The sequence below is a fragment of the Cnephaeus nilssonii genome, assembly GCF_951640355.1.
Source record: "Cnephaeus nilssonii genome assembly, chromosome: 4".
NCBI lineage: Eukaryota > Metazoa > Chordata > Mammalia > Chiroptera > Vespertilionidae > Cnephaeus > Cnephaeus nilssonii.
The window spans coordinates 52,680,262-52,752,350 of NC_137075.1; the positions used below are offsets into that span (position 1 = coordinate 52,680,262).

The following is a 72,089-nucleotide window of genomic DNA, read 5'->3' on the forward strand; positions in this document are numbered from 1 at the left end:
TGAGCATTTATGAGGATTTTCATTTTACTAGACAGTAAAACCGATCACACTGGCTTTTTACTGCTGGTGTCTGGCTGACAGCCCGATTTGCTGCGAGGCAGGCTGCTCTCCCCTCTGTTAGAAGCTGCCCCACTGCAAACCTGACAGCCCTTTCCCAGGTCTTCCCCCTGCTGGCTGATGTGAGGATAGCAGGGCTTTCTCCCGGGTTGTTGCAAGAGCATCTTCGATGAGGGTGAGGTGGGGCCCATTGCTTGGCCCTTCTGGTTTAGAGGGATGTTATATTACCCAAACCCCAGATTGGGACACGTGCCCTGATAAATAGGAATGCCTTAGGACAGACTGTTTAAAACTGGCTGCTGTTTTGGCAGATCTAGTTTGTGTGGTTACTTGGTGGAGGCAGCATGGAGGAGTTAAAGTGCAGTTTTAAAAGCACTAGAACAAGAATCAGGAGACCTGGGGTCTGGTCTCAACAGGGCCACCTACCAGAGTGGCAGTTATCCTCATTTTCCAAAACAAAGCATTGGACTGTAGGACTCTCTAATGGCCCTTCAGTCCTAAATCTCCACCTCTAAGTCCTTTGAAGTTTCTCCCAAGTCAGGTCTCCCTCAGGTTACCTTCTCACTCTAAACCTTCTCCCCAACACCCATTTCTGGCTTGCTGACCTGTGTCCCACTGTGGCCAGATAACTTGCTTTGTCCCAGGTGTTGCCCATTTCTCCTGACCCCAAGCCTGGTCTTTGTAAGGCATCTTCAGGCTCAAACTAACCAAGGACAGGAATCTTAGAGTTCAGAAGGCAAACTAGGCTGCATTTCTTGGTATTTGGGCCAGCTTGCCTCTCACCCATTGGCAAAACCAAACTCAGGATGTAGAAAGAGGGAAGGAGCAGAAAACAACAGCTTATATGGGATTTGGGGGGTGGGGTGGGAACTAAAGAGTGAGTTTAATGTAATATCAAACCTGTGCACAATGTGATCATTTACCAGGCATTCTGTTAGTCTTTAGGATAACCCTATAAAGAAGGCATTTCTACCACCCACATTTGTTCATGGGAATTGAGGCCAAGAAGAGCTACAAAGTCCACAGTCACATAGCCAAGACATGGCTGAGCTGGGACCCAGGACCAGGTCATCTACACCAGACCCACAGCTTGCCCCATCAGAAATGTGCCAGGCCTGAGAGTTCCAGATACTGGTAATTAGTCTGAGAGGGAAGCAGTCCCAGTGAAGACAGGCCCACTCACTCCTTCCAGATGAGAGCACCTGATGAGAGTATCTCCTCTCTTTCTGGAAACAATTCTGCACTTGGATTTATTACATATTAGAGGCCTGGTGCATGAATTCATGCATGGGTGGGTCCCTCGGCCTGGCCGTTGATTGGGGCTCATGGGGGGGGGCGGGGCTGGCTGGCTGGGAGGAGGGACTGTGGGAGGTTGGCCAGCTGCAGGAGGTTGACTGTGGGAGTGCACTGACCACCAGGGGGCAGTTGAGCATCTGCCCCTGGTGGTCAGTGCGCATCATAGCTACTGGTTGTTCGATCATTCTGTCACTTAGGCTTTTATATACAGTATATATAGATGCCTAGATGTCTCTTGCTCAGGCCTCCTGGTGCAGATCCTGGTCTAAGCCAGGCTTGTGTCATCCTGCACTGACTGCCTGGACCTGTGTGTGGCATAGTTGGAGTCAGGCTTTGGATGACTGTCATCTTCCCCGACCCTCGTTTCCTCATCTATTAGATGGGGGTGGTAATACTCATCACAATGGTAGAGTGAAGAATTAAAACAAGATCTGAGGGAAAAGCTTTTTACAACGTGCAGAACCATCATGTGTTAAATTTGGTGGGGGTTGAGGGGTAGAGGAATGTACCTGCCAGCTCCTCTGGTCTGCTGTCCCACCCCTGCACTTCTGGGTTGGGTTGCTCATCCCCTCCAGCAGCTGCTGGGGAAACCAGACCCTATACCCTAAATACAAGGGATCAGGAGCAATGAGCTGGGCCAGAGGCCCATGGGTGGGACCTGGGTGCAGAGCTGCTGAGGCTCCAGCTGTGGCAGAATGAGCTAACGCCAGGCCTTAATCAGGAGACGCAGAAATGGCCAGAGTTGTCAAGAAATAAGGGCATGGTAACTGCTGGTGTTTTCCATTTGAGCAAATGCCGAGGTCCTGAGGAAACTGGTGCCGAGGAGATCTGGAGAGGCACATAAAGTTGTAGAGGTCCAGTGGTGGAGACCTGAGGAGCCCGGAAATCCCCAAAAGAAAGGTTGTGGGGGCTGGGGTTCCTGCGCCAGCAGGGGTGAGAGCTAGGCCCAGGCGGACATAGCTATTGCTGTTAACATGACTTCATGGTCAACCTTGGTGTTATCTGGGGAGCTAAGAGTTACCAAAGAATTTTTGTTATTTACTTTGGAGCACACACAATATACACATTTATTCAGCCCCAGATAGAGGCTTCTGTGTGGTGAAGGACAAATTATTTTTCTTAATTTTCAACCCATCATGAACCAATATTTAAGAAAATTTAATAAAATTAAAATACTAGAAAATGAAATAAAAATGCCCAAATCAGTCTCTACTCTCTTAGTGAGACAAGTCCTCTGATCATGTGGTTGAAACATGTAGTCATGTTACGTTGCTTTAAAATTTCTAAGTGCTGACTCTGTGCATCTATGACATGACTGTGGTCATTCCTCACCTACTGCCCTGAGGCAAATGTTCAAACTATATAGGCAAACACTTTGCTATTGAAGAAAAATCTGACCTTTGTGTTTGTTTTACTTGAATTACACAGACCAGATACCAGCATTGAGAGAATTCCCTGATTGACTCCTTTCCATAGAAGGCCAGATTCTAAGCAGAGTCAGAATCCAATAGAAGACTATGGGTTAAAAGTGGGTTTTCAACCACTTCACACTCATTAGGATGAATACCATGAAATAAAACTAGAAAATAAGTGTTATAGAGGATGTGGAGAAATTGGAACCCTTGTACACTGTTGGTGGAAATGTAGAATGGTGCAGCTACTATGGAAAATAGTATGGCTGCCCTAGCTGGTTTGGCTTAGTGGCTAGAGCGTTGGCCTGCAGACTGAAGGGTCCCGGGTTCGATTTTGTCCAAGGGCACATTCCCAGTAGGGGGCATGCAGGAGGCAGCTGATCAATGATTTTCTCTCATCATTGATGTTTCTATCTCTCGCTCTCCCTCTCCCTTTTTCTCTGAAATCAATAAAAATATATTTAAAAAAAGAAAATAGTATGATTGTTCCTCAAAAAATTAAAAATAGAACTACCATATGATCTAGCTATTCCACTTCTGGGTATATATAAAAAAATGGAAAATAGGAACTTGAAAATATATGTATACACCCATGTCCATAGCAGTATTATTCACAATAGCCAAAAGGTGGAAGCAACCCAAGTGCCCATCAGATGAACAGATAAACAAAATGTGATGTATACATACAATGGAATATTATTCAGCCTTAAAAAGGAAGGAACTTGCTATAATGTAGATGAACATTGAGGACATTATACTAAGTGAAATAAGCTGGTCACAAAAGGATATATACTGTTTGATTTTATTTCACTTATATGAGGTACCTAGAGTAGTCAAAATCATAGAGACAGAAGGTAGAATGATAGTTGTCAGGGACTATGGGGTGGATAAAATGGAAAGTTATTGTTAAATAGATATAGAGTTTCATTTTGCAAGATGAAAGGAATTCTGGAGATGGATGTTGGTGATGACTACACAACAATGTCAATGTACTTAATTTACTGGACTGTACACTTAAAGATGATTAAGATGGTAAATTTTGTGTCATGTGTATTTCCCAGCAATACACATTTTTTAAAAAGGGAAAAAGAGAAAAAAAATGTGGTTTTCCACTTATGCCTCCTGATCTGTGCATCTCATGACTACTATTACCACAAGCTTGATGCCAGTCCCTTAGAAATGCAAGGATGACTTGAAAAATTCATGTGCCAATTTATTTCCTCCAATTTCCCCTGTAATAGAACCACAGTTCATGGGAAAAAGAAAAGCAACTTGAATATGGGCCAAGTAGATGAGGCTGGCCCACATCCAGACCTTGTTGGAATGATGTGTTGAAGTAGTCAGCTGCATTCATCAATGAGCAAAACGTCCTTTGCCATTTCAGTCTTGCTTTATTTATGCTTCAGGAAGGGAGGGCCAAGGTCAGGCCAGGAGCAGAGGGCAGGGAGGCCCCTGCCCTGGGAGGCAGCCTCAAGAGCTGAACTGAAATTTAGACTCCATCCCTGGTGTAGTACCACGGCATAGGCATTGAGCAGCCCTCCATGCTGGGCAGAGTGTAGCGCAAGCCTTCTTGAGAGCTCAATAAGCATGCCTAAGAAGCGGGAAACTAGCCTCTCCCTTGTCTTGCTGCCCATGAGCTGTGTGGCTTTAGGCAGAGTTCCTAACCTCTAAGACTTCACAGTTTGTTGATGGTGGATTGTGTCCTCTCCAACAATAACATCCCATATATCTATGAAAACAGTAAAAATCCTATAAAGAATTTTTTCTGAAAACCTGAGATAATATGCAATTGCTTCATCCTCATAAGCTTATGCCACATTTATTTCCATAATCTATAATTGAAAGATCTTTTGAAAACGGCAGTTGATTAACTTCTTTTCTTTCTTTTGTATTTTTTCAGAGAAGGAAGCTTCTTTGATTGCCTTTACAACCACTTTTAAATTATCAATAATTGGATCATAAGTAACTAGAAGCTCTGAGAATGTATCAGCATTAAGAGTACACCTTTCTGAGTCTGAGTAAAGATCAGGTTGTTCCATAAGAACTGTTTCTTGATCTGCTATTGTTAGATGCTTCTAACTCAAGAGGTTTTATTGGGAATCGTTCTCATAAAGGCTGAGCATTATCATTATAATTTAACTAGAGGCCCGGTGCACAAAATTCGTGCACGGGGAGGGGGGGTGTCCCTCAGCCCAGCCTGCACCCTCTCCAATCTGGGACCCCTCAGGGGATGTCCGACTGCCCGTTTAGGCCAATCGGACATCCCTCTCACAATCCAGGACTGCTGGCTCCCAACTGCTCACCTGCCTGCCTTCCTGATTGCTCCTAACCGCTTCTACCTTCCAGCCTGATCACACCCTAACCACTCCCCTGCCAGCCTGATTGATGCCTAACTGCTCCCCTGCCAGCCTGTTTGCCCCTAACTGCCTTCCCCTGCAGGCCAGGTCCCCCCAACTGCTCTCCCCTGTAGGCCTGGGTCTCCCCCAACTGCCCTTCCCTGCAGGCCTGGTCACTCCCAACTCCCCTCCTCTGCCAGCCTGGTCACCCCTAACTGCCCTCCCCTGCAGGCTTGATCGCCCCCAACTGCCCTCCCTTGCAGGCCTGGTCCCTCCCAACTACCCTCCCCTACTGGCCTGATTGCCCCCAACTGCCCTCCCTTGCAGGCCTGGTCCCTCTCAACTTCCCTCCCCTGCTGGCCATCTTGTGGTGGCCATCTTGTGTCCACATGGGGGCAGGATCTTTAACCACATGGGGGCAGCCATCTTGTGTGTTGGAGTGATGGTCAATCTGCATATTACTCTTTTATTAGGATAGAGGCCTGGTGCATGGGTGGGGGCCAGCTGGTTTGCCCTGAAGGGTGTCCCAGATCAGGGTGGGGGTTCCCTTGGGACATGGGGCAGCCTGGGCAAGGGGCCTGTGGCGGTTTGCAGGCCGGCCACGCCCCCCCAGTGACCCAAGTGGAGGCCCTGGTATCTGGGATTTATTTATCTTCTACAATTGAAACTTTGTAGCTTGGAGTGGAGCCAAGCCTCTTGCTCGCTCCATGGCTGCTGCCATTTCTGTTGGAATTTATTTATCTTCTATAATTGAAACTTTGTAGCCTTAAGCAGAGGCCTGGGCCGGCCAGGGCTGCAGAAACTTGGCTTCCTCCATTGCCGGGGGCAACCCTAGCCTCCTGCTCTCTGCAGCTCCGTGGCTGCCACCATTTCTGTTGGAATTTATTTATCTTCTATAATTGAAACTTTGTACCCTTGAGTGGAGGCCTGGGCCCACCAGGGTGTGTGGAAAGCTTGGCTTCCTCCATCACCAGCGAAACCCAAGCCTCCCTCAGTGGCTGCAGCCATCTTGGTTGGGGTTAATTTGTGTACTCGCTCTGATTGGCTGGTGGGCGTGGCTGGTGGGTGTAGCAGAGTGATGGTTAATTTGCATATTACTCTTTTATTAGATAGGATTATAATCATAATTTAATTATACTTAGAACAAAGTATCTTAACTGAAGTAAAAACGGTAAGATGGGTCTTCTGTTGTTCACTATTGCCCAACCTTTCCATGTGGTAGAAACAATGGACACTGGCTCCATCTATGTGCTTCCTCTACCCTTTTATTTGCTTAGCCATGGGCAAGCCATTAAACTTCTCCAGGCCTCAGTTTCCACACTGAGCAGGAGCAGAGGAAGGTAAGGCAGGGGCTGAGACATAGGGTTATATAGGTCCTTCAACTCTGAGGGTCTTTGAGGCTGGCTCTGATTCATTTGGGGGTCTCGACAGTGAAGCCTGATACTGATGGTAATTTTGAGTGAGGAGGAGAGCTGGTTGCTGATGGAAAGTTTAGGAAATCAAGCCCTGGGAGCAGATTAAAAGGGCAGAGTTTCTACCTCGGGAAGAGAATACAAAATGCAGGCCTCAGTTGTGACCGTAAAATGAGCACTTGATATTAAGAGATCTGAGTTCAAGTTTCTTATTAGATCCCCCAGGTTCTATTCCCATTCCTCTGGGAGCCATTCTCCACACAGCAGCCAGAATGATTACTTCAAAATATAAATTAGGTCATGTCTCCTGCTTAAACCCTCTGGTGATTTCATGTTGCAAAACACTGCACATACCTCATTAGTGTGCTGGTAAATGTTTAACAACAGGCTTTATTGGAAGGGAGGGAGCATCTGGAAAGAGGGAGAAGAGCCTTGATATATAGCATCTGTCAAATTTCCATGGAGTAAGTGTTCCCACTAAGGCAATTGTAAGGCACCAACTTGATGTTTACAGCTCACAAAATTCCTGAAAACTCAACAGTTGACTTTTGTGAGCTGAAATGAGCCAGGCCCAGCATACCTCTGCTTCAAATCTAGCTTCTTACTGTGGCACTCATGGTATAGCAAGATCTGCTTAGTCAGCTCAGTCTGCCATAACAAAATACTATAGACTGAGTGGCTTAAACAATCGAAATTAATTTTGTTACAGTTCTGGAGGCTGGAAGCCCCAGATCAAGGTCTGGCCAGTTTGGTTCTTGGTGAGGACTATCTTCTTGGCTTGCAGAAGGCTGCCTTCTCACTGTGTCCTCATGTGTCTAAGTGTCTCTTCTTTTTTTATTTTTTAAATTTCTTTTTTTATTAAGGTATTACATCTGTGTCCTTGTTCCCCCATTACCCCCCACCTCCCATTCATGCCCCCACCCCCCTGTTGTCTGTGTTCATTGATTAGGCTTATATGCATGCATATAAGTCCTTTGGTTGATCTTTTCCCCTTACCCCCACTGTCCCCTACCCTCCCTGAAGTTTGACGTTCTGATTGATGTTTCTCTGTCTCAGGATCTATTTTTGTTCATCAGTTTATGTTGTTCATTATATTCCACAAATGAGTGAGATCATGTGATATTTATCTTTCTCTGCCTGGCTTATTTCACTTAGCATAATGCTCTCCATCTCCATCCATGTTGTTGCAAAAGGTAAGAACTCCTTTTTTACTGCAGCATAGTATTCCATTGCATAGATGTACCATAGTTTTTTAATCCCACTCATCTGCTGATGGGCACCTAGGCTGTTTCCAAATCTTAGCTATGGTGAATTGTGCTGCTATGAACATAGGGGTGCATATATCCTTTCTGATTCGTGTTTCTAGTTTCTTGGGATATATTCCTAGAAATGGGATCACTGGGTCAAATGGGAGTTCCATTTTTAGTTTTTTGAGGAAACTCCACACTGTTCTCCACAGTGGCTGCACCAGTCTGCATTCCCACCAGCAGTGCACGAGGGTTCCTTTTTCTCCGCATCCTCGCCAGCACTTGTCATTTGTTGACTTGTTGATGATAGCCATTCTGACAGGTGTGAGATGGTACCACATTGCTGTTTTGATTTGCATCTCTCTGATGATTAGTGACTTTGAGCAGGTTTTTCATGTCTTTTGGCCTTCCTTCTGTCTTCTTTTGAAAAGTGAATATTTAGATCAGTTACCCATTTTTTGATTGGAATGTTTATCTTCTTTTTGTTAAGCTGCATGAGTTCCCTGTAAATGTTGGAGATTAAACCCTTATCGTTGATATCATTGGCAAATATGTTCTCCCATGCAGTGGGCTTTCTTGTTTTATTGATGGTTTCTTTTGCTGTGCAAAAGCTTTTTATTTTGATGTAGTCCCATTTGTTTTTTTTCTCTTTAGTTTCCATTCCCCTAGGAGCAGTATCAGTGAAGAAATTGCTTTGGCATATGTCTGAGATTTTTCTGCCTATGGATTCCTCTAGTATTTTTATGGTTTCCCGTCGTATGTTTAAGTCCTTGATCCATTTTGAGTTTATATTTGTGTATGGTGTAAGTTGGTGGTATAGTTTCATTTTTTTTGCATGCATCTGTCCAATTTTCCCAACACCATTTATTGAAGAGACTGTCTTGACTCCATTGTATGTTCATGCCTCCTTTGTCAAATATTAATTGAGCATAGTGATTTGGGTCGATTTCTGGGTTCTCTATTCTATTCCATTGATCTATATGTCTGTTCTTGCGCCAGTACCAGGCAGTTTTGAGAACAGTGGCTTTGTAATACAGCTTGATATCTGCTATTGAGATCCTACCTTCTTTGTTCTTCTTTCTCAGGATTGCTGTAGCTATTTGGGGTCTTTTTTTTTATTCCAGATGAATTTTTGGAAAGTTCGTTCTAGGTCTGTGAAATATGCCATTGGTATTTTAATGGGAAGTGCATTGAATTTATAGATTGCTTTGGGTAGTATGGACATTTTGATGATGTTGATTCTACCAATCCATGAACATGGTATGTTCTTCCGTCTGTTTATGTCTTCCTCTATCTCTTTTTTCAGTGTCGTGTAGTTTTCCGTGTATAGGTCTTTTATCTTCTTAGTTAAGTTTATTCCTAGGTATCTTAATTTTTTTGGTGCGATGGTAAATGGGATTGCTTTTTTAGTCTCTCTTTCTGTAAGTTCATTATTGGTGTATAGAAATGCCATAGATTTCTTGGCATTAATTTTGTATCCTGCTACATTGCCGAATTCATTTATTTAAGTCTAATAATTTTCTGATAGAGTCTTTAGGGTTTTCTATGTACAGTATCATGTCATCTGCAAATAAGGACAGTTTTACTTCTTCTTTTCCAATTTGGATGCCTTTTATTTCTTCTTCTTGTCTGATTGCAATGGCTAGTACTTCCAGTACTATGTTGAACAGGAGTGGTGAGAGTGGGCATCCCTATCTTGTTCCTGTTCTTAGGGGAAATGGTTTTAGTTTTTGCCCATTGAGTATGATGTTGGCTGTGGGTTTGTCATATATGGCTTTTATTATGTTGAGGTCTGATCCTTCTATTCCCACCTTGCTGAGAGTTTTTATCAAGAAAGGGTGTTGGATTTTGTTAAATGCTTTTTCTGCATCAATTGATATGACTGTGTAATTTTTATCTCTCAATTTGATTATGTGATGTATCACGTTTATTGATTTGCGAATATTGTACCATCCTTGCATCCCCGGGATAAATCTCACTTGGTCATGGTGTATGATCTTTCTGATGTACTGCTGGATCCAATTTGCTAGAATTTTGTTGAGGATTTTGGCATCTATGTTCTTGAGGGATATTGGTCTGTAATTCTCTTTCATTGTGTTATCTTTATCTGGTTTTGGTATTAGGGTGATGCTGGCTTCATAGAAGGAGCTTGGAAATGTTCCTTCCTCTTGAATTTTCTGGAAAAGTCTGAGGAGGATAGGTTTTAGTTCTTCTTTGAATGTTTGGTAAAACTCCCCTGTGAAGCCATCTGGCGCCGGGCTTTTGTTTCCTGGAAGCTTTTTGATGACTGCTTCAATTTCTTCCATAGTTATCAGCCTATTGAGATTTTTAGTATCTTCCTGAGTAAGTTTCGGAAGGTTGTATTTTTCTAGGAATGTGTCCATTTCCTCCAGGTTGTCTAGTTTGTTAGAATAGAGTTGTTCATAGTATTTTTTAATAATCCTTTGTATTTCTGTGGGGTCTGTTGTTATTTCTCCTCTTTCATTTCTGATTTTGTTTATTTGGGTCCTCTCTCTTTGCTTCTTGGTGAGCCTGGCTAGAGGTTCATCAATCTTGTTTATCCTTTCAAAGAACCAGCTCTTGGTTTCATTGATCTTTTGTATTGTGTTTTTTTTTTTTTTGTCTCTATGTCATTCATTTCTGCTCTGATCTTTATTATTTCCTTCCTTCTGCTCACTGTGGGCTTTACTTGTTGCTCTCTTTCTAATTCTTTGAGTTGTTGAGTTAGATGATTTATTACCATTTTTGTTTTGTTTTGTTTTGTTTTGTTTTTTTGAGGTAGGCCTGTAGAGCTATATACTTCCCTCTCAGGACTGCTTTCATTGTGTCCCATAGCATTTGCATTGTTGTATTTTTATTGTCATTAGTCTCCAGGATGTTTTTAATTTCTTCTTTGATCTCATTGATAACCCAATCATTGTTTATTACCATGCTATTCAGCATCCAAGTGTTTGAATTTTTTGAAATGTTTTTATTGTAGTTTATTTCTAATATTATGCCATTGTGGTCTGAGAAAATGCTTGATATGATTTCAATCATTTTGAATTTGGGGAGACTTTGTTTGTGACCCAATATGTGGTCTATTTTTGAAAATGTCCCATGTGTACATGAGAAGAATGTATATTCTGTGGCTTTGGGGTGAAATGCTCTGAAGATGTCAATTAGGTCCATCTGATCTAGTGAGTCAGAATTGCTGTTTCTTTGCTGATTTTTTGTCTAGAGGATTTATCCAGTGATGTCAGTGGTATATTCAAATCCTCTACTATGATTGTATTGTTGTCAATCTCTCCCTTGATATCTTCCAGGAGTTTTTTTTTATGTATTTGTGTGCTCCTGCATTGGGTGCATATATGTTTATCAGGGTTATATCCTCCTGTTGTATCGATCCCTTTATTATTATGAAGTGGCCTTCCTTATCCCTTGTTATGGCCTTTACTTTGAGGTCTATTTTGTCAGAAATAAGTACTGCTACCCCAGCTTGTTTTTCATTTCCATTTGCCTGAAAGATGTTTTTCCATCCCTTCACTTCCAATCTGTATGAGTCCCTTTTTCTGAGGTGGGTCTCTTGTAGACAGCATATATATGGGTCATGTTTTTTTTACCCATTCAGCCACTTGATGTCTTTTGATTGGAGCACTTAGTCTGTTTACATTTAAAGTTATTATTGAAAGGTACTTATTTGTAGCCATTTTTATTTTTTGTGTCTGTGCTCCTTCTTACCTTTTTATTTATTCTTTTTACACCAGTCCCTTTAGCATTTCTTGCATTGCTGGCTTGGTAGTGATAAACTCCCTTAGCATTTTTTTTTTTTGTCTGTGAAGCTACTTATTTCCCCTTCAATTTTGAATGATAACCTTGCTGGATAGAGTATTCTTGGATTCAGTCCCTTCATTTGCATCACTTTGTAAATTTTCTTTCATTCTTTTCTGGCCTGATGTGTTTCTGTTGAGAAATCGTTTGATAATCTAATGGGAGCTCCCTTGTATGTAACTTTCTGTCTCTCTCTTGCAGCCTTTAAAATTCTCTCTTTGTCCTGAATATTTGCCATCATAATTATGATGTGTCTTGGTGTGGGTCTTTTCGGATTCATCCTGTTTGGGGCTCTCTGTGCTTGTGTGACTTTTTTCTTTGCCACATCAGGGAAGTTTTCTGACATTATTTCTTCAAATAGTTCTTCTAACCCTTGTTCCTCTTCCTGTTGTTCTGGCACCCCTATTATTCGTATGTTGCTTCGTTTCATGTTGTCCCATAGCTCCCTTAGGCTCTCCTCCTGTCTTTTAATTTTTTTCTCCAGTTGCAATTCAGTTTGGCTGTGTTTTGCTTCCCTGTCTTCTAGTTCACTAATTCGGTCCTCTGCTTCTCCTAGTCTACTGTTGAAACTTTCCATGGTGTTTTTTTATTGCAGCTATATCACTCTTCATTTCTTCTTGATTCTTACATAGTTGTTGATTTTTTTTCATCCATTTTATTTTTATTCTTGCATAAGGTGTTGATTTTTTCTTCCATCCAGTTTATGAACTTTATGACCCTTATTCTGAATTATTTTTCTGACATATATCATGCCTCTGTTTCACTTAGCTGCTTTTCTGGCAATTCTTCCTTTTCTTTCCTTTCGGGGTATTTTTGTCTACCCATTTTTGGTCTCGCCTACTGATCTAGTTGTCGAGCTGTGCAGGGGCTGCTCCTTGGGTGGCAGTGGCTTCTCTGACTGCGGTTGCTCCTCGGGTGGTTATGGTAGCAGCTGCTTCTCAGTTGGCAGCAGCTCCTCTGGTGGGTGCTCTTCGCAGCAGTGGTGCCTCCTCTGGCTGGTGGGGGAGGCTGCTCGTATAGCTGCTGTTCCTTGGACAGGGGTGGGCTGATTATGATGTTGCTGCTCCTCAGATGGGGATGGGTTGCTTGTGTCTGCTGCTCCTTGGACGGGGCCAGCTGCTCACGTGGCTGCTGCTCCTCGGACAGGGGCAGACTGCTCGCATGGCTGCTGTTCTTTAGATGGGGTCTGGCTGTGTGCTGTGGCTGTTCCCCAGATGGGATGGGCTACCTGTGATGCCGCCGCTCCTTGGACAGGGGCAGGTTGCTTGCAGGGCTGCTGCTCCTTGTACGGGTGTGGGTCATTCGTGCAGCTGCTTCTCCTCAGACAGGGGGCCGTCTGCTCATGTGGCTGCTGCTCCTCGCGTGGGAGTGAGCTGCTCGTGCTGTTGATGCCCCTCGGACAGGGACAGGCCGCTCTCCCAGTTCCTTCTTGTCAGACAGGTGCAGGCTGCGTGTGGGTGCTGCTCCTCAGACCAGTGCGGACTGCACAGGGCTGCTGCTCCTCGGATGTGGGTGGGCTTCTCACACAGCTGCTGCTCCTTCGAAGGGGGCTGGCTGCTCATGCGGTACAGCTGCCGCTCTTTGGACAGGTGCAGGGTGTGGGCTGCGCGCAGCTGCTGCTCCTCAGAGGGGGACCAGCTCCGTGGGGCTGCCGCTCCTCAGTAGTGGGTGGGCTGCTCAAGCGGATGCTGCTCCTCGGATGGGGCGAGCTGCTCGCGTGGTTGCTGCTCCTCAGACGGGGGAACTGGCTGCTCACACAGCTGCTGCTCCTTGGACAGGGGCAGGCCACATGAAGCTGCTGCTCTTAGGCCTGTGGTGGGTTGCTCACAGGGCTGCTGCTCCTTGGACAGGAGCGGGCTGCTCACGTGTCTGCTGTTCACGTGGTTGCAGTGCCCTGGGCTAAAGCATTGGGCCGGTCAGAGGGGAACCTGCTTCCGAACTCACAGGAGCCTGCACCTAGGGTGGTTGGAGCCTCGTTGACCATGGGATCACAGCTTAGGTAGCATGTCCCTGGAAGGGGTGGCTGTAGAGTCCCAGGTGTTATTTGAGGGCACTCTGGTTGGAGTTGAGGTTGAGAACCCGGTTACAGCAGCTCTCCCCTTCAAAAAGGCTAGGTCCCTTAGGACAAGCTGGCCTCCCAGTACTGTTTGCAATGGTAGCAGAAGCTGCCTAGTTAGGCGAGCCTGATTAGCCTGTCCCTGAAGGTCCTGTGGGATCTAACTGTGCCTCACTCACACACACACACACACACACACACACACACACACACACCACCTGACCACATGCTCCTCTTTTACTCCCTCATTCACTCATGCTCTTTTCCTCACTGCCGAATTCTTCCAGCCTCTATAGTTGGGTCTGGGGTGTTATTGACCTATTCGTGGATGGAGTTTCCTCTCCAGGTGTCTGGTTATGTGGCTTGCTCTTAAGCCTCTTGGCCAGACCAGATAAAATTCACCTCAACAAGACCCAACACAGAGGGAACTAAGCACAAATGTACTCATGATACCAATAAACCTAATATAAGTGACCACTTGAGAAAAGAGAGATAGGGCAGATAAAAGAGAGAACAAATGCTATTGAAGACAGAGAAAAAGATAAGGGATAAAAGACAAAGGAATAAAAAGGAGAATCCTATCTAATAAAAGAGTAATATGCAAATTGATTGTCACTCCAACACACAAGATGGCTGTCCCCATGTGGTCAAAGATGGCTGCCCCCATGTGGACACAAGATGGCCGCCACAAGATGGCCAGCAGGGGAGGGTTGTTGGGAGGGACCAGACCTGCAAGGGAGGGCAGTTGGGGGTGATCAGGCCAGCAGGGGAGGGCAGTTGGGAGGGACCAGGCCTGCAAAGGAGGGCAGTTGGGGGTGATCAAGCCAGCAGGGGAGGGCAGTTGAGAGGGACCAGGCCTGCAAGGGAGGGCAGTTGGGGGTGATCAAGCCTGTAGGGGAGGGCAGTTAGGGGTGACCAGTCTGGCAGAGTAGGGAAGTTGGGGGCGACTGGGCCTGCAGGGAAGGGCAGTTGGGGGGGGACCCAGGCCTGGAGGGGAGGGCAGTTAGGGGCAATAAGGCTGGCAGGGAAGTGGTTAGGGGGTGATCAGGCTGGCAGGCAGAAGCAGTTAGGGTCAATCAGGAAGGCAGGTAGGCAAGCAATTGGGAGCCAGCAATCCTGGATTGTGAGAGGGATGTCTGACTGCCCATTTAGGCCCAATCCCTTAAGGGGTCCCAGATTGGAGAGGGTGCAGGCTGGGCTGAGGGACACAAACCCCCATGCATGAATTTTGTGCACCGGGCCTCATATATATATATATATATATATATATATATATATATATATATATATATGTATGTATGTATATATATGTAAGACACCACAGAACCAACAGATAAACAAACAAACAAAAAAATACAAACACCACACACCCAGCAAAGAGGATTGGGGCAGAGTCTGTAGAGGCTGAGCTTATATAGTGAAAATAAGATTAAGAATTGGATGAATATGGGGAGGACCTCAATTTAGTATTAAGGAAGTAGAAAGGGAATAAGTGGATGAGAAGAAAGAGAATGAGAAAAAAAATAACAAATTTACAAAAAAAAATTGATTTCAAAAATGGTATAAAAAATTAAAAATAGCAAATAAAAATGGTTATGGAAAAATAATGCGAACAGAAATAAAAAAAGCAACAAACAAAAACAGGAAAACAAAGAAGAAAAGAAGAAAAAAAAGAAAAAAGGGATAATAAAAAAAATAAAAATAAAAGTGAAAAAAGTGGAGTGTTGTTCCTTTGGCTGGCTTATGATTTCATTTGTCTGTACTGTACTGTTTCTCAGTTTCCGGTTGCTGGGGCTAAGGATTTCTCTTTAGGCCAGTTCCTATGTCCTCAGGGAGTATTCAGATTCCTTTGTATTATTCAGGGTGTGATCTGGGTGTGGCTATATTGGTTGCCTAGAGACTGGAGGGAGGGGCTATCTCTTAGGAGAAACTGGTGACAGGGCTTAGATATGACTCAGCACTAGACTCGCTACCACCTCTCCTGGACCACCGCCTACTCTCCCCAGATTCCACAAGTCCACACCTTCTCCCGCACCTCAGCCACGGGTAAGTGTCTGTATCCGAAAGGTCCTATGAACTAGGTTTAGTGGAGAAAGGCACAGGCCCCAGCACGAGGAGACACTGCGTCTCTGCAAGCTCCTCTCTTGCTGTCACTGCGTGGTCCGGCCCTTCAGGGCTGCCTCTGAGCTCAGATCCAAAATCCAGACTCCAAGGTCCAAAATCCCCTACTTCCTGCAATCCTGTGGTCCCTTTTTTTGCACAGTCAGACGCTTTGCCTGTCCTCAGGGACGCGACTTGGCACCCTTAGTTTCTCCCTGATCCTCTGGGCACAGAGGTCTGGCAGACTCTCTTACCTAGATCCTTGATTTCACCTTTATCCAGGGGACCTCTGCCCTTCCCGGCTGCAAACTGTCTCACCAGCTGCATCTCCTTGGCCAATTCGGGCTGAATTCCACTCGGTTCAGCCGCTCACTCTATTTGCTCCGGGACAAGGCTCAGGACACATCCGTCTATTCTGAAACCATTTTGTCTCTTTTCCAGTGTCTCTTCTTATAAGAAGAGTAATGCTATTGAGTCACAATCTTTTAAAATATATATATTTTATTGTTTTTTTACAGAGAGAAAGGGAGAGGGATAGAGAGTTAGAAACATCGATGAGAGAGAAACATCGATCAGCTGCCTCCTGCACAACTCCCACTGGGGATGTGCCCTCAACCAAGGTACATGCCCTTGACTGGAATCGAACCTGGGACCCTTCAGTCCGCAGGTGGATGCTCTATCCACTGAGTCAAACCGGTCAGGGCTAGAGTCACAATCTTATAATCTCATTTAACTTTAATTACTGCAAAGATCCTATCTCTAATTATAGTAACATTGGTAGTTAGAACTTCAACATATGGACTTGGGGGGCATACAATCTAGTTCATAGCATCTGCCTACCTCATCAATCTTGTTTCATCTTTTCCTCTGACCACATCACTGCAGCCCCTGTGCTGACCCTTACATGCACAATTCTATCTAATACTCAAGGTCCATCTAATCATATGTTCTACCCGCTTTCACACATGGGTAAAACTAGGCCCTGGGATGTTAAGCAACTTGCCCTGGGACACACAGTTGCTAACTAATGGAGGCAGGATTTAATTCTAGGTTGACTAAGTTCAACCTTCATTGTGTACCTCCTGTGGAGGCAGCAGGCTCATGGGAGGGTCTCTTTCTGAGCAAAGAAGCCATATAAGTAATGATGACAGATGCCTAATAGATTTTTGTTGTAGGTACCTCCTTTTTTACATTCTTTGGGATGCATGAAGGGACACATTTAATAGTTTGACTCCTTGACAGTAAAGGGTTTGATGTGAGCATCAGAAGAGTGGAAAAAGCACATTTAATTGATCCCTATAACAGGAAGAATGACTAGGAATCCTAGAAAGTTTTGTAGTGGTTGTTTTATAGTGGTAGCTTCTGTGTGTATCACAACTACTCTGTTGGTATTCCCAGTCTTGGGAGAAGTGGCTGCCTGGTTTGACACTTAGGGTGTGGCTGTTTGTACAATAGAACTGAGTGCAAGGAAGAACGGAATTAATTTCTAGGGGTTTCCCCTCAGGGCCCAGGGAAATTCCCACCATGCAGAGAACTGAAGACCTGCCCTAACAGCGCTGAAGACTCCACAGGGCAGGTGCAGAGTTTGGTGGAAAGGGTCTTGGGTATATAGTAGGGAAAAAACACCACACCTAATTTCATTGTTTCATCAGAGCTACTTGAACTTTAACATGCAGACAAAGCACTTGGGAATCTTATTGCAGTACAGGTTTGGACTCAGCGGGTGTGGGTGGGGCCCAAGAGTCTCCATCCTAATGGGGTTCCAGCTGCTGCTGCTGCTGCTCTGTGAACCACACTGCTGAAAACTCTGCTCACCTTGGACCACCTACTGCAGTATCAGTGTGACCTGGGAGCTGGTTAGAAATGGAGAATATCACACAGACCTATTGAATCAGGTTCCCAAGTGTCACAAAAGCCCAGGTGACTTAGATGTACATCCAAGTTTTGTAAACACTGCTCTGGAAAATTAGAACTGCCAGTCATGTCCTGGGGTGGGGGGAGTGTAGTGAGCTGAGTGATGGTCTCCCAAAGATATGCCCACATCTAAATTTCTGGAACCCATGAATAAGACTTTATTTGGAAAAAGGATTTTTGCAGATGTAATTAATGGAATCCTAGATTACCTGGATGGGCCCCCATCAAATGATAAATGTTCTTATGAAAGAAAGGCAGAGACAAATTTGAGACAGACAGGAGGAGGCATCATGATCATAAAGGCAGAGGTCACAGTGATGTGGCCACAAGCCAAGGAGACCTAGAAGAAGCTGGAGAAGAAAGAGTCTCCTCTAGAGGCACCAAGAGAGAGAGCAGCCCTGCCGGTGCCTTGATTTCAGACTCTGGTCTTTAGAACCATGAGATAATATATTTCTCATACTTGAAGTCTCCCAGCTTATAATGGCAGTTAGAGGAAAGTGATTCATGGAGGAAGTGCCATACCTCATCTAGGTAAGAGCCTGTGTTGGTAAAAAAGGGGGTGAGCATTTCAGCGTCACCAGCTCTGAATAAAAGGGCCCATGAAACCTCTGAACCAGTGACCTCTGCTCAGAGCAATTCAGGAAGGTGCCTGGGGATTGTAAGAGAATAAGGAAGGAGACAAAAGAGGTCTAGCAAGACTATGGGAAATATGGAAAATATGGAAGGTAGATCTTCAGAGGAAGAAGAAAGAGAAGGACAAAAACCAAACCCAGATCAGATTTTCTGGGAGAGGAGCAAGCCTGGAGCCAGGAGACTGTGCAGGGGTTCCCTGAGCACTGCATCTGAGCCAAACTGAGGGGCACTGTGTAAGGAAGGGGCTACCAAGAAGACTCCACGAAAGATCTAAGAGAAGTAGGAATACAGAAAGAGACTAGAATGAAACCCAAGGAGAACCAGGAATAATAGCATTGAAATGTGCTTTTTTCACTTATTTGGAAATGAATTAGACTTGCAAATAGTTGATGTCTCCTGGTAACCGGTGGACATCAAATATGATCATCAAGCACAAAAATACCATGTATTTATGAGTTTATGATTATGACTGATTACTAAGCTAAGAGAGGTTGAAAGATGACCTCTTTGATGTTGTGTGTTCCAGAGGACCAACTTTTTGGCTTCTATTACAAAATGTTAAAATCCTCACCAGTTGGTTGTAGAGGAATCTCAAGTTGCAGACAGAGTTCTAAGGTACATCTAGTCCAACCCCCTAATGAGTAGGAACACACTGCTGGCTCTGGTTTTTGTTTTTGTTTTAAATGCATAGCCAGTTTATTCATTGTATTAGGCTGGTTTGGTGGTATTTAGTAGATTGCAAAGACCACATTTGAGAATGTATACATGTGACACCAATTATTATTGTGACTTTAATAGAATTTGCTTCTCTTTTTAAAATATATTTTATTTATTATTTATTTTTTTTTTTTTACAGAGAGGAAGGGAGAGGGATAGAGAGTTAGAAACATCCATGAGAGAGAAACACTGATAAGCTGCCTCTTGCACATCCCCTATTGGGGATGTGCCTGCAACCAAGGTATATGCCCTTGACCAGAATCGAACCTGGACTCTTCAGTCCACAGGCCTATCCACTGAGCCAAACCAGTTAGGGCTAGAATTTGCTTCTCTTATTGGCTCAAAGATTCTTCCATCACTAATACACCAAAATGTATTGAGTTCATGTTGTGTGTCAGACACTGAGATGAAAAAAATATGGATGGCTAGAAAAAAACATTGATCAATTGACTTTGACTCCTTAATATAGCCAAATCAATAAAACTGGTTTGACCTACCCTGGACTGGTGATTAAAAAGACAGGCAAAAGTCCCAAGTCATTGTTTTTGGACTTATTCCATGGTGGAATGGCCAGTCAGGGCTAAAATAGGAGCAAAAATTTGCCAGTTTTCTCAATACCTGATTTTCTATCCCACCCCCAATTTTAATACCTATACCAATTAAAATATAGTAATTTATCATTATACTATATTTGGTTTTACAAAGGATCAAATCCCACTTTTAGTTAGTGTAGCACATCAGAAAGATCATAGACTTTGGGATAAGTCAGGGGTTTCAAATTTCCAGCTGAGTGGGGAAGTTATTCTTTAAGAATCAGTTTTACCACCTGCAAAATGGGGAATAATCTCTATCTTGCAAGATTGTTGCAAGGATTAAATGAGATAATCTTTTCCAGGGTGAGTACTTGGAGAATGAACAGCTATCAGTCGTGGCACCTTAGTGATTTATAACAATTCCTCTTCACACTTGACAAAGATGTGTCAGCTATTCCTGCATTACTATGGGCAGGGGTTTCTGATAAGTGAGAGTTCATTTCCCATTTTTGGTTGTGTTTTGAATAGTAAAAGCAGCAAGCTGCATTTTGGGAAAGTGATGAGCATGCCAGAAAGTGTTGGTGGCCAGGGAAAGTGTTAATTTCAGCAGGGAATGGAGGTACTATTGAGCTCTTAGGGATCCAGTTGTTTTGAGTATGAAACCAAGATCACTCAGAAAAAAAGGATTATTTGCTTCAGCAAATCCATTGACTTGCTCATAAGTTCAAACAGGGCATAAAGTGACTATCTGAGTAAAACTTACTTATCACACCCCTACAGCACTAAGTTAGGGCTATATGCAGACACATTAGTGTTTGAGGGCTTACAGTCTACCAGTTGACCCACACTGAACTGTTCAGTGGCCAAATTGTATGTTTGACCTGAAAGTGAGATTGTCTTATACACTTAATTTGTTATTCAGGCTTATATACAAAGGGGGAAATGGTGTTGTGTTTATGAATAAAATAGCAGAACCAAAGCATTGGAAATGACTGTAGAGCACCGCTGTTGTCATCCATATTTATGGATGAGTCTACTAAGGTCTAGATTGGTGAGAGGACAACATGTTTTTTTGTGTATTATCTATACACAATTATATCAACCTCCCATTTTACTTTGACAGTATAGACATAGGCCTTGACTACATAGATATATATAAAATACAATAGATGGCCCAGCTGGTGTGGCTCAGTGGTTGAGCATCAACCTATGAACCAGGAGGTCACAGTTCGATTCCCGGTCAGGGCCCATGCCTGGGTTGTGGGCTCAATCCCCAGTGTGGGGCATGCAGGAGACAGCCAATCAAGTTATTCTCTGTCATCATTGATGTTTCTATCTCTCCATCCCTCTCCCTTCCTCTCTCTCTAAAAATTAATAAAAACATATTAAAATATAAAAGAAAAATATAATAGATGTTCCAAGGGAATTGGATGGGTGAAGTACACTGATCCAGTCTGTTTTTCTCTACTATGCAGCTTTAGCCAGAGCAAAGTAAACAATGTGTTAATAATCACCGAGTGAATTAACTTGGATACATTAATTCTAAAATCCTGGCCTTGCTTTCAGAGGTCTGAATTATTTAGCTGATTGTCTAGACCTGACTACAGAAATATCTAGGCACACAGGCATATTTATGTGTATGTTGGGGCTATATAGATGATTCAAATAATTTTAAGTTCAAATATTTCCTTCTTTACTAATGCCCATCATTGAATTCTTAGAATACCTGCCTCTTCTCTACTTGGTTTCTAGGGTCAATTGAGAGTATGAGCAAGCACCTATGCAGTACTGATCTTGACAGTAAATATGGGATGGATTACAAAAGAAAGAAAAGAGCCCCTTCTTTTAAGGAGCTTACATTCTTATTTTATACTCAGCTGTTGCCCTATTGCTAAACAGTAGGATGAAAAGAATATTCAAATGTTGCGGTGGCGGTTGACTCAATGGCAAACATTTACATTTTGTAAATGAGTTTAATTTTTCAGCTTTTAAATGACATTCAGTTGAAACGGTCATATTATAACACAAGTGGTATTTTAAAAATTAACTAATCTATTTGATTCTCTCTAGCGAGCTACTTCCATGGTGTACATTTTATCCATGGCTACATATAACAATTTAATAAACTAGACAATTGTTCAATCTCTACAGCAACTATTAAATCTGAGGTAGGATAAATAATGGTTGCAGGGGTTCTACACTGATCACATTCTCTACTAATCTGTTGCTCTTGGCTTTGGGGTCATAGAAAGAGGGGGGAAATATTGAGGGGGAAAGATAATGCAGTGGGAGTAGCACTCCATAGAAGTTTGAACCCACTGGGCTATGGAATTAGAAATAGATTTAGAGGACTTCTCTTCTCCCAAATCATTGGAGCTGCTGTTAGAGTTACTGAATGCCATTATTTAAAGTTATCTCTTGGTTAGCCATACTAATGGAGCTAAGAAACAATGCACACATGAAAAAACATTTGAATTTGAAATGCATGGTGTGACTTTCTGTTCCTATAGCAGATATATGGTCCTAATTATATTTCACTTGAGTAATTACTAAGTTACCTTGTATTACCCAAATCTGCATCTATTATAGAAGAGGTAAGTGGCTGAAGAATGAATTGAGAGACTGAGAAAGGATAGTCTTTTAACTATTTAACTTTTGGATAGTCTTTTAACTATTTAACTTTTGGATAGTCTTTTAACTATTTAACTTTTGGATAGTCTTTTAACTATTTAACTTTTGGATAGTCTTTTAACTATTTAACTTTTGCTACAGACAAGTCACATGTGGATAAATAAGTTAATTCAATATAATTCATAAGAAAAGTCAAATGCTGAATTTGTATTTTTCCAAAGACTATGAGTGCTACAGTCCCACTGAAACCAAATCAAATACTTAGTCATACTAGTAGGTGTGTTTGGCTCTAGGCACCCAGACATTGGCCTGGTCTTTCTAATCAACTTGAGTGCTTCTGCCCCAGACATTCAGCTGCTCTTGGGGCAGGGCAGTGGCGATCTCATTGGCAGCCAGATGTAAGTTTTGCTGATGGTCTTTTTTTTCCAACACGTGTTATGAAATTGGGCCTTTAAGACTGCAGTTTCTTCGCTGACCATTTCCCCTGCAAACTCTTGGCCTCTGTGTTTTCTCTTGCTCTGTTTCTCTGGTTTGGACAAGATCAGGCGACCAATGTCTCTTAGTTTGCTGACAACCCATAGGAGGTATGCCTGTAAAATGCCATAGACCACCAAATGTTCACTATGAGGATGATGCTATCTGGCAAAGATGAATGGTTTTCTTGTGAACTACTGATGAGAAGTGTTCCAGAGTAGGTACTGACCAATCTTCTTCAGCATTTGAGGCACTTGTCTGAATTTCTTGGGATAAAAATCATATCCAGGAAGTTGCTAGTCTCATCTGGGTGCACGGCCAAGTCATTTTTTACCTGCATCTCATCAACACATACTCGACCTGGCGGTGTCTGCACGTGGAATCGTCTCAGAAGTGTAACCAGGATGACTTTCATCATCACCATGGCGATGTATTTCCCTGCACAGCTACGGGGCCCAAAACCAAATGGCTGAAAATACCTGTAAGGAACCTATGAAAATGATCAGACAATTAGAGTTTTAAAGGCTAGAATCATATAGTCGCTGTTTGATTTACCCTGAAAATACTGGTCAATCATAATGCTCTGGTTTGGGGTCTGAGCAATACTGCTCCTTCACTGAGATGAATGACTAACCCAGGTAAGCTCCTTTGTCCATCTAGTTTGACTCACTCCCTGTGCTACACACACAACCTTGCTCAGTACCCAGTTTTGATTTTCATATAAATGTGCTGGGTAAAGCAATGCAAATCATTTTATTACAGCTAGTTACTCAACTAGCTCTCTGAGATGGCCACAACTTTACTACTATTCTGCAAATCAAAAAAGCAAAGACTACTTTTGTGAAATGTCATATAACTTGATGACATTTAGGGAAAGCTGCAGATTTCTGACCTAGTAGTGCCAAGTATCTAAATATTTTTAGTTATGCAAAAAATTAATGGATACCACATCTTCTGTCTTGTTCACATTTGGACTTGCATAGTGCATATCATATAGTAGATTCCCACTAAGTCTTTTTTTCTTAATCCTCACCCAAGTATATGTTTTTTATTCATTTTAGGGAGAGAGGAAGGAAAAAGGAGAGAGAAGCAGCGAAGTGAGAAACATCGATCGGCTGCCTCTGCACATGCCCCAACTGGGGATGGAACCTGTGCCCTGGGTATGTGCCCTGACTGGGAATTGAACCTGTGATCTTTTGGTGCATGGGATGACATGCTACCCAACTGAGCCACACTGGCCAGTGCCCAATAAGTTTTGTTGATCAAGTGTCAACATGGCATGGGTCACTCATACAGAAACAGGAAAAAAATTAGAGAACTGGATTATCATTTTTCTATACCATATGCAAATGGAAAAAGAAGGCACTTAAGGGAACTATCTGGATAATATGGGTTAAAAAAATCATTGCCTGAAATTTGACAGGAAGGAAGCAGAACTCCAGTATACTTCAATGACAGAAAAAGAAAAAGCTGAAGCTCTTCTAGTTACCGAGTCCTGTTTAGAATGGGAAGTAGTGCTTGTGGGGCCATTTGGTGACCCAAAGGCAGACTACAAAGACCAAATCTTTTGATCTCATTTGATTTCCACCTGAAGCAGAAGTGGACTTTTTTTTTTGGTTTAGGTACTGCTGTAGCTGAATGTACATGATAACAAACTGGTAACTTTAAATAGAAAAGTAGTTGGTTGGGTTAAACAAAATTTGCCTAGTTTTAGTCAAATTCAGGTCTTGACTTTTTCACATTTTGACCTATTATGTGGCCACCATGTAGATACTTCCCAGAGCTAGTGACCCAGCATCCTTGGCTTGCAGACAAATGTGGTAGCCATGATTCAAGCTAGGGAAAATGTGTGTTTCTGGTGAGGATACAGAGAGTAACAAGTAAACAGAAAGAAATGTACATGGTGCAAACACAGAACCAGAGAGGATTTAACAGCTGACATTTTAAAGAGTGGTGTACTTGGTTTTAAGGAAGAGCACTTACATTTTTTGCAAAGTTTTCAAGAGTAAATTCATTAGGCTTGGGGAAAAACTCAAGTCTATGCATTCTTCCAATATTCAGGATAATGTTAGTCCCCTTTTTTACTGGGTAACCATCAATGATGTCATCCTGTAAGGCTTTGCGCATGACCAAGTCCACAACAGGCTGATATCGCATGCTCTCATATATGAAGTTTTCCACCACTTTCAATTTCTGAATATCATCAATTCTTATGTCTCTATCACCTATGGGAGCAGATAAAAAGGACAAAGAAGTAATGTTAGTTTAAAAACATGTAATGGGCATTAAAACTTCTATAGCTTCCACTGAACAGTTTGCTCTTGTTTGGAAAAAATTTACATTTATAATTCTAATGCAAACCAGCCAATCTGTGTGTTTTATAAAAATTCATATTTGAAACCAATTATCTTAAAAGCTGTGGGATTTTATAGAAAAGCCTGGATTTTTCTAAAAATCCAGGTAACACTGGACTCACCTCCCCACATGGCAACAATGGGCTAAAGTAGAGTGGCTGATGAGCCTTTAGAGGGGCAATCCCTCTGCAGTCTCATGTAGACCTACCCAATTTGCTCCAAACATTTATCTGCCTGGCCTCTGTAGTCTTTGTGTTTTGCTCCCTACTCTAAATTCTTGGGGAAATTTACTCCTCTCTGGTCAAAGCAAGATAGTGACTTTAGTCAGTTTCAGTGACATTTTCTCCTCTGGTTAACTGTGCAGTCATCTGTCAGAACACATCACTGATGGCCTCTCCTCCCCATCTTATTAAGAACAACCTGTTGAGATAGAGTGGCAAGAAGCCTCTTCTCACCACAAAAAAATGGGTACCTCAGATCAGCCCTGGGTGTGCTGGGGATTGAAGGACACCCCCACTGTCTCAGACTGGCCTGACACTAGTCAAAGAAGCTCGAATTACTCCAAGAATTGGTAAAGCTTCAGAGTATCCTCAAATGAGCTACCACTTTTTGCAGAATCAAAAATAGACCAGGGTCCTGAGGCAGCCCTGTCTCCTGTACAACTATGCCATGCAGGAAAGGTCTCATTTGGTCAGAGAACTCTTAACAGCCTGGCCCCTCACATGCTGCTCCTTGTATACTCTAATGGGTCTATGGAGCGTGTTCACCTGGGATGAAGAGGTAGAAGGGAACATGACGGAGAAGGTAAGCAAAGGCGTACCCTAGGAAGGAATTACTATGAGTGTATATCTAGAGGCAACACGGACACATGTGCTTTGCAGAGGTCTGTTGAAGTGTCAGAGGGACATCATGGGTCACAAACACTTTTCACTTCTCAAGGAAATTGTATGAAAGGCCGTGTTCTCAAGAATAATTCTCCTACCTCCTCCCACTTGTTCCCTGAACACCTCCTATGATCCTCTCTCTTAACTACACTGAGCTTGCTTGTTGAAGTCTTCTCCCACCAGTCCATGAGTCCCATGAGTACAGGGATGACATTGGCTTGTTCACCGCTGTGCTCTGCACCTGGCATAGTATCTGTAACCTGATGGGGACATTCTGGGATTTGGAGCCTGGGTGCTCTTCTGGCTTCTTGTTATCTGACTTGCCTGGCAATTTCCTACCTTCAGCCATGCATTTGAAGACCCCTTCCCTCACATATTTAAATTTTGTCAACTATTTCAAGCAGCATTGAAATTATTTTAAAAAAATAGTATCTTTCCATAACCAAATAACTTGTTTCACAAGGATTGGGCAAAGTCAAGAGAGAAAAGTCTACATCATTATTGATATCTTGCTACATATGTCAGAGTATGCTCCTAAAAAGATTACCCATGTGAAGGACATTCCAAATAAGGAATTCTGTTTTCTCTCAGAAAGCAATTCTGACTTCAGTGTCTGATAGCATTTCTATGGAAGGATGATGATGTCAGGAGCAGTGGGCAGAATGATGCTGAGGCTGGGGCAGAGAAGGGAAGAGGTAATGTTGGAAATTGCTTGAGCAGGGGCCAGGGGCCCTTACAGAAGAGGAGGAATGGGTCAAGGGAGGAGAGGCCAGCACCACTGGACTGGGGGAGTGGAAAGCCCATCACTCCCCTGTCTCTCCTCCTCCTCTGCCACCAACTGGAAATTCGTTTGCGAATGGACTGTTTGAAATCCAGAAACACTGCTATAAATGATGCCATTTCCCTAATTGAACCCACAAAAGCCTTTGTCACTGATAAGATAGGCAAAAAATTGTGCTTGATAAAATTTTAAAAATACAAACAAATATGACCATAGAGATGTGTTTATGTGCACATAAGAAAAAGAATGCACAGTGGTTTCCCCTGGGGAATGGGAATGAGGCTGGAGAGGAGAGTGGAAGGAACTAGGGGATGTCACTTTCTACTTTATACATCTCTCTATCATTTGATTTTTTTCAGTGAGCATGTATTATTTCTATAATAAAATAAAACACAGAAAGAATTATATTTTTAATCTATCTGGCACTATGAAAGTGAGACAAAAATGACTTGCTTTATTGTTCTCTGGGTAGATTATTACAAAGATTTTGTCTGACATCAGATTTTCAGGACATAAGCTGATATTCAGAAGAAATTGTTTTCTAAGCTTTATTATTTATTTGATGAATTCTTACCAACAACACTCTGGATTTCCTTCATTATTGCCTCTTCAATGTTAGGGTGCTTCGTAATGAGGAATAGCATGAAGAACACAGAGACAGACATGGTGTCTGGGGCTGCAATCAGCATCTCCAATATACACTGGTTCACATTCTCTCTTGTCAGGTCACCACGCTTCTGAATAATTGAAAGAGGGGAGGAGAATTGGAAAAGTGAACAAAAATTTCACAAAAGGAGAGGAGGTGACATTCAAGAGTCAGCAACCTCACCAAAGTGCAATCATACAAATTACATGTCAGTAATTGACTATGAACATTTTTCATGATCTTCAGCTGAAAGCTGAACTATTAATAAGAAATTTTCTATGTATTTAGTGTCTTTGGACTCTTCCATTTTCATATTTTGTATTTTGCAGACACAGTAGCTTTAGTCTGAAAGGTCAGTCTCACCAGAATGTCTAATGAGTGGGCCATTTGAGATAGATATTATAAAAGAGCTGGAGCAAATACTTAGAAGCCGAACTGTGCAACACAATTACAAGAGGGAATTTTTACACACTGACACAAAAACAGTCTTACACATGTGTTGTGTGAAAATTATGGTTAGTTCAGGTCAGTACCTCAGCAAAAATCAACTCAGTGGCAAAATCTATACAGTCTTCCAGTTTGTCTGCTGTGGAAATCCTGTGTCTTTTTTCTTCTATCAGAATTTCTATGGCATCTTTCAAATCCTTGCTGGAAAAAAGAGTCAAAATATAATCTATCTGTACCCAGTTAAGACATGTAGAAAAATTGATTAATTTGCCATTTACTTAAATAAAATTATCTGCTGTAATTTAAACCATCAGTGCTTATGAATAACTGAATTTATACTTAATTCTTCACAAATATCCTTAAATTACAGATACATTATACTTCATGTTAAGGAACCAGAGTTTCTAGGCACAGATAGCAAAATCAAGGCTGTAACCTCTAGTTAAGGGTTAGAAACTGGTACCAAAAGCTAAATCCAGTCATGTTTTCCGATTTTTTATTTGGCCAGCACAGTGTATAAATGAAAAACTCCAAACCAAAACCAGCGACTGTCTCAAGTGCGGACATGCACATTCTAGTTTGCCACGGGCACCTCCATTTTCTGTTGTCCTATATCCACCCTGCCCGCTTCTATTTGCCTGGCCTGCAAGACTATTGAGTTTGAGATTTCTGTTCTACACAGTAAACTCAAGTGACTGTTCATTAATTTTAATACTTATTCTCATACCTGGCAGTATCTGCCACATAATAAATGCTAATAAATAATGACTGAATGAATGAATGGCTGCATAAATATGTATAGGCATTTTGACAGTGTGGGAGAGGGAAGAGCTCCTTGGACAAAGCGTCAGGTTCTAGTCCAGGTCGTTTTCTTTCTACAAAACCTACTGTAAGTCTCTGAGTCTTACCTCTCTTTTAAAGTAAAGGGATTAGACTAGATGAACAATGAGGCCACCTTGAGATCTAAATTCTATTATTCTTGGCTTTGTCTTTAAGTGTATATGTTCATGGATGTGCGCCCCAGTCTCAGGGAACAATATTCTGTATTACAGTAAATGTAATACAAACACCTTATTAAGGTGTTCTGTGACTGAAAAGCTTTAAACTTGCCAAAATAAAAAGTAGAAAACAATATTACTGTAATATTGGGAATTAAAAGAAGCAAACATATAAAATTGAATAAATAAGGATGGAAGTAGATATTCCAGAATCCTTTCCATAAATATATATTTAAGGTATTAGCATGATAAAGACAAATACTGTATGATCTCACTTATATGTGGAATCTTAAAAACAACCCCACAAACTTGAGCTCATAGATACAGAGAACAGACTGGTGGTTGCCAGAGGTGGGGGGTTGGGGCTGGGGGGACAGGCCAAACAGGTGAAGGTGGTCAAAAGGTACAAACTTCTAGTTATAAAATACGTAAGTCCTGTGGGTGTAATGTAGAGGATGGTGACTATAAATAATAAAGAACACTGTATTACATATATGAAAGTTGTCAAGAGAATAGATCCTAAAAGTTCTCATCACAAGGAAAAATTTTTTTTAACTATACTGGTATATGGTGACGGATATTAACTAGATTTATTGTGGTGATCATTTTGCAATCGAATCCCTATGTTATACACATGAAACTAATATGTCAATCATACCTCAATAAAGATATTGGCTTTATTGCAAGGCCATGGAGAGGAGGAAATTAGAGGATTTCTCTAGGTCTTTACTGCTCTATGTCATAGGAGATATAAACTAGTGCACTAACCACTGACAAATGTTATATATAGTTAAGTAATTTCTTTAGAAACCTAAAGAAACTGTTATACAGTCTCATCAATGAGTTTCTGTGGGCCTCCTGGCCAAGACCAAAGTCAAACAAATGACCAAGAACTAACACCAAACCTGACACCAGTGAAGTGATGAATGAATCCTTTATCTTAGTGACTCAAGTCACAATGAGCAGTGGCAGAAATAATATTTCTACCTGATACTCATTTACCATATGAGAATATGTAAAGCAACATCAAGTTGGTTTCCTTCCTGGAGACTAATACTATTGAACTTAAAAATATATGAACGGGATAAAGTTGGGTCTTCAATCAAGTTTGGGAACTTTTAGAGATGGGGAATTTAAAATGAACATAGGGAAGGAGAAACTAACATATTCAGTGCCTACTATGGCCCAAGCTCTGTGTTAATTGCCCTGTGTATAGGATCTCATTAACTTATATCTCCACTCTGGAAGGCAGGTTCTGTTTTACTTTAAATAACTTCCTAAAATCATTTTGTTACTAAGTGATAGGTACAGGTTACAAATCACATCTGTCTGCCTTTAAATCCCACAGGCTTTCCACTGGTGATTTAGAGGTGGCAGTGTTTAGTGGCTGGCTACTTCCACTAAAAAACACACCCATTGATTAACTAAGGCCATTGGGCATTTGTCTAGGTTTTTTGCTAGACTAGTCTAAGATCAAAGCAAAGCCATTTAATGATGGTTTTAGGATCCCTAAATACACAAGATATATAATTAAAAAAATAAAACTCCCACACATTTTACTGAAGTTCATTATGAAAAAATTCTTTTGAGACTACTGTCAATTCCTACAAGTTGAATTAAGTTGACACAACTAGGAGAGGATTTCATGATTCCATTTTTTCTAAACATGCAAAAATAATTTTGACAGATAATTATGACAGGTTCATCCAGCCCTTCTGTTCAACTCAAAATACACTGCAATGTTTTAGTTCCAGATATGGAGCTCTCAGACCTCCCACTTGGCCCCCTTGCTGAGAAGCTGCCCTGGTCCAAGGTTTCCTTTACTCTTTGGTCTAGCCACATCAGCCAAATTGATGTAGAAAGTGTTACATCAGCAGCTTCATCAACATCTCTCTTGTAGGCCCTTGTGGCCAGAAAACTTGCTGAAGAGGGAAACAATAACAAAGACACAATAAAAAACAATTCAATCTCACAGACAGATTTTCCAAACTTGTGTTACTTACACAGACTTTTCATATTTTTTGTATAGCCAAGAAATCTTAAAGAAGATGTCTGGTTTGAGAAGGAGAGCTTGCCATGCCTGAAAATAACCCTGGATTTTAATGACGATGGCGTTTTCTGGAAAAACAAACAAAAAAGAATAAAGCAATTGAGCAAAAACAAGCCCAAGAAGAGTACTCTGAACAGAAAAGACCCCTGTAGATTCTCCTACCAGTCTGGGATTCTAAGCTGGGCAAGGTTCCACCTTCAGCAGCGTTCTAGCCATGTTATTGACACTAGACAAGGCAACACACTAATTTATTCTGCTTGGCATTTCAGTTGACCAAGTTGACCAGAGATTTGCCAGTTTTAAGCTTAGTATTAAATAGAGTCTCAAATCTTACATGCCCATCTTTGACATGATCCATGTCTCCTGTTTTTCTGGACAGTGAGGAATAAAAGGATCCCTGGTAATTATGGCTGTTGTGGCCTCAGTTCTGGCATGTGGGAGGGCAAAAAGCCACACCACTCTCCTGTTAGGCTGCCAACAGTCACATTTAAACTTCATTTGGTGTTCGTTAAGCAGAGCCATTAGGTGAATAATCTACTTGGATTATGTACCTAATTAATAGTTTTTCATTGTATTCCCGCCTCATTGTGCTTTTTTCAGATTTTTTCATAGCATTCCTCATATAGCTTTCATATTTATGTTTGGTTTAGAAAGTAGAATTCATCTTAGTGTCTTCAGTGCTTGCCTTGAGCCTTGTGCATAGTCAGCTCTTAATAAATGTTTTTTAAGTAAATTGAAAACTAGGGAAGAGAAAACCCTGCTTTTCCCAAATTATACAAACATTGATTTTTCAGCTGCTAAATGCGAGCCACTGTGCAAGATGCTTTGCAAAAGGGACTTCACTTGATCCTTACAATCTTTCTAGGGGAGCAATAGTGTCATCCTTTGGCAGATGAACAAACTGCAGTTCATAGAGATTGAGAAGCATGCCCAATACCACACAGCAGTGTGGCAGCCCACCCTTGGGCTAGAGCCCAGTTCTGTCGGATCCCAGGACGATGTTCTTTCATCTTCATTGGGTCCCTGAGACAAACAGAGTTTAGCAAGGACCAGGGGAGGAGAAGGGAAATAAAATAACTCTGCATGAGTTATACAGGTTCTTAGCATCACAGTCTGTATCCATAAGTTAACAGACATTTATAGTTCCCTTACATGATCCTTCCTAAGAATCTAGGTTAGCAGGGAACCGAGGGGCAGGGACCTATAAAACATGTTCCTGCCAAACCTGAGGAAAGATGTGTATAAAACAGGCAAGCTGGGATTGGAGTCCATATCTGTGAGGGGATCAGGCAAGAAGGTGTGACTAAAATTCCATAAAGTGAATGGGGGCTCCTGTGGCTCTTGTAAGGAGTAATTGAAGAGCAGGGAGATGAGGTAAGGAGAGCTAGAGAAGAGGGAGGGAGGGCTTAGGGCTTGTCTGTAGTCCCTATGTGGTAAATCAGGCAGCAGGTGTTAGAGCAGGTGTGGGCAAGTGTTAAATTATGCCTTGTTCTCATGCCTGTAATGTTTCCCCTCAGGTCTGTATGTGGCTTATGTTCAGATGTCTTCTCTGCAGAGGCCTTTCCTGACCACTCTCTCCCTGAGAACCATGTCCACTTGCACTGACCTGTCCCTTCACTTTCTATTCCTTTGCTCTGCTTTGTTTTTTCTTCAGAGCACTTATTATTGATTAATATATTATAGGCAAAGTAATATTGCTTGCTATATTACTTGTTATATATTACAATAAGTATATATAATTACTTGTTTACTGTTCGTATATCCACTGAAATGTAAACTCCCTGAAGCCAAGGACTTTGTCTTGTTCACTGCTCTATACCCAGAACCTAGAGCCTGACATGAAATAGGCAATCAATAAATATCTGTTGTATAAATGTATGAATCAATGAACACTGCAAAAATTAATTCAGGAAGAATCACACGAAGCTGGATAACAGCAGAATGGAATTAAGCCCAGTAATGTTTGCTTTTAGGTGGTGGTAGAGTTTCTTGTATGTGTTTTAATGTTTGTTTTCTATAGCAGTAAGGAAAGTGGCTTCTTGAGTGAGACATCTTGCTAGGGTTGTTAAAAATGCTAAATGACAAACTGTATGTAAAGCAACTTTTTACACTGCTTGGTACATGGTAGATACTAAAGTAATTAATCATAGCTATTGTACTTATTTCCTGCAGCTGCAAACAACACCATCATCATCATACAGAGTCAAAGTTTTCATAATTAGTAGGTTTGAGGGAGGGGTTTGTATGTATATTTAGGTGTGTGTGTGTGTGTGTGTGTGTGTGTGTGTGTGTGTGTGTATCATGCCCCAAAAGAATGGTTGAAAATGATTAAATATATCAGTTTGTTTGGTGGGAGGATACATTAACGACCAAGTGAACTGATCACATTTGTGAGTTTTGACTTGGGTAGAATTCTGTTTCCTAGAGCAATGACGAGAGATACAAAAGAAATAGATGGCCCTGCTTTACAGAAATTTATATCTTATAAGTGAACAAGGCAGACACACTGGGAAAAATACCTTAGGAAACCTTAGAGATGTTGAAAGAAGAACATGTAGAAAACAGAATGGTTTACTTGAGGCTGCCAGGCCTCTTATCCCCTTGTTAAGTAAAGGGCAGAATGTCAAGTCATGAAAATGAAGATTTCGGTACCGTCCAAGGGGATCCCCAGGAAGAGCATGTTAGAGGTGTCCAGCATGATGCGCCGCATGAGGGTCAGCACATCGACAGTGCCCGGCTCGCTTCTGACCTCCTCCAGCCTGTCCAGGTGCCTTATTATCGATTCAGCACAAATTGTCACCATGCGCACGAGGCCAGGGCCAGACAAAGCTGAAGAAAGCGCATCAGAGAGTGAGCCATTATGAACTCCAGGACACACACAAGCAGACGATTTTGGCTTTTTATGTTTAGAGCTTAATCATCCATACTTTTAAATTCAATAACTACACATATAAAATAAATATAAAATTTTCATATTTAATCTCCCAATTTTCTATAAGAATAGATCACCTTTATTGTTAAAAATGAATGGATGAATGAATCTTATTTTAAACAAACTATTCAAAGATAAACTTTTCATGCTATGGTAAATAATTTGTGAGATTGCAAGTGAAACATTTAGTACTGTGGTCATAAATAAAAAATTAGTGTTTTCTTCATATTTACTGTATATATTTTTCTCTAAAGAAGGTTTAGATTTGTCCAGGGTGATATTATTTTATGTTTCAACAGGTGGCAGGATGTTGCTACAGAACCAGTCAAACTCTACCTTAACTATTTCATCTAATGTGGTTCCTTTTAAATTTAATTTATATGTTTAAAATGCTAGTCTTATAAGTTATTAAGAGTGCTTTTCTCTTAATTTTGGTTTCTCTTCAAACTACTTCCAGATTTATTTTACTTAAACAATGTCATATTAGCTAAGCGATTCTTTGCTTAGCAGTCTTCCCCCCTGGACTGGGAATTCTTTAAGGGCAGTGACAACCTGCCATTAGCACTACACTTCAAGTCCATAGTACTTAGTGGCCCTCACAACATATTTGTTGAATAGAGGAGTGCATAAGCGGATGAGTGAATGAATGAAAACAGGTAGAGTGCACTGGCTCTGATCTCACCCTCTGCTCTGCTCCTGACCATCTGAGTAGCTAGTGGCTTCTGATGGTAGATGATGTATCTTGAGATTTTAACTCTTAAAGCCCCCTTTCTCTCTTTGTTCTAAGAGCAATCTTCCTTTTTATGTTTTTTATTATTCAGACTTGCTATTAAAGTCAGAGTCCTTGAGCCACACTGGCCAGGGCCTCTCAGTGTGCTTTAGATGGCCTATTGGTCTGTGCTCTGTAATCTCTGCACACGCCTCAACCATACACATCATTGAGGAGGGTGTCTGGCAAGGTACTCTGCTCCCTCTCCCATTATCAATTCCTTGAGGGCCAGCATCATATCTTGTTTCTTATTGTGTTCTGGGTACCTTATTCAATGAGAAGACAGTAGTTTGTTAAACAAATGGATGAGTTTCGAGTTTCTATCAATTCTTGCATGTCAGAATAGAGAATAATGGTATATGATAGTTAATTGCTCCTAAATACTAGTTCACATATTCCTAATATAACTGGGCCAAATGATAAACTAAAATAAAACTTCTATTTCTATAGGATCTTACAGCATGGTTTCATTTATTTTTTATAATAACTCTAGAATTCAAGTTCTATAGTGTTTATTACTTGTTAAGGATAAGGAAACTACAGCTCAGAGAGGCTGAGTGACTGCTCCGAGGTCATATAACTAGTAAAGTGGCAGAGCTTGGAATAGAATCCATAACCTATAATCCTGTACCCTATACTCTTTTCATTAACCTATTCTGAAATTTTGTTAGGCCTAAGAGGACTTATCTGCCCCAATATGAATAGTTGTCCAGACCCTAATCCCTGGAATTTGTTAATATGTTACCTTACATGGAAAAAGGGACTTGGCACATATCATTAAAATTAAGGAACCTGAGATGGGGAGAATATGGTGTAGTATCTGGGTGGGCCCTCCTAATCATGTAAGTCCTTAAAAGCAGAAAACCTTTTTAAGTTGAGGTCAGAAAGAGATGTGATGACAGAAGGATGGTCATAGAGATGTGATAGAGAAAGGACTCAACCCACTTTGAAGACAAAGGAAGGGGCCACATGCCAAGGAATGTGGGTGGCCTCTGAGGCTGGAAAATGCAAAGAAACAGATCTCCCAGAGAGCCTCCAGAAAGAAACACATCTCAGCTGATGCCTTGGTTTGAGCTCAGTGAGACCCATGTCAGATTTGACATACAGAATTGTAAAATAATGTGTTGTGTTAAGCCACTAAGTTTGTGGCAATCTGTTATAGAAGCAAGAGGAAACTAATACAAAAGAGTCTACAACAAAGTTGTGTTGAGTCTTTGTGATGGACAGCTCAGCAGAGGGGAATCAGCACCCAGCAGGAACAGGCATAGCTTTTCCCTGTCTCAGCAGCCACGCAGGAGATATCTGGGTTTCCTGCAAGGTCATGGAGGAAAGAATATTGATGGTGCATGGTCATATCTAAAATCCATCTAGCCAGTTGCCATCACTGACAACATTTCCAAGGCATGACTATGTTCCTTGATGTTAATGTCAAAGTCTGGTTACGTATATCCCCCAACAGCTTCATTTCCAGCAGGACTCACTAGATAAGGAGACTTGGGTTCTGGTCTCTGCTCATCCATGACTTGCTATGTTGGACAAAAATCACAACCTCTATAGGACTGTGAATTCAATTATAAAACTCAGAGGCTGATGAAGTGACATATAGAGTCCTTCCCAGTTCTAAAATTCTTTAATTTTATTCATAAGTTGCTTTCTGTTAAAACATCTGGATGTCAGCCAGTGATTTAGCAAACACATTGTTGGCTATGTTTAAATCAAACATATGGCAGACACACTCAATTTTTAATCGAATGATCCTAAATTTAGAGCCCTATCTCTTCTTCATGCCCATAAAATCACTTTGTGCGTTAACCAGAGGAATGGAAGTTGTGGTAGTTAAAAACATAGGCTCTGGGGTTGTCTCCTATGAATGTTTGGATCATGGACAAGTTATTTAACCTCCTTATTCCTCAGTTTTCTCATTTGTAAAGTGTAGGTGATTAGAGTATTTTACCACCCAGGATTACTGTGGGATTAAAATATCAAGTATTTAGAACAGTGCCTACTATATAGTAAATGTATAATGCACGTTAGCTCATAACTTCATTTCAAAATTGAAGCAGCAGAATTTAAGAATAAGTTCCAAAAAAGGATCATTCACAGACAAGAGCAGAAGGTAGCCAGGCACCTGATTACCTTTTGTAAAGAAAGGTCGAACAACTTTCCAGAGGTCTGGATTATTGTTAAATATGATGCCATTCTCATGCATGCCGATGCATTGCAGCCCAAGTTTGCTGCCGAATCGGGAGATGTAGTGATTGTGCTTCATTACGTGGAACATGCTTGAGGACCTGCAGAGAAAGCAAGCCTTGGTGTTAATTTTTAAGGATCAGGAGAACTCCTGGTGATTTTTGACTACAGGTGGCTCTCTTAGCAAATGCATGTTGAGCTACATGCCATGCATGATTTCTAGTATTCATATTGAATAAACACTTCTCTTAGCACAAGAACATCCCTCTCCAGTTGGAAAATGTCTTCCTTTTTTTACATTTAAAAATTTATTTATTTATTTTTTGGTTAATTCTCACCTGAGGATATGTTTTTCCCCATTGATGTTTAGAGCGTGGAAGGGAGGGAGGGAGGGAAGGAGAAAGAGAGAAACATCAATCTGAGAGACACATTGATAGTTGCCTCTGGCACACGTCCTGACCCGTGTATGCTCTAACCACCGAGTAAAGCCGGCCAAGGCTATTTTAAAAATTATTTATTTTATTTTATTTTTTTCCATCACCATTTATCCCCTCTAAGCCCTCTTCCATCTCCCCCCATAACACCATACTGTTGTCCATGTCTATGACTTCTCTCTCCAAAATCAAGTTTTTGAAAAACTGCTTAGATATTAACCTCTGGCACTGGGAAGATAAATGAATAATTTAAGTAATTTAACAATCAGAAAGATAGAGGATAACAGGAAAATTATTCTCTTTAGGATAAAGATTAGGGTGGGTTTATTGGATGGGGTGCAAGCAGCACAGGAGAGGGAGAAAGGGGAAGAGCCGGGATGAATGACTTTGCCTTAATGAGGTTGTTTTGTTAATGCCTGTGAAAAACACATTCTCATAGAAGACACTGGGCCAAAACAACTCTGCTGGCTGAGCGGATTAGGCTGTGAGCTAATTAGCCAAACCCTCTCACTTGTGATGGATTCCATAGTCCTATTTAAACTTTAAAAGAAAGCCCCTGAAATAATGGTAGTACCATTAGGTGAAAAAAATCATATGTTCAAATCAAAACACTCTGTATTAAGGAAAATGTTCTCTTGACTTGATTCCAGATAATATTCATCAAATGATCCCAAGTTTTAGACAAGTTTCCCTCTTCCTAGAAACAAGAACAAAAACAGAAAATCCAAATGCTTCTGTTTATATTTCAGGGAGTTAATTTGGCTGACAAACAGCTAAAATCTTGTCCTGTATAGAAAAACCATGCTACAGAGAAGATTGAAATTCTTAACAGATTTCAGAACTCTAGCTTTTCTTACCTTCCTTGACCTCATTCTATAATTAAAGCAGAAAGGAAGTATTTTGTCTATTCTTTATTTACAAATTTGTATCTAAAATTTTTCAGTGTTTAGAAGACAAGCCGAACACTATTTTTCTTGCTCTCACCCCTGGAGCATTTGTATACTACATTAACCACACTGGCCTGTCCATTTATGTTTTTATTACATAAAATAATTTATGTGGTTCTCTATTGATGGATGTTTGTCCACTTATTTTGAAGAATTACTAATCAATTAAAAAAAGAAAATAAGAGCCCTCGCTGGTTTGGCTCAGTGGATAGAGCATCCGCCTGCAGACTCAAGGGTCCCAGGTTTGATTCCAGTCAAGGGCACATGCCCAAGTTGCGGGCTCGGTGCTCTGTGAGGGCCTATCAGTGATTTTCTCTCATCATTGATGTTTCTCTTTCTCTCTCCTTCTCTCTTCCTCTCTGAAATCAATAAAAATATATTTAAAAATAAATAAATAAAACTCACGTTTATCACAATGTTTTTTTGTTTTGTTTGTTTTTAAAAGAAAACAAGAAGCCCCAAACTTAAATGCAATGAAATGTTAGTTAATAAAGATCTAACTTTTAAAATCAATGTGTCCGCTAGGGGGCACCAACATCTCAGTTATTTTGAGTCCCAGGCTCAGCCTTGGCAAAGGATGAAGCTGTCAAGACAGAAGTGATACACACACAGCAAGCCAAGTGTGACTGGCGGGCAGACAAGCAATTTCAACTAGGTCTTTTATCAAAAGTAGGCTGGCTTTATCTAACCAGAGTAAATTGGGAAATGAGTAAGAGAAGGTTGGTGAGGAACAAAGAACCAGGCCCAGAGCTCTCCAGCACTCAGTAGCACATTAGAGAACTCGCCCCGCCTGAGCTTGTACACTGTAACACCAGTTGAGGGAGATGTTATACTGACACGTTGGGAAAGTGAGGATTTCTCATCTTGAGGAGAGACTGAGGGAGTCCCCAAGCTCAGAGGGATAGAGGGTAGTGTTAGTTGTCTGGTAACTGGAGTCACTGTTCTTTAAACATAACTAAAATAAAAAGATATCTCCAAAGATAGCAAACCTACTGTTTATTCAACTTAAGTGGTAAGTGTTCTGAGTTTAAAGCACCCACACGTCTATGGCCAGGTTCAAGAGTAATGAGCACTAGAAATATGGAGGAGACAATTAATGGAATAATTGGTCCCCAACATTTGGAAATACTTGCCTTGTCTAGACCTGTTCTGTGCCTGAAGTTTATGCTCCATTGGTCTATCACCTTTTCACTGTCCTTTGCCCTTCTAATATCCTCACTTACCCAGCTTAAGTACTGGGGTCATTGCAAGAGATCAGACTGTAATCACCCTAACCAAGTGATTACATTTAGTATCATTAATAGTGGGACAACCTTTCCTTGTCTCTTGATATGAAGCAGTCTGAAATGCCTGTATTACCAAGGAACTATTATTACAAAAATGTTTACCCTGAATCTAATTAAGCATTTAGACCTAATTTTCAATTTATAAGAAATGCAGGGAATAGAAAAATATGTGAAATGACACCATAATCAAACAATGTGAGAAATTCAGAATGTGGGACAGCCTACAAGACAACTGACCTGGTCTCTTCCAAAGATCAATGTCATGGGGAGGGGAGGGGAGGACTACTCTTTTAACTTTCCTGTTCATTTGAACATGTTCTCAATAGAAAGTTTGAAAAATATTTTATTATCAACCATTAAAATCACTCTCTTCCATGCATCCTCAATTCCCTTGACCCTCTCCTTACTTTGCCATAGTTGTTTGGTAAAACCACAACCCTGGCTAAACCCAGTTCTTCGCTTACTCTGTGCTTTACACGTGGCAGTTGAATGGCACTGGGAACTGCCTCCCACCCCCATCCCCAGCCCCACCCCCACCCACACACTGCTGACAGGTCTCAGTTACATTTAAGTGGGCCCTTAGTGCAGCTAGCAAGTCTACTACATTTCCCTAGTCCATTCACTCCCTCACTCACTCTTTCAGATGACTGTTGTATCCTGCCTCCTCTCTCTTCAAATGTTCCACTTCCTCCCCCCTCACTCTCAGTTAAAGACTTTATTTCCAATTTTACTGAGAAAACAAGCAACTGGAATCTCTGCAAGCTCCAACCATCATGATCTGTGCCCATATATTCAGCCTTCCCTCCTATTCCTGTGGATGAAATTCCTACTTTATGGCAAACTGCTTGGGAAATTTATTTCACCTGCTGCCTCCAATTCTTCTTCCCCCATTCTTTACTCTAGTCAGACTTTTGCCTTCACCACTCTCTTGTCCCCACCTCGCTCTTGTCGAGGTTATCTGTGAACTTCCTATTGCTAAATGCAACACTCAGATCTCTGTATTCACATGTTATGGTTAGCAATCCCCTCTTCCCTGATATGTATTTGTCACCTGGTGTCCAGACCACCATCCTCTCCTGGTTTTCCTTTATCTAGCTTCCTTTGCTAGTTTCTGACTATGGTGGAGGGTCTTGTAGCCCACAGGAAGGAATATATCTGCCAAGAAGGACTCCTTGTGGTTAACTGTGCCCAAATTCATAATCAGAATCTAGCAGCCATTGTTTACATGCACACTACATATCAGGGAAAAGCCACAGACTGAGCTGCCAATCTCCCTGCACTGTGTTCTGCTCACTGAGCCAAACCTTATAAAGGAGTTACTAGAATCATATTTTGACCAATGGATTTAGACCTGCCCTGTCCAATCAGAGCTGCATGGCTTTCTCCCTCACTTTCTTGAGGCTTTTATGTCCTCATTTGTATCTTTCCCAACCAATGAAAGCAGCTCCCTAAGACCAATCAAGATGTGCTAATCCAACCATTCAGGACAGTGCTATTTAGAACAATCAAATGATGTAAATTTGGATTTCTCATTTGCATAAAATGGATCAATCAGGGTCCCAGATGGGCACTTTATATACGTGAGCCTCCCATTTGCTTCGGAGGTGCACACTTTCAGTTTCCACTGGAGGCTGCCTTTTCGTGGTTTGCAAACTGTTTATCTGAATAAAATTACTCCTTTCACCACACCACAGACTAGGGACTCCTGCTGGCATTGGATTGGTAACAGTGAGGTTTTGTTGACAGTCAGAAGGCTTAGACCTTGCTTCTCAACATCCCACTTAGATGTCTACAAGACCTGTCAAGTCAAAATGTCTGAAATGGAATCAAAGCAGATTTCTCCCCATCCCAAACTTGTCTCACCTATCTCACATAAGTCAGTATCTTCATTCTTGCAGGTGTTCAGGCACAAACTGTGGCATCACCTTGACTCTCACACCCAATATCCGGTCTGTTAGCACCTATTGGTTTTGCCTTCAAAATATATCCAGAATTTTATCTCATCATCTTATTACCTCACTGCTCTCACCTGGACCAGCTACCACCATTTTTCAACTAATTTCTCTCTTTGTACCCATCCCTTGTCCCCTCACCATCTTTTCCTAACAGAGAAGCCAGAATGATTCTGCTGAAACATGAATAAGTTAGATATGTCACTCTTCTGCTTTAACTCCTTAATGGTTCTACATCTCACTCAGGGTACCAGCCAGAGTTGTTATAATGGCCTGCAAGGCCCAACAAGATTTTGCCATCTTATTCCCTCTGTAACCCCATCTCCACTACTCTTCCACTAGCCATATTGTTATCCTTCTTATTCCTTAAATGTTTCAGACAGGCTCTTACCTCAGTGCCTTTGCATTTGCTGATCCTTCTGTCTGGAATGTTTTACCTCTAGGTTTCTGCATGGCTTTATCCCTCACTTTCTTTAGGTCTTTATTTAAATGCTATTTCTCAATGAGGTCTACCTTGACCACTTATTTACAATTGTGCTCCCAACCCTACAACAGACCCTCCCCATTCCCCTACTTTATTTTAATTTTCTGTGTAGCATATATATCTACCTGTTAACTTTGTGAGCAACCATCCTAGTTGCTCTAATAAATCATTCTAATAAATCAGTAAAAAGACTGAGATTGTCCCAGTTTCAGCATTAAAAATCCCACATCCTAGGAAACCCCATAGTTCCAGGCAAACTGAGATGGTTGGTTACCCTACTGATATACTATACATTTTACTTCTTCATTGTTAGTATATTAACAATAGAACAATGTATTTCTCTATGACAGTAGGGATTTTGGCTGATTTGTTTATGATATCCAGAGAACATAGTAACTTCTCAGTAAATATTTATTTAATAAATAAATGGAGAATCAATAATGACTATGATAACTTAGGATCATCCAGTGTTTAGTATTGAGAATGGTAAATTCTCAATAATTATATGTTTAAAGAATAAATGAATATGTCCTGGCTGGTGTGGCTTAGTTGGTTGGAGTGTTGCCCTGTACAGCAAAAGGTCACAGGTTTGATTCCTGGTCAGGGCACATACCCAGGTTGCAAGTTCAATCCCCAGTTGTTTGGGGCGAGTACAGGAGGCAACAGATAGATGTTTCTCTCTCCCTCTCCCTTCCTCTCTCTCTAAAATAAATAAAAAGAAAACATATCCTCGGGTGAGGATTTAAAAAAAACAGTAAATGAATAAATTTCCTAAAACATGTACTATAACCCTAATTGCTATGTTAATTGCTAATATATATGTAAATATGACCCTAATTAGCATGTCCATTGCTAATTCTGCTTTATGGATGCTATCCACAATTTTTTTTGGTATTCATGACAAAAATAATTTATGTATGACATATAGTGTCATGCACAACTTCTGTAGATCCTCATTGATTTAGCACATACCCAATTAGAGAATTGTGCATACTTTATGTACAGATGATTAGATGGGCCTTCCCCCAAAGCCTGGAGTTGCTCAGGCCACATCCCAGCAACACTCATGCCTGCCCAGCCCCCAGCCCCACCCCCGCCCCTGTTCCTGCCCTGAAGTTCTGCACCCTCACCACTTCAGAACTAAACTGTTTAGAAAAGTTGAGCCATAATCTCTACACAGTTATAATGACTATAGATCTCAAACTTTTCAAAAGAAAAAAGATCTGGCAAACTACTCATATAAAAATAAAAAGCTTTCTGAGGTCCAATGGGGTCTTTTCAAGAGGTACAGGTAGTCCTGGAAGGGACCTGAAGAACAGGCAGGGAAAGGAGATAGGGACAAACATGTCCTATTCCTGTCGGGGGCGGGGTAGGCCCTTAACAAAATTGAGTGGCTCAGAGGCAATTAAAAAGAACACAAAGACTCCAACCAGTGAAAAGCCTGTGAGGACAGGACAAAGAAAGAACTGGAAGAGCTGGGGGAAAGGGCAGGATGGGTTGTGTCCACATCTCCAGCACCTGACTTGGTTAGGTGGCTAAGGTGACTTTTCTAATTAAGACAGCAGAGTGGCTGGATGCCACCCACCCCTCACTGTAATGAGGATCCCACTTCAGGAAGTGGCTTTGGCTTCCAGGGAATTTATCTGGTGATGGAAGCATCCAGGATCTAAGAGTGATTTCTATTCTGGTTCCCTGCTCCTTTCTCCATGCGTCATTCTTCACTCCAATTCTAGTGTAATACGACAACCACCTGAGCTAGACCTAAGGGTAACACAATAAGACAAAACCATTCCAACTCCACTTAGTTGTTCCTCAAGCCCCAGGGAAAGGCCCCCTGCTCTGGAAACTTCTTACCTCCTCTCCCCTCTCAAGCTCCTCAGCACATTGGAATCACCTGGAGAACTCTAAACACTGCTGGTGCCTGAGCATTGGGGTTTCTAAAGCTCTCTGAGTGACTTTAACGTGCAGCATGGGTGAGAACCACTGCTCCAGATCCTGAGCTGTGGGCAGATAACCTTTTGGATGAATATCCTGTGGGTCACTGCACCTGTCTGCGGGGCGGGGGGGCGGGGGGGGGGGAGGGGATACGTGACAAGGAACGCAGATGCTGACTTGAGGGGGGATGACAGCTTGCTGTGCTGGGGATGTCCAATCCCCACGTCTAAATGTCATCAGTTCCAGAACATTTGGAGACTGCAGTCAGTTGCAAAAGTGAGTAAAATATTGATTTTTAAAATGAGAACATATCAAATTCACTCACATTTGGCTGAGCAGTTCAATAGCTCAAGAGAGTGAAATCCAAGAGTAAGCACGGTCTAGCCCTGAGAGGGTGCTTCTCAAACTTGAGTGTGCCTCCAGCCACCTGGAGAGCTTCTGAAAACACATCAGTGGGCCCACCCCAGGCATTCCTATTTAGTGGGTCAGGTTGGGGCCCAAGAATGTGCATTTCTAATAAGTTCCCAGGTATGTTGATGCTGCTGGCTGAGGGACCACTCTGTGAGAACCACTACGTTAGAGTGGTTTCACAGTGAACCGAATGAAGTGACATTTCCATCTGTTTACATCAGTTGTGTAAGCATGGTCTGCCTTAAGAGTGCAACATCGCCAAACTGAAGGAACAGAAAAAACCGAGGCAAAAAGTGAGGTGTTAGATTGGTCAAAAATAACATTAAAATAGTTAAAAATATTTGGAAGGATAAGACATTTTTCTCCCTCACTTCCTTCTTTCAGGTATTTGGTTCAGAGAATTGGGCTTTGAGGATAATATGGTGTTTTATGAAATGATATATGTAATATTGGCCTGAAAAAAAAAATCAATGTAGTTTCCAGAAATGCTTCACTTTACTTATGGGTGATAGTCTATGTATCTAAACAAATCATTCTAATAAATCAGTAAAATACCCTGGCCAGCCTTAGTTTGTGGGTAAAGCCCCATTAAGGATTATAAATATAAAAATTCATTAATGAGACAGTGTTGGCAAAGCTGCTAAAAATCTAGTAAAGATAGCTGGAAGTCTAGTCAAATATGCTCTTTCTGACATTCTCCATTTTCTATGATTCTATATAATAAAAGCTTAATATGCAAATTCTCCCCTTGACCCGGAATTCAACTGGGAGTTCGAACGCTCGCTATGACATGAGCTGACCACCAGGGGTAGCATGGAACATGGCGGATGTTGGTGATGCGGCGCTTCAGTGGAGGTACTGCCAGCCCCAATGGGCCCCGACAATAAATCAGTAAAAGACTGGGACCGCTGCGGGATGGTGGAGCAGGTGAATGGGCGGCACCAGGTCAAGGCGAGGTTCCAGGCAGGGCTGCAGGGCTGCAAGGCTAGGGGCACCAGCTGGGCCCCAACTCATGCCCCCAGCCTCACAGCCCACCCCAAGGGACCCCACCTATGCATGAATTTGTGCACTGGGCCTCTAGTTACTAAATAAGAAAACGGGTATTTCACAAAGCTAATTCTATACAATCAATGCATATTTGATTAATCCTGGAGTGAATTCAATCCGCTAAAGTTATCTAGAAAATATAACAATGGGGGGGCATCATTTCTTCTAATAGGCAATAGTGTTCCTGCTTTATTTAATAAGGTCACTCAGCTGGGACACTGGCATGCAGTCATAAATAGCATAGCGTCAGATGGATGGCTTCTTTATCTACTGTCTACCCTTCTAGCGGTGCCCAGTAGCTTGGTATTAGAAACACACTAGCAAACTGGTAATGTCAGATTTTTGTCTCAGGCATGCTTAGGAAAGCAGAAAAGATAATGCCTCTCTCTAAAGTATGTTTAGTTGAAACCAGACCATCTATATTCTCCACATTCACTGATTAGAGAGATTGTAAATACTTTCCCAGCTTTCCAGAGTTCTTTATCTATGGAGTGCTGGCTTCAGGCAAAGCCCATTCATTGTTTGTTCCACTTGTTTGCAATGTTAGATTCTTTTACCTAGGAATATCTCACTTTCACTGAACTAATAAAAACATAGCCTCAGGAACAAAGATGGCAAGATATCAAAATAAGTAAGTTTGTTTTTTGAATAGGAAAAAGCCCAGCTTTGACTTTAAAAATGGGTCTCTGATTATTAATAGACTTACTTGCTGATAATGAGTGTTTCCTCTCCACATACCCAGACTCTCATGAACTCTCCGTACATCTTGTTGTAGTAGTTGCAGGCACTGCCAATCCCCATCCACAGGAACCTGAAGTGGGAGATGAGAGGCCCAATTCCCATACAATAGCCAGGACCTAGGAAAACCATCAAGTCACAGTCAGCATTCCAGTTACACCAAAAAGAGAGGCTGCTTTTCTACTGCTGTTCTTGTTCTTTTTATACCTAAGTGTTTTTTCACATCTCCTGATGTATATCTGTGAATCACTAAAAATAAAAATAAAAAACACACAAAACCCAGTAAGCTTAACTAGAATTTCTTTACCCCTCCATGAGTAAAAAAGGAATTCATTGATTCATTGTCCACACCATACTAGTTCCATTTGGTCTCAATCATTTCATTCAGAATGAACTAGGGCATGTGTCTACTGTTTTCTTGCCATGTTAAATGGTGTCAGTGAGTTTCAAATACAAGTTAATCAGTCTGTCAGTTATAAGCATAGTCACCAGGGAAAGTGACAAACTGACAGATCTGTTTGACTGCCTAGTTTTGTCTGAAAACTTTTGGTTTAAATCCCCCAGTTGACCTAATGGGTGGATCAGAATTAGGTTGTAGTTTTGATATAAACTTTTATAAAAAATTTTATGGTGTAATCTTTTAAACTAAGAAAAACATGGTCTGCAAAGGTAATGTCCAAACAAATAATATTCATCCTTCAAAAAGGACTCAGTTTAAGAAAAGAATCTTAAGCTAAATCTCATTAGGCAAAATAAAGCTAAAACTTGAAGTAGGCAGTGATTCTGCTCAGTTTTTAGACCAGAGTTTTAGTCCTTCGATGTGGTTTTACTCAGCCACTTTCATCCTTTGCTTATGCAGACAAAGACAGAATTTTAAAAAATTAATTAATTTATTGATTCTAGAGAAAGATGAAAGGAGAGAGAGAAATACTGATTTATTGTTCCATATATTTATGCATTCATGTATAAATTGGTTGATTCTTATATATGCCTTGACTGGGAAGATGCTCCAACCAACTGAGCTACCCCTCCAGGGCAGACAAAGGCAGAATTTTGAAAACAGGAACTCAGTGAACAACTATGGAATTTTCTGTTGCTTATATCAGATATCAATCTTGGTAGCTTGAATTTACCAGTGATGGTGAAAAGTTAGACAAAGGCTTTTTGAAAAGATTTTAGGAATTTATGTATAAAGTATTAGTTTTCTAAATCTTTTCCTTTAATTCCATTCTGTTAATGAAATAGTTATAAAGCAAAACATGCACAACTGTATAAGGCAGTACTCTCATTTTTGGGGCAGTAGTTGTGTAATAACAATCTAAGCTTTTTCTTGAGTAATCTAAATTAAATGGTTAGTTCCAAATTTGGCAAACAAAGTTCTTAATTATGCAAGAGTTGCATTAATGTGGGCAAGACTGTTAGCTGTTTTTTTTTTTTTAACATGAAGAACTTTGTTCACATCTATAGAAGAAAAACATTTTCAAAGGGTTCTTAATCTTTTATACTAATAACACTATATTCTAAGTAGATAACTGACTTTATATAAAATAATTTCATTAAGTTCTTAAAAAGTTTTAAATAAGCAAGTTTAATTGAATATGTATTTCCTTAAAAATGTCATGAGATATACTAACCTGCTATCAATTGATATATGCATAATAACAAAATACTTTATTGGATAGTTACAACTTGAAACATTGTACATGATCCATAAATGTTTTCTGAATGAATTTTAAAAATTAATTAGATGTATATATAATATAGAAAGTAAACTTTTATATGTCATTCTTTTTTAGAGTATTTTAGGTTGCACTTATATTTTTATAAAAGTAGAAAAATATCATTGTATCAAATACATTTATTCCAAAAGAGGTCAAACATCTGGCTATTTGGAAGTAGATTTATTCAACATTTGCTTCCTCAATGTCCTAGGCTCATGAGAAACAAAGGCTGCACTTTTCATTTTTTATCAAAAAGTTTACTATTCAAATATAAAAGATGACAGTGCAGAGTTGTGTCTACTCAAAAGGGAGACTGCAATGAACTTTACTTAGGTTGGAAACACGAGTGTTCTAACCAGAAGAGAATTAGAGTGTTGGGTCCTTAGTGATCATTCATATGTTAGCTTAATTCATCCAACAAAAACTTACTGAAACCCAACTAGGTATAAACACTAGCTCCAAATTAGGGATTAGAGATGGGATGATAAGTGTAAGTAGGTCCCCAGCAGAATTCCGGGCAGGAGGAGAGAGTATGTAAAGAAAAAGTGCAAAATCAAGCAATTATAACACAATATGATCCTTTCATTTACACACATATCTTACACCTTCCAGTCAGAGAGAAGAATGCTCTAGGAGGGGAGAAACTTCAGTAGGACTTTAGGGAATCTGGTTGCAGCCACATATTAAGCTGCTCTCTGCTTCTCGGTTTTGGAGATGCTTATCTAGGCATGCAACAGATGCAGGAGCCGTTTTCACCCTAAGAGGAGCAGTAAATGCTTGACTGCAATTTAGTATGGAGACAGCCTTTGTGAAGCCAACAACTGGGCCTCTTTCCTGCTATCTAATGAAGAAGCTGTTATGTGAAAGGTATTTCACACTGGGTATACACCCTAGAGAAACCTGCACACACGGATGTTCATAGCAGCACGGTTCACAATAATCCCCAAACTGAAGACACCCCAAATGCCTTTCAACAGTAGAAACAGCAATTAAATATAAGATGTTTGTATAACTACAGCCCATATGAAATACAGCTGCTGGCCACCACGAGGATGAATCTTACAAGTATAAAATTGAGCAAAAGAAGCAAGATAGAAGAGCAAGTAATATAGGATCCCATTGCTAAAACATTTAAAATCAGGCAGCACTAAACTACATATTGTTTGGGGATGTGAAATTAGGTGGTAAAACTGTAAAAAAGCAGGGAATAATTGTTACCTAACAGAAGCACGTTTACCGCTGCGGGGAGAGAAGATATGATTGAAAAGACACAAGAGACGTTTTTGGAGACTCTGCTGACATTCTATTTTTTGTCCTGGAGCATGATGACATGTTTATTTGTGCTCTATTCCATAAAATATTTTCTTAGAGGAGAAAAGAGAATATATTGCTGTGTCCTTTCCCTTGGGTGCCCTGTGGGGACCTGGGGCCCAGAGCAGAGAGAGGCTCTGGGGGAGAAAACCCATGTGCAAGGTTGGGAAATGGCTGTGTGTTTTGGGGGAAGAGCTGCCAGGTGCCAGGAACTGTGAATCCTGCACAGAGATCAGCGCACTCTTAGCATTTCACCAGAACCGAAGCTTCTAGAGCTCCTAATTCCTCACCCAGACTCTCATAGCTCTCCCTGGCATGGAGTCACCTGTCTGTGCATCATCTCTATACCCCCATGTCTCCCTCACCTCCCAGAGCCTGATATAGCAGGGACAGTCAGTACATGTGGGTTGAAGAAGCTTAGATTTGAGTCCAAGTTTCATCGCTTAGTAGACATGCAATATCTACCCTCTTTTAGTTTCACGTTCTTTATCTGCAAAATAGGCAGAAATACACCCACCCCACCAGAGTGCTATGAGGATCACAAGAGAAAATGGGTATGAAGTTGCTTTGTTGTAAACTATAACTTAAACTTAAGGGCTTTGCATCATTGCACCTTCTTAAGCTCCTTTGGCTTTCGCTGACTCTGAGCTTCCCCAAACCTGTAAAATTGAGAACCCAGAGACCAGTGACGAGAGGGAACTGGCCAAAGGAGTTTAGAAGTATTGGTTGAAACTACCCCAGCAAAGCCAATTTCCTCACTTTTCCTACCCTAACAAGAAACATGGGATCTCAGAGTCTGTGCCACAGAGGATTCTGAGCAGACATCACATTTTCAAAGGGAAAGCCTGGACCTAGAAGATCCCTGACTAGCAAAATGAGCAGCCACGTGGGAAGCAGGGCTTCTGGTTGCCCCACCATACATGCACTTTCACTTTCCATGCAGCTGGGCATCTGACAGGCCATTTCTCTCTCACCTGTAAGATGGGGAGGTTGAACTTCATGGTTTCTCGTTTTTGTCAAAACAGTTTGCTGGGCAAGGCAGATCGCCTCTTGGGGCTCAGTATCTCCTTCTGTCAAATGAAGGTGTTTGGCTTATATCAGTGCCTCTCAACCCTGGCTGCTCAGGAAAAATCACTTGGGGAGATTTTTTCCCCCAAATATCAGCATGGGGGCCCCTCTTCATGTGTGGCTGAGAGCCACAGCACTATGTGACCTGTCAGTGTATGGCAGCACGGTGTCCCCGGCCCACAGCAGGGAGCAGAATGGGCGGCCACCGAGGCTCCTGACCCATAGCTCCAGGGATGCCAGTTCTCATGCTTGCCCCCTGGACTGACCTCCTCACTCGTGGGGCTGAGGGAGTTCTACCACCACCTGCAGCATAAACATCTGTGTGTGTGTGGGAGGGGGGGACTAGTTTAAAATGCACCTACTTCACCTCCACTATTCCTGGAATCTGACCTGGGAGCCCACTGGGAAAGAAAAAGTTCAGTGAGAAAGGATTTCAAGTTAAAGACCATGGAAGAATATTCCCTCAGACTCCATCAGGGAGTAGAGAACAAAATTAAATGTTTTGTTAAATTGGGCATCAAAGTAACCTAAAGTACCAGGCTGAATTAGATAGAGAGACAGGCAGTTCTCTGGAAATTCTTAAAGAATCCAGACACAGGGCACTTTGCACCGGCCCCATACTCTGGCTCTAAATTACTCTGTGTTGAGGCACACCCACGCTTGGAAGTGTGTAATGACTATGCTCCTGAAATATAACCTTACTGTATAGCTTATGGGATTGGGGCAGATGCCTGCCACAACGAATTTTCACTGAAAACTAAGGAACTAGTCTGTATTTCTGATTCATTCTAAATTAATCTGATGGTGGTGGAGTGCTGGGGGTTCCTAGTGAATTTATCTGGTTATTTATATTATACTCTACTTTTGATTGACCCACAGATCTTGTTGAAGAATCTATCAGGGTGTGATGTTCAAAGGAAATTGTAGTGGTCCCCATTCTTCCAACTGCCCAGGTCTTATCCAGTCCTTATGGTGGCACCATTATCACCCCCTCCCCTTAAGAACAAAAGAAAATGAAGAAGGAGGGTTAAGGGAAAGCAGGGAGAAGGCCTGGATGAGGCAGAGTGGGAAGGCGAAGGAAAGGAGTACAGAAGGTATTCCAGAGACGTTTCCACCTTCAGAGCAAAATTGGTATGAATTTGAATCCAACAAATAAACAACAAAAAACCCCTGAATTTTTTTACCTTGCTCCTTCCAGTCTCAAACTTACGTTAAAGGGTTTGTGCCAAGTCTGCCTTACCAGAGATAACCACAGAGTAGAAGGTGTTATCTAATATATTTTAAAATACTTTCATTTAAAATGTACAGATAATTGATATACAATTTTTCACCTGAGTCTTCATTTGCTAATGTTGCGGTGGGATTCAGCCATCTCCCCAGGTTTGCTCTGTGTCTTTTACAAAATTTTCTTTACCCTCATGGACCAAAAAACCCAAGTAAATAATCTTAGATACAAAACTAAATGATGACTTACCTGGGATTGAAGATGTGTCCTCATGATTCCAGACCAAAAAAAGAAAGCCAGTGAGCAGCAGGATGGGCATGGTGGCAACAGGAACAGCTTCGGGCACTACGTTGGTAATGTTATAATGCACTGGGTTCAGCATTTCCAAAATCATACTCTGTTCCTCTATCTCAATGGAGGCAAGTTAAAGTCCTGTGGAAATCAAAGGGGCCGAAAAATTAGAGAATCCCCCAAGAGGTATAGCTAGGACTCCTGTCCCTTGAGAAGATGCTGTATTGTAGAGAGCTGCACTTCGTTTTATAGCGTGATTGGACACTTAGACAAGACAAATTTGACTTGTGGGTACAAGTCAAAACAAGCAAGCCCAAGAGAGATCTTTTGGCTTGACATGCAGCATTTCTGACCTTGATAGAGTCTCAGGTTCATTTAGACGCTTGGTCTGATAGAACCTTATCATTTTGCCCTTGAGTGGATAGAGTGACTGAATTCCCAATCGAGAGCAAAATTTCTTACCAAAATACAAGAAAATGAAGCTCATTCCAGAGGTGGAGTCGTTCTGTGACTTCTTCAGCAGATTTTGTGTAGGCAATCTTTTCCCCTTGCAGCCAAATCACTTTTTTTTTTTTATAAAGCAATCCCCCACACCCTTCCTTGCTCAAAATTGCTTTCCCCAAAGAATAAGCTTCTCTAGCAAGAATGTGTTTCTTTGTCATCAGCGAGGCATTCTCAGAGCCCCCCCTCCCCCATTAGATTATCTATTGAATTCAGGTTGACTCACTCAGGACAAGTGAGGCTTAAAACCTTTTGCATCACAGGCTGAATTAAGCAATGCCTGTGGGGGCCAATGTCCGAGGTAATAGGAAAGAAGAATGGGAGAGGAAGAATAAAGAAGAGGAGAAAGAACAGGAATTGGAAGGAGGAAGAGAAGAAAGGACAGAGTAGAATGCCACCTGCGATAGGCTCAGGTGCCATTCAGCAACCTTGCTCCTCACAGCAGCTAACCTGTGCAAGTCGATTTTCAGTTTGATTTGTTGGTTCTGTTTTTCAACAACATAATGTTGAGCCTGTCTTTACAGTAAGGTTTCCTAATATCTATACTCTCAAGAGAGAGTTTCGGAGATGCTGATTTGTTGAAGATACCTAGATTGAATAGATTTGTAGGGAGAGGAAAGAGCAACCATTCAATGCAGTTTCCCAGGGGCTGATGACTATTTCAGGGTTTACCTTCCCTTAGAAAGTGCCTGAAGTTTCCAGGACTTGTAATGGCTCTGAAACAGATTTTGGCTGGGTTTTATCTAGTAATAAGGTGCTAGATTCTTAGCCAGGGCTTCTAATTGGATTTCGGGGACTCTGTGAACTCCCTGAAATGCTGCATAAAATGCTATATCTGCTCATCTGTCCTTTTTAGGGGGAAAGAAGCTAGACCTCTCATCACATTCTTAAAGACTGTGTACTTATAATTCTCCCAAGACCCATATGAGATCTTAATCATCCAACCAAAGACCCATTTCTAGCAACTACTTTCAATTGCTTGATTCAGTCTATTTTCCCACTTTTTAAATAATCATTAACAGTTAAGTGCAAGACACTAAAAATACCTGTACATGTACTGAAAAGTTAATGTGTGTGTGTGTGTGTGTGTGTGTGTGTGTGTGTGTGTAAAGTTGAGACTGGAATTCAGCAATGTTTCTATAATTATCTGGTTCCTTTGTTAATGAGTAGGCGCTGATTTGCACAGGTTGAGTTTTTTGGTTTTTAATTTCCAGAATGGAATTTGATATTCTGAGTAAGCTCCTGTGACTTTCTAATAGCAGGACCCTCCAGGTTTCTGGTCATATTGATGAAACCTGAAACCAGTGTTAAAAGCGTAAGTGGAGAAAGTGATTGTGACAAAAAGGAGGATGATGTCACAGAGGAAATGATGCTGGCAGAAAACTTCACATTAAAGGAACTCTGAGATATTTCACAACATTGAAAACACAAGGGATAAAATATTGGGAGCTGATGCAAATTTATAAAGGAGTATGACAATTCACCAATGTGTTCACCAAGGTATGCTCCCTTGGTATCCTAAGTTATACAAAGAAGGCATGACCTGTTCAAATACTCTTGATATGTGTGCTTTTTAAACAAAGAAAGAAAACACAGAAAGAATTGCAGTGTTTCTAATGTTTTAAATTACAGTGTATTAAATATTAGTTTTACTATTTTTTTCATTTTCCTATATATTAAAAGCCTACAGTAAGAGTTTTTACTGTTTTAACAAAAATGTGGAAGGTCACAGCAGTGATTTTTCTCTCTTGGTTTTGATTTGGCGCAGTTTCAGCTTGTGTGGTGTCACTTTTACAATCCCACATTTTTGTGTGAGGTGAGGATTGCCTTGATGTCTAAACGTTTAGTGGGGCTACGTTTCTCATCTTCCTAAAAAGTTCATCAAGATGACTCAAAGTACCATTTAAAGACCTGACAGGCTAAGATTTTTTAAATTGATCTTTTAGATAGAGAAGGGGAGGGAGGGAGGGAGGGAGGGAGGGAGAGAGAGAGAGAGAGAGAGAGAGCAATTTGTTGTTTCAGTTATTCATTGGTTGCCTCTTGTATGTGCCCTGATCAGAGATCGAACCTGTAATCTTGGTGTATCAGGACTATGCTCTAACCAATTTAGCTACCCAGCTAGGGCAGGATGAGAATTTTTTTTATGCTAACAAAGCATTTTGCTATATGTCAGGCACTTTACAAATATCAAGCCATTCATCCTCACTGAAGTCATAAGAGCCAAGTGTGAGGATCTCCATTTTACAGGTGATGAAACTGAGGCATAGTCCTAGGGCACCCAACTTGTTTGTGGCAGAACTGGGATTGGAGTTCATATAGTCTGTCTCTAGAGCCCATGCTCTTTTTTTTTTTTTAAAGAATATATATATTTTTTTATTTCATGAAGGGCGAGAGAGAGAGATAGAAACATCAGTGATGAGAATCATTGATCAGCTGCTTCCTGCATGCCCCTACTGAGGACTGAGCCAGCAACCCTGGCATATGCCCTGACCAGAATCAACCTCCTGGTTCATAGGTAGATGCTCAACCACTGAGTCACACCGGCGGGGCCAGAGTCCATGCTTTTAATCATGCCATTTTGTTGCCTATAATGGGATTCATTCGGTCCCTATATTCAGGGACTTTTTATTTATTTATTTTTGGGGGGCTTCATTCTTTCATCTGTTTAGCAAATGTTTATTGAGGGTCTGCACTGTACCAGGCACTGTGCTACCCACTTTAAATGGCTTTGATCGGGACCAAGGGGTACAGAGAGAGAAGCAGAGAGGATGGGGGGTGGGGGCATTTGAGGCTGGTCAGGGAAGCCCACACCTCTGGGTCTTGGACTGCAGAGGCCTAGCACCCCAGCTGCTCATCCCAGTTGGATACCGGCCATGCTCACAATGCCTGCTCTGAGGGCACTTTCAACATGGCCCTGCCAGGAAAAGGGCTTTCACATGCCACTGGGAGATGGAAAAGGAGAGAGGGTCCCAGAGCAAGCCCCTGGGGTGAAAGGAGCAGGGCCACATTCCTGGACCTCTGCCAGGCACTGGGAGCTTCCCAAGCCCCCACTTATCTTTTGAATCCTGAATTGGAAGAAGGCAGATAAGACAAGCCCTTGTCAGTGACATCTGAACCTTCACTGCTTTGTGAACTCTGCCTTCCAGGTGGACAGGAAAGGGCTGGCTACATTGGTCACGATAACAAGAATGCGGGTTGGGGAGGGCTGGGAGGAAAGACTTAGGGGCAAAGAAGGGTCAACCAGTGACCAGCTCTGCCTCAGACCAGCACCCACGGAGCCACAGGGGTCACCATGGGGGCAAAGCCCAACCAGGGCACAGTGTGGCCCCTTCAAGTTCCCACCTTGGGCAGGTGGTGGGAAAGTAAGACAGAGAGAGGGACGGGGAAGGTCAGAGAAGGCAAGAGGCCAGATGAAGGGAGCAGGGAGATGTAATGGCTTCCATCTAAGGGTTGCTTCTCCGTGCACCTTCAAGACCCCACAGTCTAAGAGACTCTGAGCTGGTGCTGAGAGACAGAAATGTTTCTGGGACAGAAAACAAAAAGTTGGTAGTGGGCCCCAAAGAAAAGGACATGAGGCAAGACACAAGCTACAGGAAGGTGGTCCTGGCCACATGGCAGCCACGTGGCCACAGTGGGGAGGATTCAGAGCCATAGGGAAGCCAAACAGCAGGGCTGGGAGGTGCGACTCTGGATTGGGCCACAGATGCCCCTTAATAGCAGAGCAGCTTTGGTCCAGGGTGAGGGGAGCTGCAGGAACTCCAGGTGGGAGCCTCCAGGACAGCTGTGGAGCGGGGGCTCACCCCCAGCCTGGACCTCCGTCAATTACCCTGCTCCCACTCTCAGCATCAAAGGGGTAGGGAGAGCAGCAGCCCTATTCAGGGACTTTTTAATCATTTATGTTCATTCCTAGGCTATTCAGAAAGACTCCCTTTAAAGGAATAAGCTTTATAGACCTCATAAAAAAGATTATCTTCTCCTTGTGTATTGGTTTTCTGTTTGGTAGGACATTCTTATAGGCCACACAGACAGGTTACACAAAGGCCTTTGAATGGTGGTACCAGAACTTCATAGAGGTTACTTACATGTCTTGGGTGCCAGGAATCCTCTCCCCTCACCTCCATGCATATGTATACATATAATTTATACACACACACAGGCATTTATTTGCAGGGTGGTCTCTACACTCCACTTGCTGGGGCATCCCACAATGAGCTTTGGCCACCTAATGAACCAGACCTGTGCTCCTGTGCTGCATGGAGCTGCGGGTATCCTAACACCTTCACTTAATGCCTCACCAACCTCAGGGCAAGGAAATGCTAGTGCTATACCCAGAGTCCCCAGTCTGAGTGGGCCAAAGGCCCTTAGAGATATAGCAGAGCCTGTATGTCCTGGTGACTTTGGGATCAGGACACACCATGGACCCACAGTGCCAAGAGGGTCACCCAGGTGCCCTGATATAGCCCTGACCATCTGCAGAGTAGGGAGACAGGCTCTAACCTTGCAGAAGTGCTGCCTACCATGGCCAGACACTTCTAAATCCTACCTTGCAGAATGGGGGCCACCTGTCCAGCAGGGAGATGACCTTACCACCTTGGATGTCAAGCCTGCCCTCCTTCTCATTCTCTCCAGCACACCTGGTTTGTTCTTCTTTATACCCCCACTCCCAGAGAAATGAGACCCAGCCACCTGCTGCATCTTCTAATTTGGGTATCCACAGAGGGTTGCCTCCTGGGCTGCTGTTAGGAGAGAGACAGATGTGACCTCAGCCACCCAGGGCTGACCAGGTCTTGGAGGGGGAGGTACAGACTCTTATTGAACAGTTTCCCAGGCCAGAGAGTGTCCTGTCCCAGGGAGGGGCTGCTGAGTGGGGCTGAGGGCCTGGAGGGATAAGAGTGGGGGGAGAATGAGCATGATGTTAAGCAGAAAGAATGATCAGCAAAGAACATAAAGAAAGCTGGTGACCCAGGGCTCAGAGAGTGGGGAAGTGGGGTTTACTGGGGATGGAGATAGTGATAGGGAACACCTGTGCAAAGCCTTGTAGGCACATTAAAGATATTGGAATTTGTCCTAAGAGAAATGAGGAGCCATGATTTGAGCCTCTTTAAGCAGGGGGTCAACAAATAACCCATGCCTACTGTTTCCATTTCCTTTCTAACCATTTCCTTTTTAAAACTCCAGGCTTTTGCTTCAACTACACTCATACCAGTCTCTCAGAAGTTACATATGACCTTCCTACTGCCCAGTCCACACCTTTTTACCTTCGTCTTTGTTGTTCTTGATCTCATCCTGTGTCATTGGACCCCTTTGGCCATTCCTCCTTCTTGAATCCTTTTGTTTACACTTACTGTGATAGGCTTTTCCTTTTCTCCCATTGTTCCTTCTTATTCCTCTGTACCCTTCGGTCCCCAGATTAAGTGCTTTGCTTCACACTTCTGAGAACTCATTACTTTTTCTGACTCCAGTTCTTATTGCTGTTCCTTCTTGGCCATATCCTCTCTCTTTAGCTCCATATCAGAAGCCTCAAATGCCTAGTTAACATCACCATCATTCCACACTTATGTCTAATATAAGGTGACCAGACGTCCCGCTTTTGGCGGGACAGTCCCGATTTTTAACAATTTGTCCCGCGTCTCACGGCGTTTTTAAAAAGTCCCGATTTTTGGAAAGAATGCACGACAAGCTAGGGAACGGCGGGAGAACGGGAAGGGAATATACGGTTTTTGGCAGCCATGTGGCTATTTAGCCAGGATATGAGTTTTATATTATTTTTGTTAATTTTATAATGTTAAACTTTAATAACAAATAATTGTTGAGAACTGATTATCGAGAACTGCTTATCAAAGTTCGCATTGTTAATCAGTTATTAGAATTCGACCACCATTGTTTGGACTTAATGAACAATGGCATTTTTTGGGATTGGCAACGATGAAAACATTTTGTAACTGTCTCTCAGACGATACACATCGTACTGCGTGCTAGTAAGCTAGTTAAACAAGTGATGTCATTACAAATCAGCTATTCAGATAATTTAGGTAAGTAATTTATTTATTTATTTCATAAATACATAAATTTTCTTGAATTTAGCAGACAGTACTCATATTATTTATATTTTATAGTGGCGGCAAAAAGTCTAGCGCTGGCCTTGAAAGTGACACTTACGACTTATGTTACGGCAAATTCAGAGGAAAAATAATACAAGTTAGTATTGTTATTATTTAGAAAGAAATATAGGATTAAAATAAATTTTAAAATATAGTTACTTTATAACAATCAAATTAATTTAATTTATAAACTAACAATAAAATATGTTCATGTAATTATGTACCTACTTACTGTGTTTTTAAGCAATATGTATATAATAATTTATAATATAATTTTAAATTATTTTTTTTAGATTTTTAACATAATGAGTAGAAAAGAGGATGCAAATTCAACGATGATCTAAGAAGTGAATTTCCTTTTATTAAAAAAACCAAAAGCGATTACAATATAGACCAAATTTTTAATCAAGAACCACCCCCCCACCCTCACCCCCACCCCCCTGGGCCGAAACCGGTTTGGCTCAGTGGATAGAGTGTCGGCCTGCGGACTCAAGGGTCCCAGGTTCGATTCCGGTCAAGGGCATGTACCTTGGCTGCGGGCACATCCCCAGTAGGGGGTGTGCAAGAGGCAGCTGATCGATGTTTCTCTCTCATCAATGTTTCTAACTCTCTATCCCTCTCTCTTCCTCTCTGTAAAAAATCAATAAAATATATTTTTTAAAAAAAGGACCCCCCCCCCCCCCCCCCGGTCAATGGTGTCCCGCTTTACCAATGTTAAAATCTGGTCACCTTAGTCTAATACCAAATCCGTTAGCTCCCTCCTAAATTTCTTGTCTCACACTTCGTTTTTATACATTGGTTTCATAGTCATTCAACTTCAAAATCTTGTTTTCACTTACCCCTTAACTTTCCTACCCATATCCCTCATCCCAATCTAAACATGTCCAGTCCCAAAGTTCTAAGGATATTCCCTAAAAATGTATTGTCTTTGACTCAAGGAACTTTTCTGAACTTCCTTTACTCCTGGTCCATATCTTAATTTTTATAATGGACCTTAACCCTACCATCTGCTTGGTTTATTCTTAGGGGTCAATTGAAGTAAAATTCAAATCTGCTTTCTGAATTCTTGCCAAAAGTTAACTTCAACTCTCTAATCCAATTGTTTTCAAAAGCCTTTGTGAAAAATTTATTGGGGCCCAACTGGCATGGCTCAGTGGTTGAGCATTAACCTATGAACCAGGAGGCCTCGGGTTCGATTCCCAGTCAGGATATGTACCAGGGTTACGGGCTCGATCCCTAGTTGGGGCGTGCAGGAGGCAGCCAATCAATGATTCTTATCATTAATGTTTCTATATATCTCTCTCCCTCTCCCTTCCTCTCTGAAATCAATAAAAATATATTTTAAAAAAATCTATTGGAGATTCTTGGTGGACCCTCCACTCTGAGAAGTCCCAAGATCTGATGCCCTCAAGGGCTACACAGGTGACACAAATGAGGTGAACAGACTTGTAGCACATTATAGAGCAGAGCCCTTTTCTCAAAGTATCAGGCATGATGCCAAATAAAACATCACTCCGTGGGCCCAATCTAGACCCCAGCCCATTCTCAGCCTTTACTTAGTATCTGAATCAATTGACATGACCCAAGCAATTACACTTAGACCTAATTGTGTCCTTTCTGAAATGCCTTTGCCTAGTCAGGCTTTTGTGTCTGGCCATAAGCTAACCCTGAGTGACTTTATAATATCAGCCATCCATACTGTTTTATCTAAAGAGATGTTTTCAGGATAATAAAATCATTTATATTTATCCTTCAGAATTGAATGTATTTTTGTATGTTTCCTCAAATCCCTTACATATAAGTGGGGCATTAATTCTTAAAAGTAATGTCTTTCTGTTTCCTCTCCTAAAAGGTGAGTTCCTCAAAGCGCGGGATACATTTCTGTCTCCTTCACGCCTGTATCCCACTCCTAGAACAGCATCCAGACCTTGGTACATGGTTGCTACAAACTTGTTGCCTGAGTTTGCATTGTTTCTGCCTTTGTCCAGATTTCACTTTCTATTGTAACCTCCCTGACCCCTTTCCTCTCAGGTCTTCCCTTTCAGTTCATTCTGAACACCACTGCCAGATAGTTTTTCAACTCAGTTTTTTATCACATCAATCCTCTGCTAAAAACCCTCTGTGCTTCCAGTGGATTAAAGGCTTCCAAATTCATCCTCACTGAACCTTATTTCTTGGCTCTGACTCCTCACTGACCCACAGACATCCTACCTGGGAGTTCGTCTCATATCCCCCCAGCTCAGCTGGTTCTGCCCACGGGTCTCCTGGGAAAGGTCTGTATTTTCCTTCCCTGAACCTTCTTTTACCTTACTTTCGTTTGATGTAGGATATTCTTTTTTTCTTTTTCCAACTGTTAAGTCACTCTATAACTCAGAGTCCTGGAGAATTTCATTAAACATTTACTAAGGACCCTGACTGAGTAAGGTGATACATTCAGGAACGAGAGGCATAAATCCCAAGGAAGGTGTTATGTACCAGGACTCTAAAGGATGACAGGCAGAGCTGCCCATGAACTGCTACACCAAGGAAACATGGCTTACCAGAGGTTGAAAGACACTTCAAGTTATTCTAGTAGTATAGTTCTCTTCCTTGAAAAATGAACCAACTACATGAGGTCCAGACAAGTAAGATCACTTTCAGTGGTCACTTAAAAGTGGGAAAAGTTTACCCTTGTGCACATTCTGAGATCTGATTTCCATGCTCTGGCACTGGAGTCCTGTCACTGGAGGTTCTAGTCATTTTTCCTGGAAAGCGTCCAACTGAGTCACTGGAATTTTCTTATTCTGAAGCAGGTGACATATAGGACTCAAAAAAGGAAATCTGGATGGATAAACATTGTGTGGTTGGTGTGGACTTCTCTTCGAGGCACCACTAGGTGACCTCAGCCACTAGCATTCCAACCACATAGGGAAGACTATTGACAGTGCATAAAAGGCAAGTTACCCTCACAGATAAATGTACAAGCTTCCAAAACCCACATTTCACATGAGCATGCAGACCCAGAGCTCTTGGGCATCAGGCAGGGCTGGGGCTTTTGTACTCATCTTTGAGGTCTCACTACTTCAATGCATTTTATGGAACTTCTTTCGTTGCAATAGCTTACTGGCCAGCCACCAGCAGGCCTGGCTGGCCCGTAAAAGCTTTCATTTTTGCCCCTTTGAGGGTGCCTTCTTGTCCCTCAGATACCTAATCCATTGTCTTCCAGTGGTATTTGGTATCTTCTCCAATGAGAGTTTGCTTTAAAGTATAAAACACATCATCAATGAAAAGCCTTCTAGACCTTGATCACTTAAGGCCTTTCAGGACATGAGTCAAGGGGTGGGGGTACAGAAGATTGTGGGACCAGAGTTCTACCAGGGGGCCCTCAGATGCTGTTGTGTAGGGACTGCATGACACCCACACTGAGCCTGTCTTGTGGAGGAGGCAGAAAGGGCAAGGCTGGGTATCATTCCTATAGCAACAGTCATTTCTCTAAGAGATTTCCCACCCCTTCACTTTTTTTTTTTTACTCTGTTGAATTTACTCCTGGGCTTTAAGTTTTTGTTTCTTTAGTATCTTCTGGGATATCTTTTTCTTCTGTGCAAACTCCTCTTCTGGTTTAGGGACAGTCTGCTCTTTTTCAGTAACAATCATCTCAGTGTGGCAGGGAGAGCTCATGGGTGGATTAACCCACCTATGAGCTCTGTAAGTTCTATGCTGAATCTTAGGAGCTTTGTTCAGCTGGATGTGCTCAATGACCAGAGAATCAACATCTAAACCCTTAAGTCAGCATTGCTCTCTGCATTTTGAAGCATGCGCAGCAAAAAATCAGCACTCTTTTTGGGCCGCCAACCTTGTGTCCAGCCCCACTGTTTGGCCTGGGCACACCTACCAACTTCATTGTAATGACAGAATGGCACACATTGCTTCTGTAAAGTGACATCCTTCCCATACTTGGTGGCTTTTTGAATATGCATACCCTTGATGTCCTGGGAAGTTTCATGAGTGTTCGTAAAGTGAACATGAAGATTTGAACCTCTTGATTTCCATGGTTTTGTGGGGTTTTCTAGGTCAAGTGAATAGCGAGCCATTTTCAGAGGTCACCTCTGGACACTTTTGGGAAGAGCTCCCACCCCTTTACTTTCAATTCAATTTTCCAAGACCTAACATGTTGTCTTACTGCAAAACAGATAAGACAGAAGGATTTTTCAGTCCTATTTTGGCTTTTAACCTGAGGGAAAAGGCAGAAGTAACAGTGTCACAGGAGTAGGATTTGGGGCCAGGGCCTGAGTTCAAGTCTCAGCTTGTGGCTTACCAGCCATGTGACCTCATTCATTTCCCAAGCCTCCTGAGCCCTGGCTGACAAGTGAATTCAACCTCAGGACACTGAGGTATGGATTAAAGTTTCAGAGTTATGCACCAGTGCTGCTTGCTGTCGTTCCTCAGGCTTACGGTCTCCGTGGCACATGGAATGGCATGACTCTGTGACACTGGAAACAACGACAGGTCCCCAAGTGGGGCTGCTTAGGGCATCCCTGATGCCACCAGCCAGAGAGGCCACTAACCGGCTTTCTTGTGGTAAGATCCAGAGCTATTCCTTAGCCTTGTTGTCCAAGATTTATCATGCTGAGATCCCAAGAGGCCTTGTTTTTGGCTCACTTTCATCTTGTAAGGGCTATAACAAACCAGCCCTGTAGGGAACACACCCAGCTGCCTCTGCAATCAGATGTCTTCATCATTACCACACCATAAATTCCTCAAAGGCAAAGACATCTCATTGATCAGTGGCCCCTATGGAGGCTACCATGAGTTCGTGGAACTTGTAAATGCTCAGTAAATGTTGGCAAGTGAACAGGGTTAGCAGGTTAAGTTTTTTTTTTAAGGACTGGGGTCATTAAAGAATGACGCATTCACATAATCCCAGAGGAATGTTTCCTTATTCTGTGATTCCAAATGCCAGCTTTCAGCAATGCAGCAGCCCCTAGCCACCACCCAAACAGTTAGATAAGAGCAGCATTTCTGCCCTTTTCTGGTGAGCTTATCTGTTGTTTAATGAACAAGCTGTGAGGCCACAGAGATGGCCTAGAGCAAGGCCAATCTCTGGCAAGGCAGCCAATGGCTGACCCCAAGTGCTAGGCTTACTTAACCTCTCTGGACCTCCTTTATCTATAAAACAAGGGGATTGGGCCATATGACCTCCTCTAGCTCTGTGTCTGATGTCCAACATTCTTACCCTTTATCTTATCTTTCCCTCCAGAAACTCCCCAGTACTTTTGCCCTGCTTCATCTTCATCCATTGTCTCTTCCTACACCCAGTGCCGTAGGCAAGCCAGGGGTGCCTGTGGGCCCATGTTCCAGAGCTAACCTGGTATAGCAAGGAACATGGGTGCAAACGGCCAGCTTTGGCCATTTTCTCAAGCTCTTCTCATTCTCTCTAGAGCAGTGGTTCTCTACCTTTCTAATGCTGCGACCCTTTAATATAGTTCCTCATGTTGTGGTGACCCCAACATAAAATTATTTTCATTGCTACTTCATAACTGTAATTTTGCTACTGTTAATAAATTGTAATTTAAATATCTGTGTTTTCCGATGGTCTTAGGTGACCCTGCTAGCAGTTCTCAACCTGTGGGTCGCGACTGTAGAACCTAAGACCATCGGAAAACACAGACATTTACATTATGATTTATTAACAGTAGCAAAATTACAGTTATGAAGTAGCAACGAAAATAATTTTATGGTTGGGGTCACCACAACATGAGGAACTGTATTAAAGGGTCGCGGCATGAGAAAGGTTGAGAATCACTGCTCTAGAGCCTTGGACCAATACTAAGAATTTAATGAAAGCCATGGAACAGCACCCTGGAGAGATACACTCGGGAACCAAGTGCAATGCTTTGAATATAATTCTGGGTTCTGGATCCCCTAAGACCCATCCACCCACTTTAAATGAACAATTTGGGTTACGTTCCTTTCTTTATCCTCCACATCGGATTCCCAATGCCCCAGAGGCTCTTTCTATACCAAAACCACCTTCAGTGATCGGTGAAGTACGGTGTCCAGGTTATAAGTGAATGGAATTTTCTTTGGGCATTTTACATTTCACCTGGACCCTGAATATGGGTGAAGATTTAATAAGGTGATAGATTATGCAGCCAATGGAACCAATGAGAAATATTTAAAGGGGGAGTAAGGGGCATGCCTGATAACCTGAAGTCCCATCTGTGGCTTACCTTACACTGACACTCTCCATGGCCACACTTTAGCCCTTAGTGGGCATTAAGGCTCACAGGATCTCTGGGCTTCTGCCATGGAGGGTCCCATTTCATTGAAAGTACATACATGTGCAGACCTCTGTGTTCACTCCCAAAATGAACATCTTCAATGTCCTAGCCACTATTTCAGGCTCTAGCAATATAGCAATGAACAGAATGAGGTTGTTGCCCTTAAGGAGTTAATCTGGACAAGACAAAGCCACCCATATTACTATTAATATGTCAAATTGTAAGTGTTCAGCTAGAGACATAAAACAACCATGGGAAGAGAGGAGAAAATTATCCTGGGAAAGTTGGGTATGGCTTGAGACAGGCTAGTAAGCCAGGACAAGTGGGATAGGGAAACTGAGGCAGATAGTTAAAGGGCCAAGCAGTTTACAGCCATCTAATAAATCACAAGATCCTGTCTTCCCTAAACCAAGGACACTTAAGAGCAAATGGTTTACACTTCTCCTCAACTAGAGGCTAAGTAGCTTAAATCACCCTACTCAGGGAGATAGCAGAAATCTAGTTAGTGCCATTTGTGCCAACCGCACCCAAGACAGATGAAGTTAAGGGAATAAATCTCATTTGGGCACATCAGCATAAAGCCCCTAAACTCCCAACCTTTAAGACAAAAGACCCAGGACACGCCATCCCACCCAGGAGCACACCCACACCTTTCTTCCCTCTTAGGCATGCATCTCCTAAACTCTAAGGGTCCCCTGCAGATTTGCAAGCAGGGGAGTAATGGGCAGCAGCAGCTTATCCCAGGATAACCCCTGAACCTTTCCCCCAAGGCCCCTTTTCTCTGTCTTCCCTGTGAGCCAAAGCAGAGCCACCTAGGCTCATTTCTTTCCTATGACATTTCTAGAGCCAAAGCAGCCCTGCCTAGTCCCTCTCCCGTTGCTTCTTCTATCCTAGGCCTTCCTGTTTCACTGTCCCAAGCTTTAATAGACATACTCTCAAAATCACCTGGAGTCATGCTGTGAAATCTTTCCTGCACGAAGTCTAGAATCCTCACACTACCGGCCAGCCTGAGACAGACCCACTTCCGGCCTGGTTCCAGTCTGTTAACATAATGAGCAGTCCTTGAAGGAGAGGCATTATTTTACAAGGTATCAAGGGAAGGGAAAGGCATTGCAGGCTGAGGGAGACTGAGAAGAGGACTGAGGGGAAACTCAAAGGGGCTTCTGCATCCCTTCCCGTGCATGCATTGCTACAGCTCTACTTCAGTTTCTTCATCAGAAAAATGGGGAACATAATAGTGTTTTTGTTATATGATTGATTTTCAGAGAGAGAGCAAGGGAGAGGGAGAGAAAGAGAAAAATCTATGTGAGAGCAGAACATCAATGGGCTGCCTCCTGCACATTCCCTCAGGGGGATCGAGCCTGCAACCTAGGTATGTGTCCTGACCGGGAATTAAACTAGCAACCTCTTGGTACAGGGGACGACCCCCAACCAACTGAACCACACTGGCCAGGGCCATAATAGTGTTTCTTGACTTGGTAACTGTGAGTAGGAAATGAGTTAAAGCATATTGGGGCCTTATGGGAGTAGCTAGCACATAGAGTTCAATACAACAAGAGCATAGGTAATAAGGAACAGTCCTGGAAGTGCTGGAAGAAGCAGTCTTTGGACTGTAGCAGTGTTCTCAGGGGCCACTGTAGACTGTGTGCTTTGGGTAGGTCACTTTACCTCTCCTGGGTACTCTGAGGAATAAGGTGGTCTCTTGGTGGCCTGGAGGTCAGTCGTTCTATGACCCTTTATCATGTGAGATGCTGAGGTGGCCTGAACAGAATTGCGGAACAGTTGATATTAGCCTCGAGTACTCCTCCTCACCCCCAGTTCCTTTTCTGTATCATTTCCTCACATTTTCTATCTACCCACTTTCTTCTTCCCAGTCAGAGGCAATTGCCTCATCAAAATAGTCTTTGGGGCTAATCCTTCAACTTGTTCTCCCTCCCGGGATATTTTAATTTTAATAGGTGCCTGGAGCGGTTCTTTAGGGGCCCAAAAGAAATGTTTAGCACTCTCAGCTCTTTGAAAGCCAGTAGTCTAATAGAATTTTAAAAAACCCCACTAATAAGCATGATACTGTTGACAAGTCCAAAGAAATATTAGCATTGAGATGTGTCCAAACAAAGCTTTGTATGAAAGGTGGGACTTGACCTGGGCTTTGAAATGTGGTTGGGATTTTTATGGTGAGTAGAGGAGGGACTTTATAAATGCTTGGAGATCAGAGTGAGTAAGGAGGATTTAATAGGTGGCTGAGGGTAATGACACTCAAGAAGCTGGATTCATGCTGGTAAACATTACTATCTACTGGTGGCACTGTAAGTAGGGTTGGGGAGTCTGAGGGAAGATATGGGAGAGGCATTGGTCTCTGGCTTTTAGTTTGAGCATGTATTTCTATGCTAGGAAAGTAGCATACATGTCCTCCAATTCAAGGAAACTAGAGGAAGTTTTGAGAAAATAGAAAATTCTGTTAGCTAAACTGCCTATGTGGGTACTAATAGTAGATAGAAGCAGGCATCTTCAGAACTAATTTGAGCCTTGCAAAAATACTTTAAATTTACATCTTATTTAACTTACATCTCATCTATACTAATAAAAGGGTAATATGCTAATCAGACCAGGTTGACCTGACATCTTCCGGTCGTCCTGCCTTTCTTGGGGACAAAGCCATGGTGGCCAGGGCTGAGGCAACAGGGGAGAGCAGAGGCGATCAGGCTGGCGGGGGAGGGCAGTTAGGGGTGATCAGGCAGGCAGAGGAGTTAGGGCAATCAGGCAAGCAGGCAGGTGAGCAGTTAGAAGCCTGTGGTCCTGGATTGCGAGAGGGATGCCCCAGATTGGAGAGGGTGCAGGCCGGGCTGAGAGACCCCCCCTCCCATGCACAAATTTCATGCACTGCGCCTCTAGTTGTCAATAAGAACTGAGTTTGATCATCCATCTTTTCAGCCACACTTGCTACTTCCCCAATCAAGTCTGTGGATGACAGAATTGGACACACTGAGATATCTAGGTGTGACTTTTGTACTCTGAAAATTCAGGCAGTCCTCTTCAGTTCTGGGATATTTTTGGCTAATCTTTAAATATTGCCTCCCCTCCATGCTCACTAGTTTTATTACAATATGAATTAGACAAATGTTGGGTCTTATGGGTCCATCCTTTATGTTTCTTACCTGTTTTTCACATTTCCCATCTATCTTATTGTGCTGCATTCTGATATAATTCCTTGATTGAATCTCCCAGCTCTTCAACTGTTATTTTTAAGTTCTTCCAGTCAGATTTTATTTCAAAAATAAAAATATTAATGTCTATTATCCATTCATTTTTTATGGATGTAATATCTGCTGGTGTCTCTGAGACTATTAATTCAGCATATGCTCTACTCTGGTTTTGATGGATCAGCACATCTCTTTCCTTCAGGTACAAACTCTTCTGTTTGCTTACAGTTTGTGACTCTCTTTGGTGGTGTTGGCATTAAACAAATGTTTGGTCTTACTTATGTGCTCACTTTTGTGGCTGGAATTCCTGGACAGCTGGCTGCTTCTGTTTGTTCATCTTTTGGAGGAGGATGAGAAGAGGCAGGACATTTTGCTACAGGTTATCCTTCAATCTGTTCCAGGAAGAGTGAGGAAGCGGTGGAACATACTATCACTGATCAGAGTATCTTAGCAGTTGGGCTTCTGGGCTTGGGTGTACACTGATCTCCAGCTCCAGCTCTCTAGGCTAGTGGCTTCTTTGGGCACAGCCCCATGTTAGCTGCTGCTCGGTAAGGGGAAAGATATACAGGAACTCCTGAAGCCAGTTCCCCAAATCTGCTGTTGCCCCTGATTCTCTCCTGTCCTTATAAATCCATGTTCTTCAGGTATGGAGCTTTCCGGGGCTCTGTCTTTGTAGGGATGCTCTTATTGCCTGTTTGAACTCTGATTTGTTTCCTTTATCAGTTTAGTCCCAGCAAGTTTTTATACTTCCAGGATTTCTGGCCCAAGGAGGACATCCATTCTTGGTTTATAGTTCAGTTGTGGATTTAAAAAATATCTTTTCTATCTATTCTGGAGATGTGGGGGTGACAAATAAAGTCTATCACCTGTGCTTTATCCACCTTCTTGAACCAGAACTTTACTAAGGATGTTAAAAATAAGGTTTCACAGATTTCTGAAAACAGTTCCAAAGCAGCTCAGGTGATGTTCTGGTGATATAGTGGAAGCAAGCGATTAGGCTGCATAGGAGAGTCACGTGTTGGTGGCTTGAATGTCTGATGTAGACACCAAGGAAAGACCCTGTGACAGTGAGGCAGCAATCAAGGAGGGCTCTGAAGCTGCGATATGTAAACAGGGGAGGCTTCAGGGGTAATAAAGAGATATGTTTGGAGACTCAGAAGAGCAAACACAGATTAGATATGGAGACTGGTGTCCAAGCTGGAGAAAGCAAGCAGAAAGGCAAGCACATAGAAATGGCTTCTCAGAGAATGGGTAGAACAGAAAACATGGGAGATTTTGGCTAGGCATGAGAATTCCAATAAAATAATAAAAATTTCTGTAAGGCAGGGTAGCTTGCAGAGAGGCAATGGGTGAATCCTTAATAAGTGACTTTTGAAAAAGGCTCAAATGATCTGTGACCAGTTGGAATTTGGAAGTAAGACATCATCAACCTTGTTAAAGTTTTTTTCTATTTTTTCTACTTTTTTCTCGTTACCGTTTTTATGGCATTAAGGTTGTATCATTAGTAGGGGATAATTCACTTGACAGCTCTGCCCCATACTGTGAGATTTGGGGCAAGTTACATCACCACTCTGAGACTTCAGTTTCCTTGCCAGTAACATGGAGATAATAGAAATATCCCTGCCTTGGGATAACATAGATAAAATAGCTATCTAATAATAATAGGATAATATGCAAATTGGTCAGGACACAGTCACCTAATGACTGATCAGCAAGGACCTGAGGCTGCGTGGTGCCTGGCCAAGGTGGGGGACCTCAGGCCGTGCCCCCCCCGCCCCAGCACCAGGCCGGGGAACCTGAAGCTGCACCTCCCGCCCAGGGGGGCTTGATGGAGGACCTGAGACTGTGCCCCCCACCTGGCACTGGGCTGGGGGACCTTACCTGAGGCTGCGCCCTCCGCCCGGCTCTGGGCTGGGGGACCTGAGGCTGCGCCCCCCCGCCTGGAGGAGCTTGATGGGGTTGGGCTGGCCGGGCCTGGGTCTCCTGCGATTTTGAAGCATAGCTATCTAATAATAATAGGATAATATGCAAATTGGTCAGGACACAGTCACATAATGACTGATCAGCAAGGACCTGAGTCTGAGTGGCACTTGGCCAAGGTGGGGGCCTCAGCTGCCACTTGTACCTGCTGCTGGCGCCAGCCTCAATTGCTCTTCACTCTCAGTGGGTGTGAGTGGGTCTGGCACCGTCAGTGCATGGGAGTGGCGGCAGATGGGTGGGGACTTGACTCTGGGTCCTGCAGCATGTCCCAGACTCTGACAGAAGGGAGATTTTCATATACATTTTACTAATTTTCTTTAATCTCTGACACTTTTATTATAGAGAAAGGGCAAATAGCAATATTAAAATATTTCCTTTAATTCCCTTTTAGTGTGCACGATTTTGTGCACCGTGCCACTAGTCCTATATAATAAAAGGGTAATATGCAAATAGACCAAATGGCAGAACAACAACTGAACAACCAGTCATTATGATGTGCACTGACCACCAGGGGGCATGTGCGGAACATGGTGGGTGTCAGCTGTGGTGGGATGGTGGACCAGGTGAGTAGGGGTGCCAGACCAAGGCAGGGTGCCAGTTGCTGTCATCAGGGTGAGCCTCTGGTGGTTTCTGAAAATTCTTTGCTCTTGCACGCCACAGTCCCACCTGGTGCTTGCACCTGCTTCTGGCGCCAGCCCCACTCGCACCTACAGCCAGCGCCGGAGCCGCTGCTTGCATCTACTGCTGGCTCCCGGCGCTGGTCCTGATTGCCCGGTTCTGGTCCCGATTGCTCAGCGCCATCAGCAGTGTGAGCAGTAGCTGATGGCCCTGATCACCCCTGAGGGCTTCTTCACCTCCCCCTGCTCCTGAGGGATGATCGGGGCAGCAGCTGCCACTCGCACCTGCTGCTGGTACCAGCCTCAATTGCTCTGCACTGTCAGTGGGTATGAGTGGGGCTGGTGCCATCAGTGCATGGGAGTAGCAGCAGTGGGAACAGGGCTGCAGGGAGAGAGGGGACCGGGACCTGCAGCAGGAGGGGCCAGGCAGCAGTGTGGAGGATGGGCCGAGACCCACCCCTGTGCCCTCTGCAGCCTCGTGACCCACAGTTCCTTTCAAGGTGCACAAATTCATGCACTGGGCCCCTAGTATATATGGCTAAGTGACCAACCGTCTGTCCGACCAACTGACCAACCAGTACATATGACGTTCACTGACAATTTAAAAAATAAACATTGACTCTCGCATGTGCGATATATATCTAAAGCTCTCAGAATAGATATTATTGAAATCCCCCATGAAATGATTTGTAACAGATCTATTATTGAAGCTACCTTTGGAAATAGTATATCATCTAAACATGCAATTCTTTGTCCAAAAAATGAGCACGTTTATAAATTAAATGAAGAAATTCTGGACATACTCAATGGAGATTTTCACACCTATTTGAGTGATGATTCCATCGATTCAACAGATGATGCTGAAAACGAAAATTTTCCCATCAAATTAAAAAAAAAAACCTATTTTTTTCAATATATTTTATTGATTTTTTACAGAGAGGAAGGGAGGGGGACAGAGAGCTAGAAATATCAATGAGAGAGAAACATCTATCAGTTGCCTCCTACACACTCCCTACTGGATATGTGCCCGCAACCAAGGTACATGCCCTTGACCATAATCAAACCTGGGACCCTTGAGTCTGCAGGCCGATGCTCTATCCACTGAGCCAAACCAATTAGGGCCCCATCGCATTTCTTAATGGCATTACTCCTTTGGGAATGTCGCTTCATAAATTAAAATTGAAAGTAGGTGCAAGCATTGCACTACCGAGAAAACTTAATAGTAAATGGGGTCTTTGTGATGGTATTAGATTTATTATCAAAAGATTGTGACCTAACGTAATCAAAGCTGAAGTATTAACAGGATCTGTGGAAGGAGAGGTTGTTCTGATTCCAGGAATTGATTTGTGCCCATCTGACACTGGCATCCCATTTAAATTAATTTGAAGACATTTTCTGTGATGCCAGTATTTGCAATGACTATTAATAAATCACAAGGAAAAACTCTAGACAGAGTAGGAATATTCCTACCTGAACCCGTTTTTGGACATGGTCAGTTATATGTTGCTTTCTCTCAAGTTAGAAGAGCGTGTGACATTAAAGTTGTAAATACTTCATCACAATGGAAATCACTAGTCAAGCACTCTGAAAGTGTTTTTACTCTTAATGTGGTATACAGGGAGATATTAGAATAAGTTTAATCAATTTATCAGTCATTGTTTTTATCCATGTTGTTTGTATATCATGTTTTTATTGTTTTTATAGCAAGTTTTTGTTGTTTTTATATCATGTCTTTGTTGTCATTATATCATGTTGTTATTAATTTATATATTATTTTCATATATATTTTACTAATTTTCTTTCATCTCTGACACTTTTATTATAGAGAAAGGGTGAATAGCAATATTAAAAATATTTCTTGTAATTAATTTCAATGTGCATGAATCCGTGCACTGGGCCAC

General features: G+C 42.2%; 1 protein-coding gene and 1 pseudogene across 2 annotated transcripts; both read right to left on the bottom strand.

The window, feature by feature from the left end:
• Positions 1 to 22,866: 22,866 nt before the first annotated feature.
• CYP19A1 (cytochrome P450 family 19 subfamily A member 1) lies at positions 22,867 to 51,653 on the bottom strand (the record flags this gene model as incomplete). The annotated part of the gene is made up of 9 exons (XM_079769782.1): positions 51,488 to 51,653; positions 45,882 to 46,032; positions 36,626 to 36,780; positions 33,441 to 33,617; positions 30,742 to 30,856; positions 27,827 to 27,941; positions 27,222 to 27,384; positions 24,612 to 24,853; positions 22,867 to 23,118 (listed from the first exon to the last, which is right to left on the bottom strand). The coding sequence occupies exons 1-9, from the start codon at positions 51,630 to 51,632 to the stop codon at positions 22,867 to 22,869; spliced, it is 1,515 nt and encodes a 504-aa protein (XP_079625908.1). The 5' UTR covers positions 51,633 to 51,653.
• A 9,997-nt stretch (positions 51,654 to 61,650) lies between these two features.
• LOC307097806 (large ribosomal subunit protein uL22-like) lies at positions 61,651 to 62,201 on the bottom strand (annotated as a pseudogene). The gene has a single exon. The product of its transcript is annotated as a large ribosomal subunit protein uL22-like (transcript).
• Positions 62,202 to 72,089: the final 9,888 nt, after the last annotated feature.